Source organism: Quercus robur, chromosome 6 (genome assembly GCF_932294415.1).
Source record: "Quercus robur chromosome 6, dhQueRobu3.1, whole genome shotgun sequence".
NCBI classification, from domain to species: Eukaryota; Viridiplantae; Streptophyta; class Magnoliopsida; order Fagales; family Fagaceae; genus Quercus; species Quercus robur.
Window position 1 is genome coordinate 31950472 of NC_065539.1, and position 70802 is coordinate 32021273.

At 35.7% G+C, this 70802-nt stretch overlaps 3 protein-coding genes across 4 annotated transcripts; 2 read left to right on the top strand and 1 right to left on the bottom strand.

Moving 5' to 3' along the window:
- Positions 1–3026: 3026 nt before the first annotated feature.
- Positions 3027–38289, bottom strand: LOC126688445 (uncharacterized). Of its 2 annotated transcripts, XM_050383144.1 has the most exons (23): positions 37652–38286; positions 26504–26565; positions 25445–25582; positions 25035–25310; positions 20337–20423; positions 19808–19909; positions 19665–19730; positions 18797–18907; positions 18661–18722; positions 14337–14381; positions 13558–13631; positions 13220–13287; positions 11793–11861; positions 11601–11701; positions 11437–11518; positions 11260–11338; positions 11080–11167; positions 10839–10992; positions 8008–8199; positions 7861–7920; positions 5173–5489; positions 4424–4529; positions 3027–3247 (listed from the first exon to the last, which is right to left on the bottom strand). In XM_050383144.1, the coding sequence occupies exons 1-23, from the start codon at positions 38166–38168 to the stop codon at positions 3194–3196; spliced, it is 2910 nt and encodes a 969-aa protein (XP_050239101.1). In that variant the 5' UTR covers positions 38169–38286; the 3' UTR covers positions 3027–3193. The 2 variants fall into 2 exon arrangements, with proteins under 2 accessions (XP_050239101.1, XP_050239102.1); XM_050383145.1 differs by lacking the exons at positions 3027–3247; positions 4424–4529; positions 5173–5489 and adding an exon at positions 7233–7671 and having other exon boundaries at positions 37652–38289.
- Positions 38290–38964: 675 nt separating this feature from the next.
- On the top strand, positions 38965–39857 carry LOC126690089 (uncharacterized). The gene is made up of 2 exons (XM_050385220.1): positions 38965–39269; positions 39353–39857. Exons 1-2 carry the CDS (start codon positions 38965–38967, stop codon positions 39855–39857), a joined length of 810 nt encoding a protein of 269 aa, XP_050241177.1.
- Positions 39858–45961: 6104 nt separating this feature from the next.
- Positions 45962–50422, top strand: LOC126690090 (protein FAR1-RELATED SEQUENCE 5-like). Its single transcript, XM_050385221.1, has 5 exons — positions 45962–46427; positions 46824–46885; positions 50092–50160; positions 50225–50305; positions 50399–50422. Exons 1-5 carry the CDS (start codon positions 45962–45964, stop codon positions 50420–50422), a joined length of 702 nt encoding a protein of 233 aa, XP_050241178.1.
- Positions 50423–70802: the final 20380 nt, after the last annotated feature.

Consider the following 70802-nt stretch of genomic DNA (forward strand, 5'->3'; position numbering starts at 1 on the left):
GAGTGTTCACGTGAATATATATAAATATATATATATATATATATATATAGGATTAAGAAAAAAAAAAAAAAAAAAAAAAAAAAAAAAAAAAAAACTCCTGCTAGGACGCTCTCTTATATGTATAAAGCATTTACCTCTATTTTCTTTGTGCTTTCCTTTGATTTGATCCCTTATGCACAACTTTTATGTTTCATAACCTAAATTTAAGGTTACACAGCGTCTCATCTCTTGAAACGCTATAGCTAGGATAATAGTCACCGGAATCTATTTTATGGCATTATCATGCCATCATTGGTATTACTTTTTTTTTTTTTTTTTAAGAAGTAGGTTAATTACATTGTTCTTCTAATTGATTTTTTCTTTTCTTTTTATATTTATTTTTGGTGTGCAAATTGGTGTCTACTATTGTTGTTGTAGTTGGCTGCATACACTTAAATTTATTGAACATGACCCAATTACTCCAAATGAGTGCCTAATTTTTCTTTCTATAATGCTGAAGGGATTTAAGTTCTAGACATTTAAGGGTTTTGATGGCATGGGTTGTTTTCAATTTAAATTTCACGCCAAAAGCATTCCAATTTTGTTGGCAAAGTTCTACCCCCTTTGCCTTTTTTACTAAAATCTTTTTGTTGAAAAAAATATACTCAATTATATGTAACCCACCACCTCATAGAATCTAAAAAATGTTGTATGTGGTTTCTCTTACCTAGGTTTGTGTTGTGGATTCTTATTATTGCCTTCTCTATTTGTTGATCCTCGCTTGCGACTTCAGAGGTTGGAAGAAAAGGAGAGGGCACCCCTTTTGTATTCCATTGCTATTTTCAACTTGGTAAATAGAAGGGATTGACTTGGTTTTTTGGGCATTAACTGCAAGGCTGTGAAAGTTCTTAAATGGAAAGATTTACATATACAAATGTTCTTTGTTAACTTAAATTTGTTAAGAGTTTCAACATCTTTTTACTATTCTGGATTAAAAAGATAAAGAAAAAAAAATCATAATATGCATTGAGCCATATTATGAATAGAATGTGAAACATATTCGTTTTGAAACAAGTATTTATTTGAGCAAAGTAAAAATATATAAGTTTTTTTAAATTATCTCGCGTATTGCACGGGTTAGCGACTAGTTCAATCTAAACCTGAAACTTCCCTACCAAAGTTTGGTTACAAAAAGTCCGAAATTCATCTATTTGTCCTACCATGAGGACAAGTGTAAATAGTTGCTAAGGATGAGATGCTCAAAGCTGTTTACCATTGAAACATCTAGGCGTTCACAATTTACTAGAAAAATATATTTCCTAAAAGGTTTGTAAATTATGGATTTTTTAACTTTTAGCTGTTATCTATATTATGAGAGAACTCGATATTAATTTGGTCCATACAGTTTTACAATATCCTACGGTGAATTTTTTTGAAATTAGCACAAATGCTAAAGAAGCCAGTGGCTCATTAGAGCAAATATTGTGGTGTTATATTGCTAAAATGCTATTTTTAGCTCTACAAACTTCAAAAATTATGTTGCATCAGTAGAGGCATATGTAAAACTAGGGTCGTCTACGGGTCGGGCCGAGTAGGGTTTGTGCCTAACCTGGACTTAACCCGACATTATCGGGTGGGGAAGATTTCAACCCACAACCAACCTAAATGAAGTTTCAGATCAACCTGGTCAGGTCATATCGGTTTTCGGGTGTAAATCGGTCGGTTTCAAGTTTTCCGATATTGTCGAATTTCGGCCGAAATCTAGCCGAATCTTGTCAAATCTAGCCAGATCTAACGAGATCTAGCCAATATTCCTTCGGATCTATGGAAATCTGGCTGAGATCACCTAATATCAGCAGAGTTAGAGTTGGGCTTACCGGAGTCTTGGCCGAATTTTAGTAGATTTGGGCTAGATCCAACCAAATATCGCCTGATTTAAGCATATCTGAGTGAGGAAGAGAGTAGACCTTGGCCAAATTTGAGTAGATTTGAGTAAAGGCCAAACATGGCCGGATCGGAGCTGAGGAGCACTAGATCGTCGCTAGATCTAGGTAATTTTCGGCCTTCTTTGAGTTTTTGTCAGGCGGGTTGGGTGGCTCAGGTTTTTCAGGATAAAACCTGCCACTCGACCCACTGGAGTCAGTTTCTGAGGGTTGAGACCTGTCACCGACCGTGACGAGTTAGTTCTGGTCAAGTTAGTTGGTTTTGTCGGGTCTTCGGTTTGCATGGACACCCCTATGTAAAACTTTTAACTCTTGAGCTATAGTGCACAGCCATCTATTGTTGTGCACTGTAGCTCAAATGTTAAAGCAAAATAATCTATTTTATTTGTTCACACATTAAAATAATGTTTCTTTTTCTTTTCTTTTAATTCTCTTTCTTTCTTTTTTTCTTCCCGTTACACTCTTCTTCTTCATTAGTTCATAGTCTCACCTCTCACCTTTAATTTTTTTTCACTCTTCCTCCACTCTCACCAACCCAAGCCTCTACCCACGTCTACCTAAGATAAGAAGTTGTTGAGTTGGTGGCGGTTGTCTCGCCATTGATGGGTTTCGTCCATTGCTGGAATTAGTGGGATATGTCACTGGGATCGACCATATGAGTTCTTCTCAAATCGGGTTGTTACTGGGATCAGCGGCTGGGATTTGTCATTAGGTTGTTGCTGGGGCTGGGATCGATGCTGAGAATCGTCACTAGTGGTTGCTGAGGCTGGGAATCATCACTGGTTGGTGGGTGTTCTAATTTGTGGCCCTTGTAGGTGGTGTGGTGGTGGTTTTAGGCGGGTTTTTTTTTTTTTTTTGGTGGGTTGCAATTTGGTGGTTTTTATGGGTTTTTTTGGCTATGGTTGTGGCCCTACGGTGGTTTCCAAGGTTGTGGTATGGCTGGTTATAGTTGTTTATTGTAATGTTTATATTATTTTATTGTGTTGAATGCTAAAATAAAACCACTGATGTTAAGTATTTTGTAAAAAAATGTGGTAAAATAAATAAAGTAGCTTTTTGTAGTGTCAAATTGCTAAATTTTTGGCATCACCAATGCTAATGCTCTTAGTAGAAGAGAAAACTTATATATTATTGCATATTAAATCAGGTTATGAACATTACAGAGTAATTTTGACAAATTTACTTGAGGATAAAATAAAAAAATTATATATATTATAAATGAACAAAAATAGAATAATTTTCACATTGCTCACAAGAACTGGGATTCCTCCTCATAGAAGAAACTCACGAATTCGAACTGGCCTTTTAACGGCATTTGTAAAACCCTGCATGGAAATAGGAAAGAAAGAATTAACAGAGTATCTGCTTCAATTTCTTCACTACTTGCAAATTACAACAAATCCATAAAAATCCAAGCTTTTTTGGGGAAGTCACTCGCAGCAGCAACCAACATGTGAATTAAACAGTCCTAGTAAACCAAGTAGTAGCTAGCATGAGAAAGGACATGGTATGTGCTTGCTTTTCTTAGTTTTGGCCACAAAAGTGCTTAAGGTGATACTGTTTTTTTTCTGTAATTCAATAGTTGGGAAAGGGGAGATTTGAACCCAAAATGCCTCTATTGGAAACACCGAGAGATGCTTGAACTACAAGGTTGGTAATGTTCTGTAGAGAAGATGGTTGTTAAAGAATAACCTTCGCTTCATAAATTCACTAAGAAAATGAAATTATAACCTAGATTCTGCAAGCTCAATCCAAAATTCTACACGTGCATTTGCAATGAAAAATCCCTCATGTTCTACACCTACTCTCTCTCTCTCTCTCTCTCCATAACCACCTTCACCTCCCTCACCACTGGATTCACCATCAAACTGAAAGGCACATCACATCCAAACCTACCATTGATCCCCTTTCCCTTGTAAATCCATCAAGCCCCATATCCAAACGCACTACCACCATCACCTCCATTACCACCACCATCTCCAAAATCATTTAGAATCTAAAGAGATCCACGTTTTACAAAGAGCCATGATACTATGTAATTATTTAATTAATTTGTTTATATTTAATCCAAATTGGGTTCGATTCAACATTTTGATCAAAATAAAGAAATTTCAAAATTTATTACATGATAAAGAATCCTTTGTCAGTGCATTAGGGACAAGTATGACTTCTTATGCATTTTTAATAAACCTTGGAGGAGGTCAGTGAAAATTCTCTATAACTTTTTATTATTTTAAAAATGAAAAAAAGAATAGTGTAATATACAGCTAGAAGTGATAAAAGGAAAAGGCAAATTCTAAATGCAGTGTGGCAGTAGACTTGATTCTAATAAAATGAACATAATGACTTCTTTTAGGGTAACCAGTGCTCATCTTAGCTTTAGTGCAACATATGTGATACAAACCCACAACCAGGTATTCTTATTATAAGACTATCATTTGCATATAATGATATCATTTGCATATAATGAAGGATATCAAGTACTAAGAATAGTCATATACCTCATTAAATTTAAATAGTAGCGGACGCAAATCTCTTTCCAAGGTTGCTTCTTTCTTCACAACAATATCAGTACTCTGAGAGCCTTTGCTACTCGACTTCTTAAACCTGATTTTAAAAGTGAACAGGATATATTAGTGATGAATGACTCACAATAGATTCTGATTATTTATCATCCATTATTGCACACTACCTCCAAAGATCTTTTTCCAATGATAGATAAAACAGAATTTTTTTAAAAAAAATTAAAAAATGTTTTAATCTAAAAATACTATAATTCATCAGCATTTGGAAACAAAAAATGAGTTCGCACCAATAGAATAGAATAACAATCAAAGACTCGTGTCTACATTTGATCTAATGATCAAAACAACTAAAGGAACATACCAAGAGAAATATTAGGAATAAGCTGCCTACAAAAATTGAAGTGATGTTGCATGGGCTTGACACAGGCTTTCTCATCAGAAATTATTATAGCCTCAGCCCTACTCAACCTATGATCTCTTAAGACCAAATGAGTGTGTACTAAGTTGAACTTAAATGAACCAACAAACAACAAAGAAAAGGTAAATATAATAAAGACATAAAAGAATTTTGAATCAGGTATTTTACTCTAAAATTTAGTAGTGGTGAATGCAATTAAGAAAAGGAAAAAAAAAAAAAAAAAAAGGTTGTTAAATTGAGATCGTGCTGATTAGAAGATAATGCAACATAGTAACATATTGAATTAAAAATTAAAAGCATAGGTTACCTGCTGAAGAAACTTGAGGAACCACTATAAGGCTTTTTGACATCCCCGCTGGATTTCAGTTTCACACTAGCTGTGGCACTTTCACTAGAAGCCAAGTTTGATGAAATTTTGGAGGTACTTGGATTACATTGCCTTATATTTAACAGATTCTTTTCATTTTCTATGTTTTTCTCAACACATGCAAGCGATTGATCAGTTTTGGCAGATTGAGCTCTGCTAGATTCCAACTCTTCAAAATCTCGCCTTTCCTTAGCGCATCCATCTATTGAATTAACAGATCTTACGATGCTTACTTGCAAGATCTTTTGCTTCTCAACCTGAAATACACAATTTATTATACTGGATCAAGTTCAGCTTGCAGGTGGCTAGAAGTACAATAAATTTCAGTTTGATTTACAACAAAGTACAACACCTTTAGTGCGGTGAACTTCTGTATTTAACATAATTAACCAATTCTTCCAGAGCTTAAAAAACAGCAATTAAACTATGACAACAACACCAGATTGTTTCAAGACTAATATGCCTCATACTTGTCACTGTAGTTCTAAAAGAAGCTATCCATGCCTCAGGTCGCCTTAAGATGGGCCTCACAAAAGATGCACCTAGGCACAACCTTAAAAGCTTAAACTCCTAGAGGTTTACACCTCGAGCATTTCCCCAGCCTTGAAATTCCTTTAGTGCATGTGTCACTGAAAAAAATGAAGGCTCCATAGCCATAATAAAATCTTGCCACTGGCAACAAATCTTTACTGCAATCAGCTTCTATTTTATTTGGAAGCAAAACTGATTGTGCATTGTGTAACAAGAGCACTGCCAGAGTGTCCCTGGAAAAATTACTAGGTGCCATAAAGGACTCTATATAGGTGTCCTTGCTGCTACACATTCAGTAGACTACATGATGGTATGCCTGGGGGTGTGGGGACAGATTCTCATACATATGCCTCACCTCGAGAATGGGCACAAAGAATTTCCTCTAATGCTTATCTCTGAATACCACACCCCCTATGAGATATAGCTATCTTAAGGATAAAGGAAGCTAAATCATAGTACAACAAGTTTTCTTAGACTATGTTTGTCCAATTAAATGGGAGGAAAAAAAAAAGGAAATGAAGGGAAAGTATTCTATTGCCAAATGCCTAGTTTGAAGGAAAGCGAGAAAGAGAAAGGATGAAGGAAAACAACCCACATTTGGGCTCCACCTTCACAACTTTCTTTGTTCTCCCTCCATTTACCTCCATTTGGGAGTAAATAAATGGTGAGCCTGGGGGGATGCCCACTTACTCCAACCAAGCAACAGATTTCTCATCCTCCCTCCCTTCTCCCTCCTCTTCTTTCCTGTCACTCCCTCTTTTCCCAAACCAAACATAGAGTTATTCTCACTAATTGTGTAGGGTAAATATGAAATTACCCTAGCATAATACATTTTATTTATATGGTGTTCTAATGCATTATGACTAATTTACCCCTAAACATGTGCACTACTGATAACAGTCCCCCTCAAATTGTGAATTTTTTTTCTTCCTAATAAAAAGACATCAACAACTTGGGTTCCCTATGCATAATTGTTTCCATAGAGAGCAAATCAGGAGACAATAAATAATTGGGCTGATCAAAGTCCGACTAAAACAAATCAACTAAAAATAGAGTGGGTCAATGAAGAGCACTAGAAACCAAGCCAACTAATGCAAGTGGAAAAATTCAACACCATTAAATTGATCCAACCAATCAATGACATCACATAACAGTACCAAGGATTCCCTTAAATATTAATTGGACCCATTAAAAAAAATCACCCAACAGCATAAACCAGTTTAGCAGTACGAAATCAACCATTAAAGAGAGAATTGGCACATATAAAAGCTTGGCCAGCCAAAGGCAAAAACGCAAACCAGAGGACAAAACATACCACAGTTTCAAAGCAATCAAAAAATCAACACAAACCAAAGCCCAAGAAGCCAATTAAGATAACTTGGCACCTTATAATGGACTTCCAACAGGTTTTTCAGAGGTCCGAGACTCTCATTAGTGCACTTGTGGTTGCTAGAATGGAGTTTCTGACCAGTAAAGCTGCTACCTGGTGTAGCCAGAGTCAGCCAATTCAACCAATGACTGACCCACAGTGTCGTAATTTTGGTGTCATAATGGCCATAGAATCACTCACCAAAGCCAGTTGACTCATCCCACAAGGAGATCATGGTCACTAGAGTTACAATCAGTGATGTAAGTGTAGTTAAGGTCTTCGTCATTAAAGGTTTGATGATTGTTTGTGGTCACCAATGTCGGGTTTGATTGGTTTTGGTCATCGGTGGTGGGTTAGTGCGTGGTAGCTCTTATACCAATTGGGGCTCCTCTTAACCATTTATAAACTTAAGATCCACCTAGAAGCTCTGATACCATTTGAATCAAGGAAAAACGCTAACCACATCTGTACTATACACCAAAAGGACTAGTCTAATCGCATTTAGGCTCCTCTTAATCATCTATAAACCGAAGATCCACCTGGTAAACACCCAATGTGAGACTTAGTACATGCTCGGCGCAACACATACACACACGATCAATATACAATTGAGTTGGGGCATCACATGATTAATCGTAATAAAGCAATTGCATTAAGCTACTAAGCACCAAAAAAACTAAAATATTAATGAATAATCCCACTAACCTACAACAATATACATGACTCACCTCATGCAACACCACTTGTTTCATAGCCGAAGTAAGTATGAAATGACCACAACTATAGCCCTGTTTCATTGTTAGGAAAAGATATTTAGACAATAATTCTGAAATTCAGAAATACATAACACGCAATATATTGTAATCAACTCAAACCTTGAAGTTAATAAAGTCATTGATGGGAGGATCAAAAGAGATCAATGAAGCATCTGAAGTTGCTTCATGTCTTGGGTTAATAGACAGAGGATCAGATTTGACGTTCTTATATGTTATAGAGTAGGATACCATTGTGCTAACCAACTGAGACAGATCATTCTTCTCTCTCTCTGACAATAATTGTAATGCCACCTGAGAGTGACATCAGACCATATGAGAAACCAGAGTGATTAGCAGTAGGAAAATCTCCACAATTCCAAAAGGAAGAAATATAAGACACTCGTGCAAAAAGAGAATACAAACAATCAGGAAAGAAAAAAAGGATACCAACAACATTACTTAAGCAATCTTCATAGCAGTGCAGACAATACAAGCAAAAGAATATACCATACAATTATCTCAAAAGTTCTATAACCATTTCAAAGCAATGAAAAGAATTTATTATTCTTCAAATATTATATTCACTATACCATGGTTAACTTAGTAAGGCAAAGACTACCAAAATTCTATTTAATTGTCAAGAAGATAAAAAAATAAAAAAATAAAGGGGGGGGGGGGGGGGGAAGAGTGAGAGATTCTGTCAACATCTATCTATCTATGATTAGCAATGAGATTGAAAGCTTATTTATTATTAGGTGAACATGTTTTCAACCATCATCCAAGTTACATAGGAAATTTTTGGCAGCCGCCATTACATTTAAATGGACTTAGGTAGAAACCCCCCCCCCCCTCCTCCCACACCCACCCACCCACAAAAGCAAAAAGAAACCCTCCATACCCCATGGCCTCCCACCCGTCTCTTTTTCTATGTGAGTGTGAGTGTGTGTGCCTACCTTTGGCACAAATAAATGCCAGGCAAAAGGAACTAATCTTTTAGTAATTGTGATGTTATGAACTTGTCAACATTGTAATAATGATAAAATAACCATGACCTATAGGTTTTATGAAAATGCATGTCATTTATCATAAGAATAAGCAGTTCACAAGAAAAAGGGTTCTTCAATTTATATATTTAAAAATTAAAAAAAAGAAAAAGAAAAAGAAGAGAACACAGGAGGAAAAATATGGAAGATGAAGAGGAGAAAAAGGAGCAGGACATTGTAAACTAAGGAGAGTACTAAGGCTATCTGGTACCCTAGGCTCTCCCCGGCCTCAATCCAATCCCATTTTGTTAAGACTAGAACACAAAAGAATATTAAAAAAGTAACATAATACAAAACAACCATTCTTGAATAAACAACCATAATACAAAACATTGTGGTGTAAACAACTGTACTTGATAATAGTTAAGTAAGTATCACATACTTACCCCCAAAAAATAAAAGTCACATTCTTGAATAAAGAATCCATGAACATGTTTACGCTCATTGAGGTAATATGAATCACATAAACCATATGCAAGTATAATGAACTTTAGATATGGGTTTGTTTGCTTTGTGCACCATTTTTGTTTCGTACAACAATGGGCTCAAGAACTATTTAAAAGCTGGATTGCAACTTTAAAAGAAAAAAGTTCCACAGCAGTTGAAAAGAAAGGAGGGAACTTTGGTTCTCTATAGAAGCTACTGCCTTCCCTTCATTAAAGAAAAACAGCCATAATCTGTAGTCTACTGAAGGCCACACACTGCGTTTTGTGACAATGAATTCGATTTAGCATCATGTAATTTTCAAATGCAATACAATATACACAAAAGCATTAGGTTCCGCATCTATCCTTGATGTAAAAAATAGGTTAAAATTTTCATGCATAGCTGTCCCATTAGGTGCACCTATCTGACTCTGGAAAGTATTTAGGTCTTCTGAGGCCCAGCTCACCCCACCTCAAATCAGCACATAGACAGTTGAAGGAGGTTATTTTTAATTTAGAGAGGGAACAATGAAGGGCATGACCCTCTTCAAACCCACCATCCCATTCCTACATGCAGCTGGCACCTTTGGAAAGGTGCATGCCTTCCTTTTGTCTGCATCTAACTGAGTACATCTCAGCATGGTTCAGGAGCACAACCAAAATTATTTTCAAATTTATTATTTCAAATTTTCTCTCATAGGAGATTGGACTATTGTAGACTTCTATTTTTAATTCAAATAGGGATGAGATTTGAGTTTCAATAGGAATTAGTTTTTAGATCAGCTTCAGTTTTAGTTAGGATTATCTTTTATTCCTAAAAGTTCTATAAAAGGTTTCTAGATGGTTGTATTTGGGAGACGATCAATTAATGAAATTTCAAATTGAAGATTTTCCAAATGTTGGGTGTTGAGTCTTGACACCTTAGGTGCAGCCTAAGTTTTCTTGCTTGGTGTTGATTCCAGGTGACCCCTAGGTGCTGATTCTTAGGGTTATCTTTTAATTTTCTTGTTTTTTTATTTTCCTCTTGATTGTCCTGCATCAATGGTCAAGTCAAAATACTCAGTGGTTGCACTACGCCTTTTTCTGCACTAAAGCTAAATCAGGTTTATATACAATAGTTGAATCTTTATCATAAAATTTCAACTTTAAGTGCATGTCAAACATTAGTTTGCAACGTATAATTTTTTGCAAATAGAAAAGGTTAGGCATATGAAAGTTTAGCAGACAACTCAATAATAACTTTTGTCCAAACGCATCGCACATCTCAAATTGCCATCATACCATTGTAATGGTTGTAAAAAATTGTTGAAACAAGAGATAGTAATAAATACTGGAGCACGTATCTGCGTTCTAGTGTATACAAGAGATTACTAATTGCAAACATTATGTAGGGGATCAGAAAAAAGCAAAAGAAATAGAAGATACCAACCTCCCACCCCTCCCAAAAAAAATAATAATAATAAATAAAGTTTAGGTACATTACCGGTCTTAGAGTTGGTGGTGACAAAATATGCAATAATGGAGAAACCAAGTCTTCTACAAAGGACTTAGTAGACAGATGCCTTGAAATATATGGTGGAATTTTGTAGTGCCAAGACCTTATAGCCTCCATCTTTTCCAGGCACATTGTTCGGCATCTGAAGGTTTGTAAAGATCCAATAGTAAGAAATGGTAAAGATTATGTTTTACATCAGGTTGTACTGTTGTAGTAGATCTAGAGATACCTTTGATATGACTTAGGCCATTCAATGTTTGGTTTTTGAACTTGGGCTACTAGACGATGTACAGCAATTGCACAAGGAGGCAGATAAACTGCAGCAAAGAGAAAATGAGTTTAGAAGTAGTTGATTGAAATTATCTCCAATAGTGGAAGGTAATAAATGATAGATACTGCAGGTCTTTACCATAAATAGGCATCTGCTGTGTACGCAATATATATTGGTGCATCAGATCAGAAACACCAAGGCTCTTTAAGCACTTGACCTTCACATAACATAAGTATAAAGTCACCTGACTTGTACTAACGACAGATTCGGTAAAGCCCAATATAATACAGACAAACTCAGGTAATTAAGGCTTACAGTTTTTTGCATCACTGGATCATGATAATGGAGCTGCAAAAAGTTTTCATGGATCCCATCCAATATCAAATCATAGTCACCACTGCACAGATTGGCCACTTCAGCAAGATGGTTTTTGCATAAAACATAAAACAAACATATGTTCACAATAACTAACTACGTACCGGTTAGATATGAGAGAGTGCAAAAGGTCAAACTCATTGGATACACTGCTGGAATTATTATTAGATTTTATTTGCCGCTTGATTTTTCTCCTTTGGAAAATCTGAAGATATTTGCATCATAAAAAAAAAATGGTTGAAATGAATGATAAGTAGCTATAAAACCACATTATGGAATTTCCTGCTCTGCATTACCTCCTTCCAGATATCAAAAACACTTTTTGACATGTCCTTTCGGCCAACTACTTGAGAACTGATTTCCAACTGAAAGCCAGTAAAACATGTTAGTAAAACAAACTAACATTAAATCACTCAACCAAAATGCTCTTATTACAATGTATAAAAATAAAAATAAAATTCCCCCTATACATTTTTCTCAAAATTCAGCACTAATTGGTTAGGATTAGTAGGTTATACATCCTATGTAGTCTACTAGTCCTTTTTTTAATAAATTATTTTAACAACAAAAAAACATTAATCACATTTTTGAACCCTCCCCCCCCCCCCCCCCCCCCCCAAACACACACACACACACACACACACACACACACACAAAAGAAACAAACAAACAATTAATGAATAATTTTGTGTCCTGAATAGATTTATTTTTTTGTTTTCTATTTTCTAATAAAGTAATCCAATATTTTTTATAAGTAAAATTTTTATTGACTAAAAGAAGAAAAAGAGGCACCTCCAAGTACACGGGTTGTGTCCGAAAAATGCAACATAAATTAGTTAAAATTACAACAATCAAGAAAATCCAGCAAATTAGAGAAAGAATGGCCACTTAAAGCAGCCGTCCAATCATACAGAGCGCGTAAAAAAATCAGCTTCAGACCCACCATAGATTGTTCAAGACCCTTGAACGTCCGATTATTCCTTTACTTCCAAATAATCCACATGATGCACAGAGGGATTGCATTCCAAATATCACCATTATGGTGCCTAGCAAACAGCCCCTTCCAATAGGCCAATAGGCTATCGGATCAACTACCCTTTTAGGCATAATCCACTGCAGCCCATATAAGCATAAAACAAAAGGCCATAGATCTCTAGCCATATCACAATGTAATAGTAAATGGCTTTTCCAATAGTTAGCAATCATAAACTTCAGAGTCTTTTGAGACTGACAAAATTTGGAGGAGCTATCGAGATGCAGAACACCCACTGTTGGGATGATTAGATTATTAGGATTATGAAATTCAACCATAGATCAAACTCCCTGTCCAATCCTAACATTTTCTCTACCACAAGAAGTGGACTTTTAGGACAAAATCCACTACTTAACAGCTATAAATACTTCCTTTCCTAAACTTAACTGACTGGTATTGTATCCAACACCAGAAGATCAAGAAGTGTGCAAACTGATACAAGCAGGATAATGGTGGAGCCGAAGATTCGACTGGTTTTTCAATTCTCAATATCAGGCATTTCTAGAAGGAGAATACTCCCCTCTACAGGAAATTTATGTCTTCAATCAGCACAACCAACACAAACAAGAATATAATTCTTTTTCTTTTCTTTTTTTTTAACGATTGCAGAGTCTAGCCAAACCCATCATCTTTACCATGAAGGCTGTGTTTAAATTGACAACTAGTTTGGAGAAGAGATTATATTCTTACCACATTGAGGGTTTCATTCTTCTTATTGAGGAACTGGAGAGTATTCAAGCATGAGCGTATATCACATTCTGTAAGATGAAAACAAGAAGGCTGAAGATAATAGAAGAAAATTCAAATGGTAGGAAAATTACCATTGTAAATTATAAATACTTTTCATTAAATTGTAACATTTTAGATTGTAATAGGCATAGACTTTGAAGTCCAAACTGGGAACCAAGAAAGACTGTAAATGGTACTCCAAGCATATATGACGTCAAAGTTAGACTTTTGGCATTATGAATATCGTGATTGATCAAATAGGATAATTCGGACTCTCAAAACATGAAGATATGACTCACCTGTATATTCTGCAAGTGCAGTAAGAGCAATGGAACTCATTTTCATTCCCTCCTTGTTACATATATATTTGAGCCTATAATAACCCATTTTGGAAAATATTCACAAATGTAAGATGAGAAAGACATAAAACTTGTTAAACAGAAACAAAAATGCTATCAGAGATGTGTTTTGAAGTATGTTTAACCCAACAAAAGCTAGTTATTCTAATTATGTTTATTTTAAGACAGAAAACCTCATTATTCACTAAACTAATTTAACATCCTATAAAAAGTTAAGGGTTGTAATTATAGGATTGTTATAAGATCAACTAGACATATAGACTATTAGGCAATCAAAAAGCATAACCATAATGTGAGCATAGTTGAAATAGAAATGTTAAGATAGATGAGTGCAACAACAGGAAAGATTAAATGGGAAATGAAGATATTTGTACAAAAGTAATGATCACCAGTCAAAGATTAGGGGAAAGTCACTGAAGATGGTTTAGTGTGTGTGACAAAGACTTCTAAATGCATCAATGTGAAAGAGTTGAGTAAAATGAACTTTAGTGAGACAAAAAATAAGGTGGTAGAAGAAGCAAGAAAGGACGTGATGATCAAAGACAACAGATGACTGGCTTTACTTAGGGCTACATGTAAAAAAAAGATTCATGTAGCCAACTACTGTTAGTTGGAATTAAAGCCTAGTAAAGTCAGTTAAAAACTGAATACAGAAGCAATAACATAATGCTTGTGTTATAATAATACAGTAGTTAACAATACTTGAGGCGGATCATCACCTGCTTACTACACGACTAACTGTTGGTTGAACAAATACATGAACCCTGTAAGAAAGCAAGTATACATCATAAAGCAACTTAAACACTTAACAAATCCAAATATATGATGAACTTTTTAATGGTCCAATTTAGTATCATGCACAGACAGACAACACATTGTGTGAAAAAAGTTCCACAAAGATCAGCAAGTAAAGTATTAAAGCCAAATCAGGGCATCAATTAAAACTATTCTAAATTGTTGCTGTTATTTTGTTAAAATTCAAAAGAGATGGTATATGACCGAATTGACTAATGTAAGATAGATTTCAAGCTTAAATATTTGCATCAATCAAAATATTTTCTAATTAGATTACCAATCAACAAAAAGCAGAATCAAATAATTAAATAAAATAGGAATACGACAGACACTTTGAGCCTTGCAAGCCCTACTAGGACTACTACAATGGAAACCTACATCTAAGAACTTTGCTCAGACCAATCAGTATAGTTAATTAAAATAGTTGCATGCAATATACAACTAGATCAGTACATATTCAAATGAAATATCAAATTAACTTAACTTGCAGGTTTCTCAAAAAGCTTCCCAGCAACATTAGGGATTTGAAATATTTAGACATGATAGGAAGTGGTGCCAAGTTGAACGCATATCAAAAATCAAGGATAGTTTTAGCAAATAACTGCAAAATATCATCAAATGAATTTGATGGCTTCTATAGAGCAGGTTAAAAACCCCTGGCTGCAAAACATATAAAGATAATTGGGGTAAGAGTAAATATAGTGTCTCTTTCAGTATGTTAGAAAAATGATTAAATTCATCATTTCCTAATACCTTAAACTTTGGGGAGAATCAATAATTTGTCATGATATCAAAACAGGAGATCCTAAGTTCGATACCCTGCCTTTACTCTACCTCCCACTTAAAATGTTAGAAGTCCCAAGTGTTGGGCCCCCTTTATGAAGGAAGAGTTTATGCCTACACGTGAGGGGGAGTGTTAGAAATACAATTAAATGATTAAATTCATTTATCAAAGTATAATTGCTACCAGGCCCATAATGTGGGATATTCTACCATACAGACGCAGTTAGGACAAAAAAATACTCAATCTAGATTACCTAACCTCTCATGATTCTATCGTCCTTCACTTGTTCTCTTATCCTTCGTATTTCTGATATAATTCAAGTTTTTGTTTTTTATGTGCATTGTTCACACCTCGAGTTCATAAAGCTCCACCAACAAATGATGCTACAATGGACACCTTTTCCTTATCAATCTCAGGCTTTCTATAATTCCTTTTCCACTCCATCAAGCTTATGCAAACAAAACCAATCAAAATCCCAATCCCAATCCCAGACTTGCTAGAAAATGCAACAAAGCCAAATTTCATCCCTCTGAAAAGGAAACTATACCTTGAGCAAAGACGCCCATAACCATCATAACCTAGAGCTCATTAGAGTTCCGTAAGGAACACAAAATAGGGCAAAATTTTCTATCCTAAAGGTGACAATATATATGTATATATATATAAACCCCTTCATGACTTTCTGACTTACAATAAGGTTAGAAGCTTCGACCTAAATCTCGTTGCTGCTTGTCTTCAATCCTTTGCCTCAAGTTGCATAAAATGAGAAATCAAAGAAATAGAATTCTCAGCTCACAACTAAAAGATTTGATTCCATAGGACTCCCGAGAAGGAGTCATATGTAAATGCTTTTATAATATATGTTCAAGAGGGATATGATCGCTATAGAAAGTATTTTCTAGTCATTTTACCTCCCCCACTAGACAACTTGGATAACCAAGAAAGAAACTTCACTATTCTCAAAGTCTAAATAGCTGAAAATATCTCAAATGATAACCTAGAATGCAACCAATGAACCAGGATCTGCTAAACCGGTTATGATTCAAGAAATAGGATGAAGTGCAGAGGACATTAAAGGGTTGAATGACTATAAAAATAATTTCCAAAGTAAGGTTCCACGTAAGTCATCTTTTTTCACATGGACAACAGCTTTGAATTTTATACTGACTGTAGAAGATAACCTAGTTAAACAAAAGCTAGTGGTGTTAACAGATGTGTGATGTGTAAGGCGGTAGTGAAACAGTTAAGCACTTGTTGCACTGCAGTATTGTTAGAGTTTGTGCCCTAAAATTCAATTTATTGGCATGTTATAAATAATTAAATTGTTTAATTATATGAGACTATTTGTATATGAACTAATTGGACATTATCATATAGTCCTTGAGATGCATTGTATATGATTTAGTTACAGAAGATATAAATTACAAGTTCCTTGTAAACTCAAAAACCTAGTTCGTAGTTGGTGATGAAATTGGGTGTTTAATCTGCGAAGACTATAACATATCAACTACGATGGTTTGTCTTAATCATGGAAGTAGAGACTTCTAGTTGATGTATTAGTGTGTCTTAAGTGTGTAAGGCACATTGAATTAGACTGCTATGAGATTAATTATTCAATAAGCAACTGTCTCCTAAATAATAAATCTTACGAGTTCTATTTTCATATACTCTCAATCTTGAGAGAATTGTGAACCTGATCATGAAATTTAGGTTGCTTTGATATATCAAAAGTAATATCTAATCTAACGGTCAAAACCTCAATATGTTGGGTAACTGCACGTAATGTTAAGGGAAAACATATTCTCAAGATGGAATCCGTAATCTCTTTCTATAGAAATACAAAATATCATCTTGAGATAAGTTTAATGGGAACTGGTTATTCAAGGTGCTGGGCCCAGCCACTTTACTAAAGAGTTACTAAAGTTTAGATGTAATAAAATTAGATTTCATAAAATATATGAATAACTAAAAAGATTAAGGAATAAAATAGTGATTTACAAAGTAATAATTTATTATGACTTTGTTCACTACGGATGTTTCATAAAGGGGTCAAATGATATTATATTAGAGTCTTGGGATATAAATTATTAATAAGGTCCAAAATGCAATTATATTTCCATAGTTGTACTTGTTATATAATTAATAGTAACTTTGGGCTTGTCAAGAGTTGATGAAAACTTGAAGTCCATTGGAGCTAAAGCCTTATTTGTCCCTTTAGTCCCATCCCAAGGTACACACTAAAACCCAATTGAGTTGGCCCAAAAGGCTAACCCAATTAGATAATCAGTTGTTTATTTAATAAGAGTTATTAAATAAACTAATAAAGTAACTGTTTTTAGGCAGTTAAAACGTACTAAAGAAGAAAAAATTTGTTTTTTCTCTTTGATCTCAATTCAAAGAGAAAAAACAATTTTTCTTTTTGATTGACAGACTACACATCTTGGGCACCATGTGGAATTGGGATGAAGATTGAAGGCCTTCTCAAGATACTATCTACTTCTTGTTTTTTATTTTCACTACATCAAGGTACGCTATCTATTCTTTGTTCTAGAATTCAAAGTTGTATGTTATTTCTCATGATGAATTAGATCCTTGTGTTGCTTCCATTGCTTGTTTGTATGAGATGCAAAACAATATTTTCCAACAAGTATAACTAGAGAACTGTGGGCTTTTGGGGTACTTTGGGTAATGCCAAGCATGTAATTGATTTGTTGACAATCTAGAGGGGGAGTGTTTGGATGTCACCAAAACAGGGTTGTGTGGCAAGCTATATCGCATTGAATTATGTGGACCATATGGAGAGAGGAATCGCTGGAATTTTGTGTACAAAAAGCAATCTATGCAAGTTATTAAGAACAGCTTTTTGAGTTCTTTGTTTGAATATTTTACTTAGATTGGGAGGGCTTGTTATTCTATGTGGACCTCATGAGTGTTCATTTGTATTTCTTTGAGTGCACGCATTTGAGCAATCCTTCTTTCAAATTAAATGTTCGCTTACTTAACCACCCCCCCCCAAAAAAAAAATATATATATATATATATATATATATATATATGAAGTGCTTTTTGAGGTGTGATATCTACAGCAAATTAAAACTATGTTTTTCCCGCATTTACATGAAGTATTAAATTTACAAAAAGCTTAAATTGAGCAGATTCATTAGACATCTTCTGTATATTTATTAAAACTTTTGAGATGTGACTATGTAACATTGTTCCATATGCAACAAAGTAATAACTTGTCAGATCAACGGTCTAACATCCACAGCCTCTCCCCCACCCCCTCTCAAAAAAAAAAGTGAAAGACAGTTTTGCCCTTAAAATACATTTTAGTTCTGAATAAAATCACAATTTAAATTTATCAAAATTGGAAGTAGAAGGATGCATTAGATTCCCATATTACAGCTTAGTATTTCATAAAACTTATTGCACATGATATTCTAAGTAATAGCAAGAGAAACTTACTTTGCTACCTGACGCAATGGTCTCAAGACAGGTGCATATAGATCATTACATATGCAAATCACCTACAAAGACACCCCATTATAATTATATTTGGGACAAATATTTAGTAAACTATGAATGACTATCTCTAACTCACAGGTCTAGACAGTGAAGCAGTTTTACGTCCCTTCTTGGAAGATTTCTTTCCTGGTTGTTCTTCTTTAGCAACATTTTCCTTCCCCATATCAGACTTCTTTTCAGCAGACACCTACACGAACAAAATTCTAACCAGATTAGAGAACATATATATGAAGCAGAACAATAAATGAAGCAACATGGTCTAATACTAAGGTGCGCAGTTCCATGCTCATTAAAACCTGAGAAGGTTGAATACAAGACAGGGATAGCCCCAATTGAAAAGACCAAAGAAGATGCAAAGATATCAAAGTACGTGAAAATCTATTATCTGATGATAATGATGCAGTTTCAGATCCTACATTCAACTCCTGGTTTTCACAATCTCAGAGATCCTAACACTGAATCTAAAAAGAAGAAAAGGTAATTTTAGTAACGAACTTAATCAAAATAGATTAAATGGGACTTAGTTGTTAAACTCACAGAATCCTACAATCGGAATTCTAACAACCTAGGTTAAGAGTATAAGGTTTTAAGGTTTAATTAGGATATCCTTAACGAAATAGAATTACTTTGTTAGAATTGTTTCTAGGTATGTAACCGTACAATTTGTTCATGTCTCACTTTGTTTATATAATACAATGTTGTAATGGTTGTCAAGCAATGCAAAAATATATTTTCCTTCTGTTCTTAGATATTAATGGTGAGCAAAGTACAAACCAATAATTTCCTTATTCTGCAGTAAAGAAACAGAACACCAACAGAAGAAAAACGAGAATTTAAAAAAGATAGGAAACAGTATTTAAAATATGACCAAGTAAATGAATGCATATTCCTAATGCACAGCATAAAATAAATGTTCTAAAACAATCAAAAACCATATAAATTACCATCTTCACAATAACCTCCACAGCACCCTTGCCCTCACCAAGAGCTCCATCAATTTCGTCAATCACCTATGAAAATCACCGTCACAGTCAATTTCCAACTATTATATAACCAACTGTAGAACTTTGGAAAATAAAAAACCAACCAAACACTTTGGCCTTGAGTCAGCCATGACAGAGTTCATCTGGACCACATCCAGAATTTTAGCTTCGATTGTTGATGATGACCGGTCATCACTAGCATTAACCTACATGGCACCAAACTTTTATTAGAACATTTTCAAATATTGGAGAAGGCTACAGTGATAGAATAATGAAGCTCCAAAATGCAGCAGCCTAATACAAATTAACATTAAAAACAAATAAATTGAAAGAAAAAATTTAAGGCAAAATAAAGTTTTAAACTTAATTTACTTGATGATCCATTTGAGAGATGTAATATGAAATGCTTAAAAAAATTAAATCTGATATACCTATTACAAATTATATCCACTGTTAAATCACAACAATTGCAAAATAACCACTATGTAACAAAGCAAAAGATATTAAATGCAAGGTTTTGTTAATTAAGGCAGGTAGATGAAGTTACTCATCAATATAAATTTAGAAAAAGAATGGTGTAACCAAAGAACTCAATTATGAATGTGTGCATGAGTTAAAGGTAAGAACAAAAACCTCCACCACATGATATCCACAATGCTTAGCAGCTACATGTGCAAGTGTAGTCTTTCCAAGCCCTGGAGGACCACAAAGTAAAAGGATCTGCAATGGTCATAAGATTCAGTTGCTATCTGGCTTTCAACACATAAAATCAGCAACAAGTTGAATGTTCAAAAAACTATTATACTACTGCATAAATGCACACATGTGAGAATGCTAGAATTTAAGACATGCAATAAATGCAAGCACAAAACAAACATCTTGCAAAAGAATTGTAAAGCAAGCGACTATAGCTGGCACCTTTAACCAATCTGTGGAAATAGATAGATACAGCAGGAAAATAAACCAAGCCATTCAGGGCATTAAATTTACTGTAAATACTTGTTCCTTTGTCGTTGGAGCTTACAATTCACCTTGTGACTCATTCCTACGGTAGAGCATTCTACAGGGAAATGTATCAATCTATCACAGGCCACTCTGTCATTGTCTGATCACACTCAAAATTATGTATTTAATTATCGTATTTTTGCCCCAGTAAGGTGTAAGTCATCGGTATTATTATTTGAAAATTGATATTTTGGCTTTTTCATAAAATCCCAGCATAAGTATTCTTATTTGAAGGGGGAATAGGACATCCCAAAACACTCAGGTGGAAATATGGCTTTCAAGTAAGTTCCGAATTAGTGGATGCTGCCAAAGGAGAGATAAGATGTAGAATCCAAAAGGAAAAACAACATATGAAATGCTAGTCTTAGAATCAAGTTAGACAAAAATAAAGGTTTGATTTCTTCGAGAGATCGACAATTGTGCGATACTTTGTTTCCTTCTCATTTGAGATATTATGAGCAATTAATGAAACTACTACTGAATCTATTGAGCTATTAACAAATAATCCATGAATCCATGAGAGCATCTAAACCTGGCATCAAATTGGAGATCCAATCTTATAGTAGATATGAAGAGTAAAATGGCCATATCAGCCAGAATATCCCAAGTGCAGGGCTGTGGGTTTGGGATATGTGTCAAACAGATCTGCAGTCATACAAATCTATCAGTGTGTCAAACAAAGGAAAAGAGAAATCTATCCCTAGTCACCAGATAATCCCTCTGTTACACTCTTTTTTAACTTTTGCTTGTTAATGGACATTACACACAAATAAAGAATCTATGCTAGGCATTCTCTGTTAGAAATAAAATCAATCCACTGTAGAGTAAGAATTTAACACAAATTATATTCTTGTTTCCCAGCATCTAAGAGATTGGATTAATCTGTGACAGATAACAACACCACACAACACTCAAACTGAAGTTCATATGAAAATAAACAGTGTGCTGAATTTGAGAAAAGCATCAATCTTATTATCTTTCTCAATCCTCCTTAATAAATTTTGTACACAGTCTACAAAGAGTGAGAAGTAAAATCCAAATAACTTATCTCTGCATCTTTAGATTCCAACAACTACCTCACTGAAGAATCTTGCATAAACTTATGAACCATTGCCATGCAAAACAATAAGACCTAACTATTCTCACAAAGCAATAAGCAAAGAATCTTGCATCAACATTTGTGGGGCTGTAAACAAGCCGAGCTTTGTCGAGTAGTGAATGTTCAAGCTCGGCTCGACAAAAAAAATAGAATGTTCAAGCTTGGCTTGAGCTTGATACAAGCCTACAAATAATGTTCAAGCTTGAGCACGTTATAAAGTATAAAAGCTTTAGCTCGGCTTGGCTTGGCTTGGCTTGATTCATTAGTCAAGCCAAGCTCGAGCTCAATATCAAGCCTAAACTCAAGCTCAATATCATGCTTTTGAGCTTCAAATCCAACATAAGTATATTATCAAGCCTATATCAAGTTTATTATCTAGCCTATTTGGTTTGGATGAGTAGTCTTAACTTATAATTAATTAAAGTTTTAGAAAGATATGAGTTTACTTGTCCAGCTCATATCAATTTTATTACCAAACTCATAAATAAGCCTAGGCTCAACTTGTTTTATTACTTTTGTATTGAGCCTTGGTGTTCACGAGCTTGTTCATGAACAATATTTTTTACTCGGGCTCGGCTCGTTTATTAAACAAGCCTAAAACTAAAGCTTAAGTTTGGCTTGTTTATAAACAAACAAACATGAACGAGCTTTTTATCGAGCCCAGCCAAAGCTATTTATTAACGGCTTGGTTCATTTACAGCCCTATTTGTAGATATAGTTCACAGCTAAAAGGTCCAGAATCAAAAGAGGCTTGTAGTCATGCTCATAATCAAGCCAGGATCAGATAGTTGCCTTTCATGCCTCAAAAGCAGCCACAAGAAAAGTCTTTATTTTCCATCATAAATCGCCCTAAGACCAAAATCTTATGTTATGACAATCCCACCAGAATATCATGTAGCACAAAATTCTCATTGGGAACGTGTGCACAAAAGGATACAAAAGAATGAAAACAAATAAAACATAGGTGTCAGAACCAGGCAGGAGAATGAGAGAAACCTAGGCTTCAACACCTAAAGTTGTTCGGAATCACACCAAGCCATTGGAAGAAAACTCCAAAAATAATTTATTACACACACAAACATGCCAAGACTGAGTTTTAGGGCCTTTAAATAGGGTTTCCAAGTTACAGCAAGGGAAAAAATGAACTAACTTCTTACCCAAGGGAAGGAAATAATTTCTTAACCAGGTAGGAAAGAAATAAATCTTTTTTTTATAAGTAAAAGAAAATTCTTAACCAATTCCATTAAAAAAAAGACTACTTAAATTCATAAATTAAATAAGATCTATTAAATATCAGATGTGCACTAGTGATGTGGCTCCCCCCCCCCCCCCCCCCAAAAAAAAAAGAAAAAGGATAAATAAATTTCTAATTAGAGTTAGAAGAAGTTGTGGAAGTACTATGAAGGAGAAAGTGAGCATCAAGATAAAGGGGAAAGGGCGGTGAAGCAGTGGTCTAAACCACCTGTTAGTTGTTTTAAAATGAGTGTAGATGCAGCAATTATGAGAGAGAATTTTCATAGCAGCTACATTGAGGAATCATGAAGGTATATCCGTTTAAAGCCAGGATGAGAATAGTGGTGGCCATTATTTCCACAGTTGCAAAAGCTCTAGTAGTAAGATGGGCGTCACTGAGGCAACTGGAATAAAGTGATCATAGAGGACGATGTGATCACTGTGCTTGATTTGATTAATGGGCCCAATAAAAATGCTGGATGGGAAGCTGCTATGATGGAGTAAAGTAAAGAGTTAGTCGCAGCAGATACCAGTGGAAATATTTCTTTTAGCTGGGTTAGGAGGGAGTCCAACAGAGTAGCACACAAGCTTGGCCAGTGGGCTTTAAATTGTAAGATCTCTAGGACTCTTCCTCCTAGGGCTCTCCTTGAGGAGATGATATTACACGTATCCATTTCATGCAACATTACACAAAATTATAAATCCTCCCTGAGGCTGTCAACAGAGCCTTAATTATTAATGGATCTTGATTTACTTTAAGAGCATACTCTTTCCTAGTAGACAACTGCAGTAAAGCCTTCCTCATTTCCACTCATAATAAATGAAATTTTCCCTCTCTATGCACCTTCTTCCAAGAACTCAGTCTCATTTGACACTCTTCCAAAGTGAACCCCAAACAATAAAGAATTTTAAAAGATTTACTCCCAACAGCATCCATGATAATTTATTGGGTAGAGAAATCACTCTGCACAGGAAATTCACTAGTGAGACTTGGCACTTCACTCTCTCTAGAAACCCAATCTTGCTAAGGACAATCTTCAACCTAAGTTGTCTCAACTCTTGAAGCAGCTCAATGCTGGTCTTCACATAATTTTAAATGGCCAGTATGAAATAGTAACAATCTGTCATTGGGCAAATTTAGGATGGGACTGCATACAGCTTCTTTGAATAACGAAACCATCTAGCAAACCAGGATTTCGTTTCATTGACTAGGACTACCCCACCATGATACACAAGGACAAAAAAATCCACTTAATAAGCTCCCCTTAAAAATACAAGGTTTGTTGTTTATACATGATAGTGTGAAGTCCATGATATCCAGGAGAGAGAAACTTAAGAGAAAAAATAGAAACTCCAATAGAGCTAAGATATTTCTTCAGAATGAAATTATTATATCCAAGCAAGCAAGGTATTGTTAGAACACGTGTCCTTGACTTTCTAAATGTGAGTTAGAAATTGTGGACAAAAGAATATTAAAATAATCAAAACTATAAGAAAATAGTAGTAGCTCTTCCAACTGAGGGCAAGAAATATCAATCAAATAGTAAAACAAATCATCTCTTACATACCCACCCGTTTACAGTAACTATATCTGAGTTAATGGGATACTTCAATACTTAATCTTCACCCAAAAATAGTTTATTAGAAGAGGTAGAGACTCTGAGTCCTACTATAATGCAAATTGAGGAGACAATTGATGTTCTTCACTGTTGCATATTTGTTTGTTTGTTAATGCATATGTGGGTACATCTCTTTTTAGCTGAAGTAATTTCTCAAAAACTGCAAAGATGTTGCAAGTGCATATGATATGAGGCAAAGCCACAATAAAAGGTACCAACTAATACTAAAATGGCTTTAATCAAGAGTGTAACCATAAAAGCTTCAGAATTGACACAAAGAAATATGCATTTATAAGATTCTATGCAAGAAAAAAGCACAGGAATGAAACATATCAGCTTTAAAAAATGATAATAATTCCAAGCCATTTTTATTACCTTGTGTTCTGGTGGGCCAGTGAGCCTTGAGTTCTTGTTCCATGAGTCCTGAACCCCTTTAGAAATACTATTTTCGTGATCCAAATTGTTTGAATTTCTAAATCTTTCATTACGCCATCTAGGCCCTCTGTTCTTCCTCAGAAAATTTGAATCAGAATGTTTTTGATGCTGAGCAATAGAAGAATGTCGTTTCAAAGCAGACAAAACCTCATCTGATGTACTCCTAATTTCAGATCCAAAAACACCAGAATCCCATTGTTTCAACCATAAGAGAACCTGTAGTTAGACAACTATCTAGAGTTAAGTAACAGAGACAAAAGTCAAAAGAAACAGCAGCCTCAGAAAAATAAATCCTTTTTGGAACATTTTCCTTATAAGAAGCTTTCAGAGAAACCAAAAAACATATTTACCTCACGATTTGTCTGTTCATCACTGAGAAGCTCAGTAAACGAACTTGGGGCATATTTATCAACCCAAAGTTGTTCATGCACCACTGGTGTTTCAGGAAGAATTTTGTCATTCTGGCCTTCAGAACTTGCTTGCAAGGCCTTCAACACCACAAGAATGAGTTATAGGAATCATTCCAATGCATAGGGTATGTCAATCAAAAATCTCACAATTCCTGCTGATAACTAATTAACAATGAACCTTTACTACCGCATGCCAGAAAAGATTATGAGTACAATCTGGATTCTACATAGTTATGGCTGTCTTTGAGAGAAAGTTAGTTGCTTATACAGCAAGGTGGGTAGATCAAATAACTACAGAAGACCTGTCCATTCTGAAAGTCATATAATCCCCATCACCATCTCCAAAATCATTTATTTCTCAGAGACCCACATTGACCAGTATAATGCTATCACACTATAGGATATGGTGAACTTGCTTTAGGCCCTCATATGTAAGATGATATGCATCTCACCCTGTTAGATGATAAGATGGCATGCCCTATTGACAATTCTGAATCTTTTCTAACCTGATTTTGTTAAGCGATGATACACATTGAAGCAAATCTGGAAACCTAAACTGCACAATAATGATCCATCACTGTGATAACTTCGTAGCCCCTCTAACAATGGCTCCAATACCTTACAGAATTTTTAAACATTTGACCTCAATCTGAACCAAATTCTTTGTTTCATATGTAATCCAGTTTTACATTCTCTTAGGAAAGAGAAGAGTGAGAAGGAGAGCATTCCTTTAAAAACAATTTAATGGAATTTTTACAAAGAGAAGAGTGAGAAGGAGAGCATTCATTTAAAAACAATTTAATGGAATACTACAAAACATTAGGTGTGTGTGTGTGGATTTTAAAATTACTTGTCAACATGCTTTAAGTAAGAAGGAAAAACAGAGGATCAAGACTTGAGATTTTATGTTTCACCATTGACCCAAGAGACTAAATTTTCAAACCATTGGCATTTCTTTCGCAGTACAACTGAGAATAAATTAAATATCATGATGTTTACCTTAGCAAAAGCCTCTTGCTCAACTCTTTGCAATAGAACATTGACGGGTTCCAAAATAAGTCCTGCAGAGCAGATAGATGTCCAACTATCAACTACCATGAAACTAAAATTGATCATAGAAAACTGAAGGTAAATGGGTATACACCATGACAATATAACAGAAGAAATTTTCAAGTTGAAGATACTGCAAGTGGTCTAACAGAGTTCTGGCAGATAAATCACAAGGTTTTTGGTTAATTGGTTACTAACAAGTGAAGTATCAATCTAGAAATGCCAACATAAGTGAGGATATGGTGCTAACTATCAAATTTATAAATAAATAAAAATATAGATGAGCAGTAGAGACTGTGAGACACCACACCACCCAAACCCAAAAGCTTAAACTACCAAGCCCAATTCTCAAAATTAAGAGCCTTTACTCAATCAAGGATGTAGCTAACATGACAGTCTCCTTTACTATGAAACAATGGAAAACCAAGAAATTTTATTGCGAGAGGGGAGGAGCTAAATTACTGGATTACTTGGCAACTAATTCTGGCAAGTGATGTCAATTGCTTGTAGGTATTATAGGCTAGAGACGAGTCCAAAGGGCTCTTCTTTAAAAAGGTTTGTTATCATATATATATATATATATATATATAGGGTCAGATCAAGTTACACCTGGTGTATAGCTTTAAACAATATTACACCACCTAACAACTTTTTAATGGAGTAATATTTTGAAATTCCCACTACTGGATTACATGTTCTCTATGTTCTTAACACGCACGCAAAATTTTGTATCAATCAGGTAATATTTACTATTTAATCCATAAACTCATCTATTAAGCACAGTTTTAAAATATAAAAACTTGAAATTTAAATCATTTATAGATGAGATAGTTATTGGTCTCAAAGATGATATAAGGACACGTAATCCAACAGAGGATTAGTCAAATTTTCATTCAATAAAAATATATTAAATAGTGTAACATTACTTAAAGTTAAAATGGCAGTCCATATATATCAAGTATGCCTTTTAAACTTTTTCTTTTTCTTTTTTTATAAAAGAACTATGCCTTTTGACATGATTTAACATACGTATTGTTTCTCATATGGTAAAATTTACATCAAAGTAATTTTTCCATGACTCAAAAAAAGTTTTTTTTTTCCCCAATTAGCTTTAACCTAACAAAGTCGTGCTTTACGTTCTTTTATAATTGATTTTGTACTAATTTTCCTAGCAACCTTTGAGATTTTCTAAAGGGTCAAAATCTAAAATTTTGGCATTTGGGATAGATGATTGGATGATAATTTCTTAATCTTGAACACTTCGAAACTTTTTTTTTTATTGGTAAGTTACACACGCATCCAACAGCTTGAACCCATGATCTCACCCTCCATCCCATTATTATGGGAGCAGGGAGTGCTGATATTAAATTTTATAAATCAAGTATATTGCCTAGTTAAAAAATTTGTGAAGTGTAAACCGCTTTTAAATTAAATTTTATCATAATTCAAAGATCTCAAATCAAGACTTTTGGTTAAATAAGAAGTTGGGCATTTACCATAGAATAAAATTTTAAAAATTATTATACATTACATATAAAGTTGGTAATGGGATTGGGATTTGTTTTTGGCATAATTCTTGGTGTAGAGGTGTAATACTTAAGGATGCCTTTTCAAACATATTCCATGTTTCTCGAGCTAAAGAGGCCTCTATTGTAATAGTGGATTATACATGCCGCCACAATAGCAAATTACATGACATGATTCTAAGATCACAAGTTACTCATGTTACACTTCTCCACTTCATCCCCCATGTTCTTATCATATGATTCACATCATTTTTAATCTCTCTACCCACATGAATTATTGATCCAAGATATCAAAAGTTGTTGCTCTTTGGCATCTCTTGACCATCAAGTCTTATAATTCCATCCTTTTTCTACTTTTGCTAAACATACAATCCATGTACTATGTTTTCTAGTCCTCCCACTTAGCCGAAAACCTTTACACTCTAAAGCATCTCTCCAAATTCTAACTTGACATTAACTCTATGTCTAGTATCATCCACTAAAACAATAACATTTGTAAAAAAAACATACACCAAGGGACTTTATCTTGAATCAATGTAGTGAACTCATCCATCACAAGTGCAAAGAGATATGAGAGATATGAAGTTAAGGTTGATCCTTGATGCAATTTTAATAGTGACAGGAAACTCACTTGTGGTACTTCCACTTGGTCTCACACTAGATACAGCTCCATTTAATATACTTTAGAGGAACTCATTTCTTTCTAAAACCTACCACATAACCTCTCTACAAACCCTATCATATGCTTTCTCAAGATCAATTTTTTTTATAAGCAACGTAAGAAATTTTATTAGAAAAACCAACCAAGTACACTGGAAGTGTACTACAGTGGCACAAATCAAGAACCCAGATTACATCAATAAGATCGAGGAGAGAAAAACAAGAATAAAAAGGCAAAACTAAACTCCAATCCTATGTTGCATGGACACGGACACAGGTACGAGAAGGGTACGGATACGTGGGTACGGCAATTTTTGAAAAACAAGAGTACGACACGGCATGGGTACAGCAATTAATTAATATCTAGGTATATTTTTTAATATTTTTAGACAAAATATGTTTATGCCTAGAATTTAAATTAAATAAGAACAACAAATAAGTAAACTAACACCAAAAGTACTGATTTCAGTGATTTTACCTACAATATGTTTCAAGGGAAAAAAATAAAACACACTTATAAAATTAAAATCATAAAACCAAACAAAATAAAAAATACTAAACCTATTATATATAAGATGCAAGAACACGACAACATGCGTGTAAATAAAAAGCAAAAGGGCCAAAGCAACAGAAATGATAGAGAGAAGCGCAACACCTGAAGGAGAGGGAGAGAAACGACGGAGGGAGACAGGCTATGAGGTTGACGGAGAAGCTGTGGTCGTCACCGATCTACTTTTTTTTTTTTGATAGATAATCAAAAATCTATTATAAATGAGAAAAAAAAAAATGAAAAGTACAAGAAGTTCATGATGATGAACAACAAGAAGTAAAAGAAACAATCAGCACAGCAAACAGAGGGTAGTCAAGAAACTAAGCTAAGGGAAGACCTAAACTTAGAGAGAGAAGAGCAATCAGTAAAACCCCAACAACAAGACCACTCCAAAAGACTACGTTGGCATAAAACCTTTAACTCATCCAACATCTTCTCCTTGTCCTCAAAGGAACGACAATTTCGTTCCAACCACACAATCCACATTAAGCACCCTAGAACCAAATTCCAAATGTCGGAATTATGCTTCCCAAGCCATTGATGCCAACAAGATAACAAACCCGCCACTAATCCTGGCATAACCCAATGAATACCAAAAGCCTGAATCATAAAAGTCAATAAAGAATGAGTAACATGACAATGAAGAAGAAGGTGGTCTACCGACTCCCCATCACAACAACACATACAACACCAATTAGCCAAAGGGCAACCCTTAACCATTAGATTATCCAAAGTGAGGATCCAACCATGTGCAACTGTCCACAAAAAGAACGCCACGTGCTTAGGAATCTTTGGTTTCCAAACACCCTTCCAAGGAAACAAAGAATTCGAAGCACCCCGAATCGCATGGTAGTAAGACCGGGTGTCAAACTTACCATCACCTTTTAGCCGCCAGCAAAGAGTATCTCTCCTATCACCCCGAGGAATACAAGTTTGGATAAGCTGAAGTAGAAAAAAAAATGCAGCCAACTCCCAATCTTCAAAAGCTCTATAAAACTTAAATTTCACACTCTAACAGTACCACCTTTTAGAATCCACAAAACCTCAGAGATACAAGCATCCTTGACCGCTGAACACATAGAGCTCAGGATAGAGATTGTTTAAAGTATTATCACCAATCCACCTATCATGCCAAAAGCGGATACGAGTGCCTTCACCCACTATAAAGGACAGATGCTTAGAAAAGCTCTCCCACCCTTCATTAATGCTTCTCCATAGGCCACACCCATGAGTCCTCCTACAACCATTAGTTCTCCACCCCCCTTGACCTCACCATATTTTGCGGAGATAACTTGCCGCCAAAGATGGGTAACTTCATGACCATATCTCCACAGCCATTTCTCTAATAAAGCTTGATTAAATGGCACCACACTTCTTATCCCCAAACCACCCATCTCAAGGGGTAAGCACACCTTTTCCCAAGCCACCAAAGGATATTTGAAACTCCCCTCAAAAAACCCCCAAAGAAAATTCCTCTGAATACTTTCCAATCTAGCAGCCACAGTTTTAGGAATAGTAAAAAGAGATAAAAAGTATGTTGAGAGACTTGAGAGAATACTGTTTAGTAACATGAGCCTACCACCCTTAGATAAATAGACACTTCACTCAGATAGTTTCTTCTCCACTTTCTCCAAAATAAGATTCCAAATCGATGCTGTCTTAAAAGAAGTTCCCAATGGCATCCTCAAGTATTTCATAGGCAAACTGCCCACTCTACATTGAAGAATATTAGCCAATGCATCTAGATTATTCACCTCCCCAACCGGGACAATCTCACTTTTCCCGACATTGACCTTCAAACCCGTAAAAGCCTGAAAACAAGACAACACCAACCTTATGGACAGCAGCTGATCCCTAGAGGTATCGCAAAATAAGATAGTGTCATCAGCAAATAGCAGATGGGAAATACGCACACCAACGAAGTTCACAGCTCCCACATGAAAACCCCGAATAAGATTACACTCCTCTGTCTTTTTCAAGAGTCTACTTAAAACCTCCATTATCAAGAGAAACAAAAGCAGGGATAGTGGGTCCCCTTGTCTCAACTCACGAGAGCTTCCAAAAAATACCTTCAAGGGATCCATTTACCAGGACTGAAAAACGGACAGACATAACACAAGCCTTAATCCACCCCCTCCATTTCAACCCAAAACCCATCCAGCCCAACAAATAAAACAAGGCCTCCCAGTTCACGTGGTCATAAGCTTTTTCAATATCAAGCTTGCAAACCACACCCGGTATTCTGCTCTTTAACCTGTTATCCAGGCATTCATTTGCAATAAGCACTGGATCTAGAATCTGCCTTCTGCCAACAAACAAATTTTGAGTCTCAAAGATGAGATTATCCAAAACCACCCTCAACCTATTAGCCAACACCTTGGACAACAGCTTGTATACACTACCCACCAAACTAATGTGGCAAAAGTCCTTAATGTTTACGGCATTACACTTCTTAGGAATTAAAGTGAGGAACGAAGCATTTATAGACCGTTCAAACACAGAGTACCGATGAAAGTAATCAAAAAAACCCATGCCATCCTTTTCCACAATACTCCAACATTTGTGAAAAAAAGCCATGGTGAAACCATCAGGACCAAGGGCTTTATCACCCTTCATCTCCCTTAATACCTGGATGACTTCCTCCTTCGTGAACTCCTCTAAGGATAACCGCTCCTCCTCTTCAATACAAGCAAAATCTAACCCATCCATAGTAGGATGCCCCACCTCAGTTTCCTTATACAACCCTTGATAAAAGAGAACTAACTGAGAGCGTACATTAGACTCATCCTCATAAAGAACACCATCCACCTCAATCCTTTTAATTTGATTAGCATTTCTATAAGAGTTTGCTAATCTATGAAAGAACTGAATATTATTATCGCCCTCCTTCACATACAAGGCCCGAGACTTTTGTCTCCAGAAAGTCTCCTTAAGAGAAGTCAACTGTTCTATCTCCTTTGAGTTGAAGGCGACGAATTTGTTCCTCATTTGAAAGACCCACCAACTCCTCTCTCACATCTAAACCCATCAACTCAGTGAGCATGTTCTTCTTCCTAAAAGCCAAATCACTAAACTCCTCCCTATTCCACTTTTTCAAATCTACTTTCAAAGCCTTCAATTTTTCTGAGAGCCCGCAAAACTATATCCATCCCACCATTGCTTAACTTTATCAACAAAGTCCTCTACTTTCAACAACATATTTTCAAATTTAAAGGCACTTCGACCACGTCAAACAACACCAGCTTCCAACAAAAGGGGGCAATGGTCTGAAAGAACACGAGGAAGCAACCGTTGGGATACATTCTCAAAGTGCTCCTCCCAATCAAGAGAAACCAAAGCCCTATCAATTCTTGACATAGAGGGAAGACCAGAATCTCTAAACCAAGTGAAGGAGGCCCCCTCTAAAGGTAAATCCACTAAAGAATTGTTCTCTATAAAATCCGAGAATGCAAACATAGCAAGGCTAAAAGACTCACAGCCAAGCCTTTCACTTGGGTACCTGATAATATTGAAATCCCCTACTAGACACTATGCCATGGGCCACCTGGCACGCACTTGTGATAACTCCTCCCACAAAGTAGACCACTGTCCATTGTCAATAGGGCCATACACACCTGTACAAGCCCAAACAAAGTCATCCACCACTCCTCTCAATAATACACTGACAGAAAATTGTCCTACAATTACATCCAACTTCTCAAAGACCCTCTTATCCCAAATCAGCAAGACCCCTCCCGAAGTCTGCACAGCATCCAAAACAGAACAATCAATGAAAGGGCTACCCCATAAACTCCGAACAAAAGCAACATCGATAGAAGATACTTTCGTTTCTTGAAAACATACAATATCACACTTCCACTCTTTTAGAAGATTCTTACAAACCTCTCTCTTCCGGAGATTGTTAAGCCCCCTTACATTCCAAGAAAGTAGTCGTAAAGTCATTTAAAACTACCAACAACCCCCAAAGCAGTCGAGAAGCTCTACTCCTGATCTACGCCCTACAGTGGTAGCTGACTTGCCGATCTCAACATAGATGAAGGACTAAGGGCCTCGGCTGAGGAGTGTGTGTGTTGTGTGAGATTCAATCCCAGAATAGAGGCAAGCAAAATTTTAGGGCTTTTTAGCACAAGATCAACGGTAAGTGCTTATCCAAATGTCAAAATCCTGAGCTTCTTTTTTTTTTTTTAATGATATGCCATGTCCACCATGTCGAAGCAGTGTCAAAATTCAAAAAATAAAAAAGACGAGACACCTTTCGGACACGGAATTTTGGGCGTGTCCTACCAATACTTGTGTCCGACACATGTCAAACATGGGTACTAGGCCAAAAACACCGTGTCCGTGCAACATAGCTCCAATCAAGGAGAGTACGAAAAAAAAAAAAAAAAAAAAAAAAGACTTAATGTCAAGAATAGACTGTTCACAATCCTCAAAGCATCAAGAATTCCGCTCCCGTCATAAGCACGAAAACAAACAATGTGGCACCAACCTCCATAAATCTATATTTTGATATCTACCAAACTTGCCCTGCCAAGAAGCTAACAACTCGCCAACTTTATATGGCATAACCCAATGTATACCAAACAAACAAAAAACCATAGACCACAACTCATATGCTATAGTACAATGAAGAAGAAGGTGATCCACCTATTCACCACACCTTTTACACATTAAGCACCACTCTAGCACTGCCATATGCCTCTTCCAAAGATTATATGTAGTTAAGATCTTACCTAAGGCAACAGTCCAAGAAAAGAATGCTATTCTAGGAGGAACCTTCGATTGCCACACCATTTTCCAAGGAAAATCAATGACAGAAGGAGATAAAGAGTGATAGAAACCTCAAAACCTCTACTCAATACTAGCTTCCAACAAAGTTTGTCAGCACCAACACCCCGCACATGTCTTCATCGTTGTTTGTTGTTGTTATGGAGGCAGTTAGCAAAGTGATGGATAAGGCAATGACGGAAGGTTGATTGTCTGGATTTAGTGAGTACCTCAACAAGTGATCACTTACAGGTAATGCATCTTCTCTTTGCAGATGATACGTTGGTTATGTGCAATGCTGATATTGACCAGATGTTGTTTTTGCGCCTGATTTTGTCATGGTTTGAGATTGTATTGGGATTGAAAATTAATTTGGACACGTCTGAACTAGTTCCTATGGGAGTGGTTCCAAATTTCGAGATGCTAGTAGATGTGTTGGGTTATAACCAGGGCTCACTTCCTATGAAATATTTAGGCCTTCCATTGAGTGCAAAATGGAAAGATAGAGCAGTTTGGAATCCCATCATTAAGAAGGTGGGAAGGAGGTTAGCGGGATGGAAAAGATTGTATCAATCCAAAGGGGGGAGACTTACCCTCATAAAAAGTACTTTATACAATTTACCTACATATCCCCTCCTCCTTTTCCCAATTTTGGTAGATATAGCATATCGTATAGAACAACTTCAACGAAATTTTCTTTGGGGTGGTCTGGGAGATGATTCTAAACATCACTTGGTGAATTGGTCCAAGGTATGCTCTCCTATCCAGTCTGGGGGTCTAGCAATTCAAAATTTGAGATACTTTAATGAAGCGCTATTGGGAAAATGGTTGTGGAGATTTGGGTATGAGAGAGAAGCGTTATGGAGAAGGGTAATAAGGATTAAATATGGAGTTGAGGAGGGAGATTGGTGCTCTAATTTTGTTCCAGACTCCTATGGGGTGAGTTTGTGGAAAACTATTAGTAGTGATTGGTCTACTTTTTCTCGCTACATTCAGTTTCAGATTGAAGACGCTAGAGTGAAATTTTGGCATGATGTCCGATGTGGGATAATCCTTTGAGGACGTGTTTTCCATATTTATTCAAAATCAATAATGATAAGGAGGCTTATGTGGCTAATCTCATGCAATTTCCTAACGGGGTTCTTTTTTGGGACTTGAAATTCTTGCGAGAAATTCATGATAGGGAATCAGATTCTGTCTTTTTTTTGGGATGTTATATATGGAGTCTCGTTGAGAGGCATTGGTGAGGATAAGATGTGTACACCTGCTAAGAACAAGGGCTTTGAGGCAAGCAGTTATTATCAGGCTTTGTTGGGTGTATGCACTCAGTCCTTCCCTTGGAGAAGTATTTGGAAGTAGAAGGTTCCTTCCAAAGTCGCATTTTTTGTTTGGACTGCAGCTTTAGGAACTATCTTGACTATTGGTAATTTACGTAAGAAGGTGCTGATTCTAGATTGGTGTTATATGTGCAAAAGTAATGGAGAATTGATAGACAATCTTTTACTACATTGTCCTATTGTTTATGAGTCGTGGTCTATAGTGTTCACCTTGTTTGGTATCTACTGGGAGATGCCAAAGAATGTGGTTGAGCTCCTTGCATGTTGGCAAGGAAATCTTGGTCATCATCGTAATGGTGTTATTTGGATGGCTGTCCCTCACTGTTTGATTTGGTGCATTTGGCGAGAGAGAAAAAACTAGTGTTTTGAAGATTCTGAAAGGACTATAACTGATTTAAAACTTTTCTTCTTTAAAACTCTATCGGATTGGATGTCTATCATAGGAAGTCATTCTATTTTTTCAATCTATGATTTGATGGATGCTTGTCATTTATGTTTTTGATTATTTTTGTCCCCTGCTGTATACTTCCTATATACTTGGGTGACTCATTATTATGTTTTTGAATAAAATTTTCTTTACCTATCAAAAAAAAAAAAAAAAAAAACACCCTGCACATTCGTGGAATAAAGCACATCCCAAAAAAGATCCAAGGATACTAACTCCCAATCCTGCGGTGGATGACAAAACTGAATGTCCCAATGCAGCCTCCCATCAGAGAACCGCATAACCTCCAACACTAAAGACTCCCTTGTCCGACCAATACTATACAATTCTGGAAATGCTTCCTTAAGAGAACAATCCCTACACCATTCATCCTCCCAAAACTTTACCCTAGTACCATCACCCACATTCTCAAGATCAATATAAACCATATGTAGATCTATACAAGCTTCCCTATATGTTACATTAGAGATCTAAAAGAAAATAACTTCCATAATAGATCACCCTGGCATAAAACCAAATCCATTTCCCAATATTGTTGTTTCATGCATATGTTCAATCACTCTCTCCCTAATCTTCATAATGCGACTCATAACATTAATTTCACAGCATTTTATACAGTTTTAAATATCTCCTTTGTTCTAGTGAGTGTTTCTCCTCCAATCATTAAGCATTTTGTTAACATTTAACATCTTATGGAAAAAACTTTGTCAACCAGCATACAACCACATAACCCAAGAAATTCCACACTTAATGGAAATTTCATGAGGTTCCACAACTTATACCAATTTCATCCTCCTTAATGCATCCTTTACCTCAATTATCATAATTCTTCAAGCAAACCTACAATTTCTATCCTTAATTGGGTTATGCAATTCGCTCCAACTTCTAGTATCGCTTCCATTAAAATGTTTATCAAAATACTTTTTCCATCTCTCTTTAATCTCCTCTTTCTTTAAAAACACTCTTTGATCTTTATCTTCAATGCACTTGACACAATTCAAGTCTCTTCTTTACTCTTGACACAATTCAAGTTTCTGAATATTCTTTTCCACATCCTTTGTCCCCAACTTATAATTTTATTTTATTTTTTGATGACATGGAACCACCAAACCCTTCACAACAGTTCTTACTTGTAGGCTTCAACTACAACTCATTACTCCTTTAGGTTTTTGATTCCCCAATGTGGGCATATTGGATATAAGGCAAGTTCTAGCCACTGGAGTTTGTCAAATAGAATTACAAGCAGCAAATCTAAAAAGAAGACCACAAGTTATAACCTAGGAAACACGGACACTTCATTTGGGATACCATACCCATGTTGTATCCGTGTTATACCCACGTCATACCAGTGGTGTCATACCAGCCTTGTCATGTTTTAATTTTTCAGAAATTGCTCATATCATTGTGTTGTACCCATGCTCGTGTCTGTGTTACTCAGATTATAACCTATAGGGGTTGAAAAACTTGAATCATTAAAGTTCTATGTGGCCTGCCTCAATTTAGTAGTCCCTAAAGATTTGGAATACACATTTTTCAAAATTCCTTAATCTATAATTTTAAATCAATACTTAACGCTTGGTACATTAAAATTTATCACTGTCACTAAAACTTCAGTACGCTAATGGTGAAGATAAACTAGCTTTCTACATTTCTTTTTTTTCTTATTCCTCAAATGTTCAATTACATTTTATAATGAAACGGACCAACAATTTTACAAGGCAGTCAAATGAAAATTTTACGAATAATTATAAAAAAATAGAGGGCAAGATTCTTGGAAACCAAACAGAAAAAGAGCAAAAGTAATAACCCTACCACCGGACTGCGTTTTCGCATGCAATTTGTTCAAACGCTCCTCCCTCACGACCCTACATATCTTCGCATAAACCCTATCTCCGCTCGGTGCAGTCACCGGAATACAATCTCCGTCGATCTGCGACGCGTACCTGGACACGATCTTCTCCTCTTGTTCCTCCACCACAGGACTCGGCTCCCGTGCTGGCGGCGGCGAGTAGCGCAGCCAATCCTCCTCGTCGGGCACCGGCTCCGGCTCCAGGACGTCAATTCTGGACCGTTTATCATCCGAGGGAGCAGTGTTTTCTGTTGTGGAGGCATGGAGGCCGTCCGATCGATGACGCTTGTGGCCGTTGGTTTGAGTTTCAGAGATAAGTGGCGGATCTGTAGGCGACGAAGGTGAAGGTGGTTGAGGTTCTTCTTGTTGTGGGTAGGGTTCCGGTGGTTCGAGGTCTGGGTAGTCGTCTTCGTAGAGGTGAGAGTTGGATTCAAGGGATTCAAGCTCTTCTGGGAGAGGAATGTCCATTTCCATGTCCATTGGTGGATTGAGAGGTGGCTTTGAGTAACAGTATGTGTGTGAGAGAGATAGAGAAATACTAATAAACAGGGTATGCCAAATTGGCAATGCCTTTCTATATTACTAACAGTGCTTTTGGCGCCCTCAAAAAAAAAAAACAGTGCTTTTGGCGGGAAAGTGAAGGGAAGCGCAGAGGCGAGGGCTACAAAGGGTCCGTTTGGATTGAGTTTATTTTTGCTGAAACTGAAAACTGAAACTGAAAATACTGTAGCAAAATAATTTTTAAATGTGTAAATAATATCGTGGGACCCATTTTTAATGAAAAAGTTGATAAAAAGTGGAATTTGTGGGTCCGTGAACAGTGCACAAATGCACTGTTCACAGTGGACTTGGTCAAATAGTGCGGCTGAGAGAAAAAAAAAAAAAAAAAAAAAAACTGGAAAACGCAGCCACAAATTCAGCAACTTTCAGTGCAATCCAAACGCACTCAAAGAGTTCCCCTAGTTCCCAAATTACCCTCGCAGTACTATTTAGATGACAAAAATGCCTCTGCTCAATCTCAATAGAAGCTATGTTTAGCTCCATGTAAAATATTTTCCGAGTATAAAATACTTTTAGGTGAAAATTTTTTATGTAAAGGAAAACATTTTCTTCTATTTGACTATATTGTGGTAATGATTATACTTTTGACAGACTGATGGAGAGAGAAAGACTGAAGCATTCGGAAGAAGAAGAGGATACCTTAGTTTGCAGCACCAAAAAGTTCAAAGATAGTCATCGTTTACATGAGACGAATGCGAATGGATCGGGGATCAAAATGGGGAGCTATAAGGATAAGTTGGTGGGTGCAATTCCTGGAGCATTCGCACAAGTGTTTGGCTTTGATAGTTCAATGCAAGAGGATTTGGAGTCTGATAATGAAGAGGAAAACGATCAGGATAGCAGCATTAGAATTGGTTTTACCAAAGAAGAGAAGGTCCGTATGAGAGCACCATGGCAAAAAGCTCTCATCATCAAAACCTTTAGGAGGAGAATGGTGTTTTCCTTCCTTGTCGAGAGGGTGCAAAAAATGTGGAATCCGTGTGGTGGTATGGACTGCATAGATTTGGGTTATGATTACTTGTGAAATTTGAGTTAGCTGGAGATGTGGACTCTATCCTTATATGTGGTCCTTGGTTTATTGGTTAGCATTTTCTTGCTATCAGACAGTGGGAACCAGAGTTTAAGGCTTCCACAGCAACTCTCTCTTTGGTAGCAGTATGGATAAGACTACCAGAGTTGCCCATTGAATTTTATGAACCTAGCGCACTCCTAAAGATTGGGAGAGCTATTGGCCCAATCCTTAGGATTGATTCTCACACAGCTAATAGGGAAAGGGGTAGGTTTGCCAGATTATGTGTGCAAGTTAACTTGGATAAGTTGTTGGTAAGGAAGCTTTATCTTGGCAAGCTTGCGCAATGTGTGTTCTATGAAGGAATTAATACTCTCTGTTTCTCGTGTGGAAGGATTGGCCACAAGATTGAAACGTGTCCATACACCGTTAGAGAGCAACCCAAGGAGCAGAGTATGGATAGGAGTGATGGGCAAACTGAGATGCAAAGTGCCCAAGGGGCGAACGGGTTGAAGGAAAAGGAAAAATCACAACAGGAGTACGGTGAGTGGATGGTTGTTAACAGGAGGAAAGCTAACAATAGAGCATGGCCAATGTAGTGCGCACAGGTGATGAGACAAACGGTGGATGTCCAGCTGATGCAAACGTCCATAGCTACCACAGCTAAGCCTAGTGTAGCGGGTCAGAATAGGAGAGATGGCAAGAGAAAATCTCTGCACACGCAACCCGTCGTGTCACAGAGAAAGACCAACATGATGGTAACGTCCAATCTCAGCCAACCAAAAATTGGTAAGGGTGCTAAAGGTAAGGGCGTGCGTGCCAAAACAAACCAGAAAACAACTAATTCAGTTGGATTACAACCCAATGGGGTGGGCCCGAGCAATAAGAGTGGGATTTTTGTTTTTAGGTCTGAAATAGAGCAAGGCCCATTTTGTTTTTCAAGCTCTTTTAACCAACGTTTTAAAAACCAGACCGGACCGACCGTTTCAACCGGGAACCGAACCTTAATCCAGTCCGGTTACTAGTTAAAATTGGAAATGAAAGAAAAACCGGATGAATAGTGAAAATTGTCGGTTCAATCGGCATAACTGGAAACCGATGCAGTTAAACCGGTTTTTTGCATTTCTTCCTAAATACTTCAACTGTTAACCCAAAAAAAAATTAAAAAATTAAAAAGAGAGATGTTATTTCAGATTTAAGAAGAGAGATTTTGATTTTGAAAATGCTCTCTCAAGTATGAAGTGGTGAAGCCTAAGACACTTACAGTAAACCAAAAACATTAGATTTACTTTACTTACCTTTTGCTCAAAAGAAAATAAAAAAAAAATCAGATTTATTATATTATGTTGAGAAAGAATCAAAGAAGCCCAAAGATAAGCAGATTTGTAATGAGCTGTCTGCTTCAATTGAGACTTATTTTTTGCTACTCTTGCGTCTTGCCTGTCTACTTCAGCTGAGGCTTATTTTGGCTTATTTTTTGCTGCTCTTGCATCTTGCCTGTCTGCTTCAGCTGAGGCTTATTTTTTGCTGCTCTTGTGTCTTGCACTGCACATATTCACGCCAGAGAGAGAGAGAGAGTATTGAAGAAAGAGATGAAAAGCAAAAAGCAAAAAGTGAGGTGGGTACTATTGTTGTCTGTTGTACCAAAACGTGTGGATGTAATTTCAAAATGTGTGGTTGTTGGGAATCTTGGGATATGTAGAATCAAGAATGTGTGGAGGGGAAAAAATATCAAATGGGCAATGATATTGTTACTCATGGTGCACTTACTTTTTGTTATTTGAAAGGTTAAAAAATAACTAAAATATTTTATAGTAGACTTGTAGGCTGTGAGTGTTTGTATATGTTTTTTTTTTTTTTTTTTGGTTGAATTGTGTTCAATGGTGTCTAAAAGTTGATAAGCCAAAGTTTAATGTTTTACTATTGTTTAATCTTTTTAGTTAAAATGATTAGTTATAAAATTATTTATTTATTTTTATAATTATTAATTAAATTATTTATGACGTCACCGGTTCGACTAGAAAACCGATAATCAGTCCCTTTTTCGGTTCTTTCACCGTACCGGTTTTTAAAACCATGCTTTTAACCTAAAAGTAAACCCAAAGGATAAAATTATTCCAACGAGAAAGGAAAACACAATCTTTAAGCATTCTAGTAGCTATGATGGAAGGCAAGGAGAACTGGGGGATTTTTTACAAGGGAAAGGTGATTCCGGTGGGCGACGAAACAATACAGTGGATAAAACAAGATCCAACAGAGGTGTGGGGCTGGTTTGAAACCAATTTGATGGTGGCGTGGAAGAACCTGTATACGTTAACAAAGAGAAGCAAACAGTTGGGTTATCTGCCATTGAAGGACGAGGCATGGATCACAACTCCGAACCCATGGTGGAGATTCTTGACAGATCAGCCTCCAATTCCGGTGCCTTCGATGACAAACTCAGGGCCATCAGCAATAGGATCCGACATGCAGAACTCGGAAAAATCTCTGTCAGAAGCGAAGGCGAAGTGGACGGAGCTAGTGACTTCAGTAAGGAAGATATTGCACACCAACTTGGTGGAATGTTCGTTGATGGGCAATCTACACAGGGTGAAACTGATTCAATTTGCCGGGTCTGAGATAAGTGGCACGAACCTAGCCAAGGCAATGCAAGAGGCTTTGGGGATAATCAAGCATTCGGTGACTCTAATCCGAGGGATTTAGGAGTCGAGGAAAGAGATGTTAGAGGTATGGAGGTTGAGAGACACTGAAGATTCTTCTTCTCTGTCTTATTTCGATGCTTACTGTACTCCATATAAAATGATGAATATACTAATGTGGAACTGTAGGGATGCTATGAAACCCCAATTCAAAAAGACGGTTATGGATTTGGTGGAATGGCATTCACCGATTCTCATGGTGATCACAAAAACTAGGATAAGTGGTGCAAGGGCAGATGAGATTATTGAGGCCCTCCCTTTTGATGGGCATGTGGTGTCTGATACAATTGGATTTGTAGGAGGAATATGGATGCTCTGGCGATCAGATTTGGTTCAAGTGGATGTCTTGGCATCTACAGAGCAGGAGATTCATACTTTGATTCGGGTAAGATCTCAAACTCTTAGCTAGTTAATTAGTGCTATTTATGCCAGTCCTCGATTTGAGGAAAGGTGCATTTTATGGAATAATCTTAGGATACTAGCTAATATGCATGATCTACCTTGCGCCCTTATAGGGGGTTTTAATGAAGTTCTGTTTGATGATGAGAAGTTTGGGGGGAATCCAATTTGTCAGAGAAGGGTTAGAGCTATTAAAGAATGTATGGATGATTACAATATGATGGACCTTGGGTTTTCGGGTCCAAAATATACTTGGACAAACAAGAGGGAACTGGGTAACTTAATTCAATGCAGACTTGACAGATGTTGGGTTAATCCAAGTTGGAAAGATTTTTATACGGAAGCTAATGTCATCCACTTAGCTAGGGTAAATTCCGATCATTGCCCTTTATTACTTAATTTGAATCCACTATTGGGTTCCATTGTTGACAGGCCTTTTAGATTTCAGACCATTTGGTTGAGCCACCATGATTTTCCAATTGTTGTGAGGGATGCTTAGGCTGGTAGGTGGGGGGGGGGGGAATTTAGTCGAGGCAATTACTAATTTCACGACCAAAGCCCAAAGATGGAACAGAGAAGTGTTTGAGAATGTTTTCGTAAGAAAAAAGAAGATTTTGGCTAGGCTGTTAGGTGCACAAAGAGCCTTAGCTGTCTGTCCAAATAGTTTTTTGATTAATTTACAAGAGCAGTTGACTGAAGAGTATAACTTAATCCTCCAATTAGGATAGGAGTTGTGGGCTATGAAATCCATAACTAATTGGATTATTTTGGGGGAGAGGAACACTTCTTATTTTCACATATCCGCGCTATACAGAAGAAGTAAGAATATAATTACCTGTGTTCAAAATAATGAGGGTGAATGGTGCCACAATATTGAGGAAATTAAGGAAATTTTCAATGCAAGTTTCAAGAAGTTGTATAAAACTGACCAAGTCTTTTGTCCTATTGCCCTTCAATGGAGATCGGATTGGTGTGCCAAGCTTAGTCAAAAGGAAGCTGTTAGCATGGCTAACATACCTTTGGATGGGGAAATTTGGAATGCTCTCAAGTCAATGAAGCCTTACAAAGCTCCAGGTGTTGATGGGCTCCATGCTGGATTGATCTTGCATGTAAAAAACCTATTTCTAGAAAATGTAAGTACAAGCTAGCCACCAACTACCACCATCAAGAACAAGCACAACCCACTACCAACTACCCAAAATCTAGATCAGGAGGAGGAAAAAAACTGCCACCACTACTCTATTGCCACCAAAACAAACACAAAATCAAAGATCAAAGAAAAAGAAAATCAGCTAGAGAAGAGAGTGAGATGAAAGGGAGAAGACCACTGTGGAGTGGTGTTGCTTGGGGTTTGCTATGGAGGAGCCATGGAGGCTCCACCTTATCAAATCGAAGAGAAGAAGAAAGGGAGGGTGAGACCGATCCAAATTGAGAGAGGTTATGGGTTCAGTTTTAGAGAGAAGTTGAGGTTGAGATGTAAGGCCACCGCTGGTGGTGGCGAGGTGATTGGAGTCAAGGCCACAAACAACGTCTCGGCTTCTCTCTCTCTCTCTCTCTCTCTCTCTCTCTCTCTCTCTCTCTCTCTCTCTCTCTCTCTCTCTCTCTCTCTCTCTCTCTCTCTCTCTCTCTCTCTCTCTCGTAGAAGCTGAAAATGGGTATAATTTGTTTGAAGGTGAAATACAAGTGTAAATGGTTTTACACTGAAGGGGGTAGTCAACTGAAATTCATTATCAATTTAACTAAGTTTTTCGGCGAACCCAAACACAACCAATGGTGTAAAATATTTTTCGTATTTCTTTTACACCCAAGACAAACATAGCTAGACTATCTTGTGCGCTCGTCCAATTATGGAGAGCTTCTTGGACAAATTTTCCAAAAAATAAAACCCAAGAACTCCCTAAAATTGGGATCATTTTCAAATTTAATATTGCAATTGAACAAATTGCCTCCTTTAAACTTTTTATCAAGACAAAAAGTGGTCATGTGTTGTGTGGGTGACCACATTTTATTATAAAATTACTTTTAAAATATAATTTAATAAAATCAATTTTAAAAATAAATTTTAGTAAACCATACTTGTCAAATTTTTATTTATTTTTAAATATTAGTAACATGAAAGGTTTAGATTTAGTATTACTTACCATAAATATTATTATTCCCCAATTTCATACCCTCTATACTTTACACAACTGACCACATATTAAAACTAATATTGATATTCCACTACTCTCATGCCCTTTACCTAAAACAAAATCATCAATCAACAATTTCATGCCTTCTACCTAAGTCAAATCAACCAGTCCAATACATCCCTTGACATGTCACTCTTTAAGGCAAATTGGAACAAAGAATGGACAAGTGCTCATGACTTGGGCTTGGGCCTTGATGTTCATGGCATTTTTTTAGGTTCATGATAGCTTGGATGACATGGGTGGTGATGACAAAGGTAGTGACAACCAGGATTGAGATCTTGTGCAATACCTAAGGTATTGCACGGTGTGCAATAACTTTAATATCGGCCGTTCAATTAATCCAAAGGCTCATAAATTCAACACCTCACCAAATAATAAAAAGACCATTTTACCCTTAAAATTTTTCAAACCCCATGTGGTGCTTCTTACCAAAAAGGCTTAAAACACAAAATCAAAATCTCTCTCTCTCTCTCTCTCTCTCTCTCTCAAGCGTGAAGTTGTCTCAACTCTCAAGGAGTGAAGCTCTCTTTGAAGTGCGTAACCACTGGCCAGATTGCTAGTTCAGACGGTACTTGGCCATTATATCTTGAAAACCCTCAAAATCCCATTTGGCATAGTCACTGTCGATCCATCTTTGATTCCTATGTTGCTTTCAACATCATTCGACTCGAGGAGGTGAGTTCTCTCTTTTGTATACATTGAATAAATAAAAAAATTTATTTTTTGGGTAAGAGGATAGTTGGGTCAGGGGTCAGGGATAGGGCTTGTATGTTGGGGTTTAATTTTAATTCTACTAGTGATCTATATTTCATCATGGGATAATTATTTAGTTCTTGTTTTGAGGAATATTTTTGGGTAGTTTTTTGCTCCAACTTGAATGTTGCACATTTTCAAATGGATATATGAAATATGGTCTAGCAAAATTAAAGAAATGGATGGTCAATGATACAGGGGATATAGCTAAAATTCCTATTTTACTAGTTAGATGTTACATTGGTTGAATTCTATGCTTTTAGGTCCTGAATGTGTTTAAACTGTAGTGTTTTAGTCTTTGCATTTCATGTTTGCAGACAAAATTTAGTGATCAAAATTTATTGTCATAGAAAATGAAAATTTAGATAATTGAATTTTTGTCTTTGTATAGGTATGATACACTTTAACAATTTCTTAATAAATTTTAGCTTGAACTGTTCTTTATCAATTGGGTCATTATCTCTCATGATCATATATTGGTTTGTTGTAATTCTTATATATGACAAGTACAATGTTAATACACAAAATTTCAGCTTTTATTTTCAAAGAAAAGCATTCATTATTCTATATTTATAATAGTAGATATTTTGTACAGTTGTTTGTTAATTACAAGCGTATACTTTAATTCATCGCATGGTGTGACGAGAATTCTCTCGAAACATGGATGCCATTGCAAATTTGAATCCTAGAGTTGGTATGGAATTCGATACATCAGAAGATGCATGGGAATTTGGGGTAAAATATGGAAGGCAAATGGGCTTTGGTGTTAGAAAACATTACATAAATAAAAGTAAGAAGGATGGAAATGTAACATCGAGGGGACTTGTATGTGCAAAACAAGGCATTCGAGGTACAAAAGAAGAAGATATCATTCTCACTCATAATCGAGATGATACAAGGACTAATTGTCCTTTAAGGTTATATGTTTCATTAGTGCAAGAAACTGGAAAGTATAAAGTGGCTGATTTTGTTGGAGAACATAATCACACTCTTCATCTATCAGAAACAATTTATATGATGAGATCTCAACGAAAAATTTCAAAAGTTCATGCGGGATTGATTGATTTAGAATCCTCTTTTGGAATCAAGCCAAAAGCAATATATGAGTTAATGAGTAGAGAGGCTGGTGGGAGAGCTAATCTTAGATTCACCAAGTTTGATCATAAAAATTACCTTAGTACAAGATGGCAAAAAAACTTAATATATGGTGAAGCTGGATGTTTATTAGGGTACTTTCAGAAACAATTGACTAAAAATTCATCCTTTCAATATGGAGTATAGTTGGATAACATTGAACAAATAACTAACATTTTTTGGGCTGATGCTATTGATTATGATAATTTTGGTGATGTGTTGACATTTGACATTACATATGGCACTAATAAAGAGCTAAGATCGTTAGGGGTGTTTACTAGTTTCAATTACCATAGAGGGTTAACGATTTTTAGGGTTTCTCTTTTATATGATGAAACAACAGAATCATATAAGTGGCTTTTTGAAAGATTTCTAGTTGCACATGCAGGTAAAATGCCTAAAACAATTTTTATAGATCAAGATCTTGCAATGGCAAAGGCATTGAATGAGGTAATGCTTAACACTTACTAGGAATTATGTACTTGGCACATAATGCAAAATGGGATAAAACATTTGGAGAATTTGATGAAAGATGGTTCTTCTTTTCTTCAAGTTTTTAAAATTTATACGTTTGATTATAATGATGAAATTGAATTTGAAAAAACATGGGAGGACATGATTGACACATATGCTATACCTGATCGTAGTTGGTTGGATAGTATCTACAAATTGAAAAGAAAATGGGCAAAGTGTTACATGAGAAATGAATTTACATTGGGAGTGTGAAGTACCCAACTCAGTGAAAGTTTGAATGGAGATTTGAAAAATTACTTGAAATTTAATTTAAATGTACCCAACACACCTATAATATTTTGAATGCTTCATGATCAGTTTGACCTTGTATCAACAGTAAAGAAAAAAAAATCACTAAGAGGATTTGTTAGTGCATACATACATTGTTGAGTTTCTACATAAGCCTAGTGTGTACATAGTCTCTTATGACACTACAATAAGACATTTTTATGTAGTTGTAGAAAGTTAGAAATAGTTGGAAATTTATGTTGCCATGTTCTGAAGGTTTTTGACTCGCTTGATATAAAAATAATTCCTGTTATGTACATTTTGAAAATATGGACAAGAGAGCAAAATATGGATGTATCTTGGACAATAGAAGAACAAATGTGGAAGAGGATGTCAACTTGACTATTATACACCGGTATAGAAGATTATGTCCCAAGTTGGTACGATTAGCTTCTCAAGCAGCAAACATTGAAGAGACATTTGCTTTAATAGAGAAGATGATAGAGGAATTTTGAAAAGAAAAAAAAAATGAGGTTGAAGATATTGCAACAAAAAATGTGGCTAGTCATCAATTGCCCCATTGAATGTCATTGTGTAGTAGTAATGAAAATCTTGATCCTAACTAGCGTTTGGAAAATTGGATAAATTACAAAGTACCATCTTGAAGTTTGGGGTTGTTTGGATTTTACACCCCAAAGTTTTAGAAATTTGATTTTACCCCCCAAATTTTAGTTTCGTCATCAAATCGCCCCTTTCGGTTAGATTCCGCTGTTAAGTGACACATCATCTTGCTGATGTGTTTTATTTTTGTCAAATCAGCCCTAAAATAACACCATTTTGCCCAAAATAAAAACACAATTCGGATTTTTACACGACACCATTCAACCAAAATCAAAAATCAAAAACAAAAACCCACGATGAAGGCAAACCTCCCTAACCCTGCTTCTCGACTCAAACCTCGACCTTCCTGACCCAGCTTCTCAGTTGGTGTGAACCTAACTCCATCGTCGAAGGCCCCAAGCGACGACGACCATTGAAGTTTACAGATTTATAAGTTGAATTGGACCATCGTTTATGATTCAAAATTGCATATATTTTTATATTACTATAACTCTAGCCAGAAAGCTTAGAACATTCTACCTCAGTGTATGTTACAAGCATCTTTCAGATAACCACGTTGCTAAAGATGAAGTCTTGCATGGCCATGTTGACAAGAAGATTTTCATAGCCCGCCACATTGCTAAGGAGATATAGATGACATTTTCTAATATTAGTTGTTAAGATTGGTTTGGTTTCAATTGTTTAGATTGAGCTGGGTTCAAACAAGGCGAGTAGCTGGGTTAGGGAGGTTTGCCTTCACCGTGGGTTTTTGTTTTTATTTTTGAGTTTGGCTGAACGGTGTCAAATAAAACTGCAGCTTTTGTGTTTTCACTTTAGGCAAAATGAGATTGTTTTGGGGCTGATTTGTCAAAAATAGAATACATCAGCAAGATGATGTGTCACTTAACAACAAAATCTAACTGAGGGGGGCGAATTGCTAACAGAACCAAAATTTAGGGGGTAAAATCAAAATTTTGAAATTTTGGGGTGTAAAATCCAAACAACTCCAAACTTCCGGGGTGTACTTTGCAATTTATCCTATAAAATTTGATTAAAAGAGTTAAAGGTCTTAAGAAAAGAAAAGGTCACAAAGGTGGAAAATGAAAGAAAAGTTAGGTTGAGAAGCAAACAAAAAAAAAGGGTGGATTTGAATTAAAGGATAGGGTTAGCCGTTAGCCAACAGTTTTCCAAGGTAAATTTTATTTATTTATTTTTACCCCCTACTAAGTTTCCATTGTTTGTAAACTTTTATATTGTTATGACTAATAACAATATATATTTTTTCCATATAGGACTTTAGTTTTGCTCCCAACATACAATATAATAATTATGGCTCACATGGAGAATATTATTCACATCAACTAGGAGTTTTTTTATTCGCAGTGGAATAACTTATAGATAATTTGTGAAGTTGGAGGTTGTGCTACACTTGCCTTTTTATTTGTAAATTTATTAATAAGGTCTTCTTTTATGTGATACTCCAAACTTCAGGGGTGTACTTTGCAATTTATCCTATAAAATTTGATTAAAAGAGTTAAAGGTCTTAAAAAAAGAAAAGGTCGCAAAGGTGGAAAATGAAAGAAAAGTTAGGTTGAGAAGCAAACAAAAAAAAAAAAAGTGGAGTTGAATTAAAGGATAGAGTTAGCCATTAGCCAACAGTTTTCCAAGGTAAATTTTATTTATTTATTTTTACCCCCTACTAAGTTTCCATTGTTTGTAAACTTTTATATTGTTATGACTAATAACAATATATATTTTTTCCATATAGGACTTTAGTTTTGCTCCCAACATACAATATAATAATTATGGCTCACATGGAGAATATTATTCACATCAACTAGGAGTTTTTTTATTCGCAGTGGAATAACTTATAGATAATTTGTGAAGTTGGAGGTTGTGCTACACTTGCCTTTTTATTTGTAAATTTATTAATAAGGTCTTCTTTTATGTGATACAACAAACTCATCTAGTCAGTCTTTCGACACCAATGATGACATCTGAATTGCGACTAATACATAGTTACGAAACTAGTTTCACGTCTTTCTTAAGAGTAAATTTACTTGTTTATATGTTTTGCACTTATAAGTAATTAAATGATTTCTTAAACTATTTCTTTTATAATCATTGTGATTACATAGGTACCATTAACTCCATCATTGTCTCTAGTATCAAATCATGCAAATTTTGGTTAAGTAAAATGTAAACGTTTTCATACATGAAATTTTGAATAAACTTACTTGTTTATTTGTTTTGTAGTCATAAGTAACTAGATGATTTCTTACTCTTTTACTCTTATAATCGTTGTGATTACATAGGCACCATTTGTTAGTACCATCTTAACTTCATTATCGTCTCAAGTATCAACTCATGTGAATATTGATCAAGTAAAAAATAAATGTTTTCATACATATTTATTGAATAAATTTATTTGTTTATATCTATACACAGGGAAATGAGGTTAGGTTCAATTATGCACCAACTCCATGTGTTGAAAAAACAGATGCTTGCCTATTTCACAACACTTTTTTGGTATGTAAAAAACTAATAAATGGTAAGGTCAATAATAGTGAAATTTTCTCATGTTTGTTTAAAATGTATTTTGATTTTTTTGACATTTTTTAGGTTAATATTGATTTTTCAATATGACGGACAATATTTTTTGGATAGTTTATTTTATAGCATATTGCATAGTGGACAGTATTTTTGGACAATTTACCTTGGACAATTTCTTGGATAGCATATCTAACTATTTAGACAACTGATTGCACATGTAGCAAATTTTTTGGATAATTTTTTATAACTTTCAAACATGTTAAACATGTTAGATTGTACAAGTGCATGTTTGAGTAACTTCTAGTTAAACATTAATTATATATGCAAGTGATTAAATATTTTTAAATGCAATATCATATACCAAATCTTGTTCATTGGTACTTAAATTTCTATCAAAAGGATATCAAAAAAAAAAAAAAAAATTAACAACCTTTGGTGGCATGTTTGACCAAGGTTTTTTTTTTTTTTTTTTTTTTTTCCAAATGACATGCTTACCATTATCATCCAACATGGATAGAAAAAATAAATACCCAAGTTAAGCCTAAGTGCATATAAAGGCAATATCTTGACAATGAAAGGCTAAAACTTATATAAAGGCAATCTCCATAAATGCAATAATCACAACATCTTTTCCTGTAATTGTCAATGGCCATTTGGCCTAGTTGTATCTACATGCTTTTGTTAGTATAAATCTAAATTTAAAGTTGAATAATAAGATAGACAAAAAATAAAATAAAACTCCTTCCCTTGTGGGCGCAAAGGAAAGGAGTGTCGAAATTGCCACCTAGTTATATAGTCTAGGAATCATGAATATAGCTTCCTTTCGAGGAAAGACCTTTGGTCTTACTACCAGAGTATGGGTTTGGAGTCTAGGTACACTCTTGAGAAGGTGTTAGGCACCCAAGATCACTAAACCCTAAGGTTGGCCTCCCATCATTGTATCTTACGTCCTAACCTCATTAAAAACATGTTCAACACTTGCATCTTTACTCACACACACACTAGCACACATCTAAGCATACAATCATGGCATCATTCATCCCTAAAACACATATCCATCCTTAAAGTAATAAAGAGCCGAACACATATGAGAAACCCTAGCATGTGAAACTCTATCATACATCTCAAGGCAAGGCAGCAACCCAAACATGGCAGCAAAGCAAATCACATCATAAATCAAAATAAGGCATCAACTTCATACACATATATCAAAGGAGGATTAAACAATCAACATGCATGTTCATGTGATTGCATGACTTACCTCACTTACCTTGTAGCACCTCAGCACCTATGGCATCATGAATGGGCATGTGAATGCATGTTCATAGCATCGAAGCAAGAAACAAACATAAAACCCTAATCTAAACCCTAATATGAACATGTTATAACAAACAAGCATGTTAAAAAACAGACAAGTAGTTATGGGGATTAAAATATATGAAAAAGAGGCTACATAAAACAAACATGTGCAAACAGAAACAAAACAAACAAAAATTAGGGTTTCTAGGTAACGACATCACACATGCTAGAACAAGTCTGCGTACGCATGAATTCAACTTGCATGCGTAGGTTAAATCATGCGTACGCAAATCCTTATCCAGAAAACCTAATTAACACAAAAATAGAGTAGAAACCAAATAAAATAGAAACGTAAATCTAGCAACCTAACATGCTAAAAAACATAAAGAAAGCCTAAAACTAACCAAGACAAACATATATAAACATAAACTATATAAAGAAATAGATTAAAGAAAAGATTAAAGGCAGAAAAGGAAAAAGAAATGTTCAAAAGAATAATTTAAAGCAAAAGCTCCTAGGCTTGATTTTTTACCGTTCCTCTCAATCAAATCTATTACAATTCAATAAAAATAGTGATTAGTAATCTTAAACTCAAAGGATTGGGGCCAGAAAAGATCCCAATCAAATAAAAAATATTTGAGGTTGTTTTGTGAAAAACTCTCTTTTCATTTACTATTTTCTAGTAAATCTTAGGTTTTTCTTGTGGGATTTCTATGTGTCTTGAAATTGTACCATGTAAGACTTTTTATAGTTGAAAAAATGGGGTTTGGAATGGCTCCCAGACGACGTGGGATTCATTCCAAATCTCAGCCATTATTGTAGAAAACTTGTCTTTCATATGCTTTTGAAACCCTAGCTGCATACACAAAAATGTGCATGCATACACATGTTTTAGCTCGTGCACACAGGCTGAGGGCCACTTTGGTCATTTAATTTTCCAAAAATAAATTTTTGCTCATTCAAAAGGTTATATTTTTCATTTTAACACTCCTCAAGTTAATTTAATATCTGATTGGGCTCTAAACTGGCATTGTGCCTTAGAGTTCGAGCATTATTGGGAAACGAGGATTCGAGTCATAAGAGATACAAAATGCAGTGTCTACACCCCTCATTCTTAAAATACATACGTTATTAGTTTGTCTTTGAGACTCAAGCCATGTATTAAAGGAATGAAGTGCTTGATGCAGATAAATATATTATAAGGAAATATCTTGACAAATTTGTTACAAATGAGCATTTTCTAAAGCAAATTTAGCACAATATAACTAGTTTTTGTAACATTGACATTGATTTATAATGAGCAAAAAATCAGAATTTAATCTACAATACAAAATAACATTGTGACTCCAAAAACGTATCATTCCCTTAAGAACAATTCCAATTAAAATAGTGTCCTCGAGTAGAGCATATAAATCATGGAATGCTTCAATACATGGTGCTTCAATAGCCTAGGTTGACTTCAAGAGACATGGTACTTCAAAACATCATGGAATGCTTCATAACCTTTTCTTGTTACCCTGTTAACAAGAAAACAAGAGACATACCCATTACTTCATATAACCTTAAGGCTTTTGAAAATGAAATAAAATGTTAGAGCATAAAACAAACTGGTTTGTTCGAATGGTCAACTGTGCCCCACTAATTAGTTGCGATTTTTGTTTTTGTATAAATTAGTACCGTATCTGTATAACATAGAAATGTCCAAGTAGAATCAAAGTTCATCTAGAAATACTTGATGTTTTATTCAAAGACAAATAAAATCACCAAATTTTGGAAGATTATTTTGAATTAAGAAGGCAAGAACCCATAATATTTTGGGCATGCACTAACAAACTTATAAACATGTGTAATTTATTACCTAAAATTTGGGTTGAACTTATAAAGTATGAATTGTTACACAATTCAGGACAGTAAAAAAATTCCTCACAAGTTCATCTTTCAAGAGCCATAGTTTGTATGTGTAAAATGAACCACAACAAGCCAAACATATTATCCTACTAGAATAATATATTGCTGCATAGTCAATCCAAATTTAGAAAAAGAACAGGTACTTAAGAAAAATTCGGACAAAAAAAGAAAAATGTCATAAGGATTTTTAGAATACCTCATGACCAAGCAACATAATTTCTAGTTAACGTCAAAAAAAAAAAAAAAAAAAAAAAAAAAAAAAAAAAAACCTCCTATAATTGCTCAAGAGGTACCAATAAGGCAATAACACAAGACTCAAAGGTGACAATAACAACAACAACAAATAAGAAAGGCGATACCAAAAATCAAAGCAAAGGGACAAGAAGATTAATACACATAACTTTACCCTTTATAGATCCAGATTTTTAGATCTGCACTCACGTATTGCATTCTTTTTACACTAATTTAAGCACACTCACGAAACACAAATTTCACTCACACTCAACAACTCATGTGCACCATGACACGATTTTACACAATAAAGCACATACATATTTAAAAAAGCCCATCCAACCACCATTCATTGGTTTCAAATCCAAAAAAAGCTATAACCACAACACATATTTACACTAAGGACACATATAAGCTTATCATCAAACAAAAATTCAATCATAGCACATTCAGCCATACCCAAAGCAATGTAATGAGCTGTGATGGTTTTTAGTTGAGTTGTGGAAGTATTGCAAGTTATAAAAAACATGTAACCAAAGTGACTACAAATTAAATCCAAAAGGACTAAGATTTAAGAAACAATTTCATTATGGATAATATAAATAACTAACTTCATGGCCAATGATTTGCATCTATAACAATTTCTGGGGATGTTAGGACAAGTGAAAATCTGAAAAAGTAAATTTTGTATAATTAAGAATTTGATAATCTATACAACCCATTTACTTTCTTCTATATCTAAGGAGTGATAATATGGATCATTCAACAATAAAAGCATGCCGTCATAATAACATGTCTACAAGAAGTCTTTAGAGTTAATATTGTATAATTACCTCCAGATGGAAATCTAAGTTGTCAAAAAAATTTTGTGAAAGTCTTTCACAGTGTATTGAACATTCATGTTTTGGTCAAATAGCTCATAAAGGTTCAAACTTTTATCATTAGGAGAACAATAATAAGCCCATTGAATACAAAATTACAAGGATTTAAGCATTTTGATACAATTGACAAAAATGTAGGTAATATAAGAACTGGATTTTAATTAAAACTCATAAAATTCCAAACTTAGAACTAATAATAAGCATAAATCTGCAACCATTACATTTACCATTACCCAAAAACACACATACAAAACCTCTAAATGGAATTTTTTGAAAATAAATTTTAGAAAAACAAATACTGTGCTCCAAGAATCAATCTAAATTCGTTACCCTCGAAACCATAACCTAACAGTCAGACTTTGACGAAGACAAACAACAAGCCATTGAAATTGACGCCCTTTGCTTCTTGTCGAAACCGGTGAGCCAAGGTAGTGGTTGTGTTGGAGGCACAGTATGGGTTGAAAGAAGAGCAGAGTGGAGCATTAGGGAGAGGGAGGGAGAGAGAGAAAAACCCCGATGGAAGTATGAGAGAAAGAGAGAGAAGAGAGAGTTTTACTGAAACTCAAATTTGGGGAAGCTGAAGTGAAAAGAGAAAAGAGAAATGGGAGAAATTAAGGAGCACTTGGATTGCCAGCGTATCGAATTTATAAGCCTTTGGATTAAATGAAAGACTGATATTAAAGCTATTGCACACTGTGCAATACCCTAGGTATTGCATGGGATCTCAATTCGTGATAACCACAACCTCCTTAACTTCGATGAGCTTGAAATAGACTACCTAGGATCTAATGCCACCAGGATTTAAGGGATGTCTTAAAAGATAACACAATAGAAGTTAGTGGGAGAGAGAATAAGGGATTTGACCATAAAGAGAGGGAGGGAAAAATGATAAGAAAACAATGTTTTTAAAATAAATTTATTAACTATTTTTGTTATACTTAGTGTAGGGGGTTAGTATGGCAAGGAAAAATGAAACAGAGATGATATGGCAAAAAAAATATACCAAGTCCAAGTACAAGACGATGTTGCTGTCATGGATGCTATATTTTGTATGGTATTTGTGCCATATTTTGTTCGATCTTGATGTACATGCTAAAATGTCAATTTGAGTTTTAAAAATCCAAATATTATACTTTTGACATAGAAATAAGGAATTGCATGGAATAAATTTATTTGTCCCAATAGGATGTTGGATAAATCATTTTGATGGTTTAAGAAACCAATAGCTAAAATTGCCATTTTTTGCTGAGTTTGACCAACCCTAATCATGGTTTGACCAAAAGTCTAACCATTTGATCATGATGAATTTATATTCATGTTAAACATCATTAAATTTCCTTTAAAAAGATAGTTCATAGGCCCATATTGAAGATGAAACAGATAAGAAATCGCAAAAACATTGAATCTTTGATCAAAAAACTTTGCCATCTTTTAAAAGTTTGATTATAGTTTAATTTCAGTTAATTATAATCAAATGGCCACCAATGGGCTTAAGTGAGGAGTCGTTGGAAGGGTTTCATGATGAACTTCATCTTGACATGCTTGGATGGTAGAAACCCCACTTGAATAAAAGGAATTTACAAAAAAAAAGTTGTATGGGGTAAAAATTGTGGCCTAATGTGAGGTTGGGCTTAGGTCACAGCCCATTACAATTAATTTGTAGAGATAGGTAAGCGGACCACAACTTGGGCTTCTTATCTAATGTATCAAAGCTAAGAAACGAATCAAGACAAAAAAAAACTAGACTTAACAAGGTTAATCAAAGACAAAAAGAGTGTATTGTTGTTTTCTCAGAATGGCTGAGGAGCCTTGTTACACTTGGGGTATTACAAGTTTAAGTGTGATTCTCTCTCTAATCTTAAGGTTTCGATCCTTGTTCATTGGGATTCTTCCCCCTTTATAATGATTTGATTTTCATCCTGGCTCTCCACATGGAGGGTGGTTGATCTTCCTCAAGAGTTTCATCCCTCTAGAGGATGTGCAGAGTGAAATACATACTATCTTGACACATGGAGGGTGGTTGATCTTCCCCAAGATACTCCATTTTCCTTCCATGAACCTTGCCCCTTGTTTCATTGGGCTTTGGTCCATTTACAACAATGCTTTCATCTTACTCTCATGGGCTTTCATTAGAATGTACTTAGAGATTTTCAACCTTTTGTCTCAAACATGGGCTCACAATATATTCATCACCTTTAGGCTCTTCTCTTTTCATTTTATTATCATCATCATTTTTTTTGAAGTATCCCATTATCTAGAATATATTGTAACCTTCCTCTCAAAGTCCATGAAGTTCTCATCATTTTGGGCCTAGGCATACAACAAAGAGGCCCAAGATTAGGGAAATCCATATTGACTTTGTAGGATCTTGGATGCTAAGTTCATCACATACATGTTATCTTAGGCCCAAAGTCCTCTTTTTCAAAAAGGCTTTTGGTTTGGACTTATAATAGCAATTAGGCTATGATTTTATGAAACTTTCAAGTTAAGACATATCTTTGGATTTAGGGATAAGCCTTTTATATGTAAGGACTTGTTTTCTTTTGTCTCATTTGTCTTAGGGTATGCCATAACTTTAGGGTCATCCTTCCATTTTTTACATCTTTTATTTGTCCTTTAGAATTAGATGATTACAAGTGAAAGCTCAAATTTGTGTGAAAGCACAAGAGCTGTTTAGACCTCCAAATTAAAATTATGGCTCGGTTGATTTTACTCTAACTTAAACTAAGTGCGAAATAGAGTAAATGTGAGCGGATAAACAATATAACTACTTTAAGCCATATTCATCAAATCACAACAATAAAATGAAAGCTAAAAGAGTAGGGAAGAAGAATGCAAACACAAGATAACATGCCGATGTGTTATTGAAGAGGAAACCGAAGAACTCGGCGAAAAATCTCTCTACCGCCCTCCAAGCGGTAAATCGATCCACTAGAGAATAAGTTGGAGTACATGAATAACAAAAGACCCTCCAAACCTAGTCTACCCCATGTACTTGAGCCCTCCAAGCTCTTGCTACCAACTGATTTCGCCAAGCCTTGTCTTCTCCAGCTCTCCGGATCATGCAATTCAACCCGATTGCATCCACCAAACAAATGGTTTATTCTAATGCTTCCTAACAGCACCAAAACCTCACTTTACAATCAGGATGGGTGGGGTAAGTGTTTGGGCTTACAACCTCTCAAGGATTTGGAAATGGAGAGGTAGGAGTTGAGGAAAATCACAATAGATTGTGTAGAGAGTTGTGGGTATAACAATCTCTCACTCTCAAGGGTAGTGGCTAGGGTTTTCTCTCTGAAAAACACTCCTCAACATATGTGGGTAATATGGGTAAAAACAAGGTGTATCAGATATGACAAATTGGCAAAACATAATGTTTTGCGGGTATCTCGCGAGAAGGCCTTACCCGCGGGACACTCGGGAAAACCAGCTGTCACCATCTGTTATGACTCTTTGCATTCTAGTCATGTGCTGAGCATATGCTTCACTTTGCGAGAAGGCTACTCATGAGCTACCCGCGAAAACTTCTTTGGTCTTCAATTATCTTGAGTCCTCACACTCTCTCTTACACACAACCCTTACAATAAAATCCCACATAAAATACAAGGTACAAAAGATTGAACATAATTACAATCAAATTTGGCACGGAATTAAAGCCAACACAAAATAGTTGTAAATCACAACTTTACAACAAGATATATGGTTGGACAAACAAGAGATATATAAAGGGTACCCTCTTTTGATATGATCTAGGATCTTTCTAAGTATAGGTAGGCTCCTTAAGGCTAAAAGGATAGATAAGTAGGTCACTCACAACTAGGTGGCCATAATTCCAATTGAGGGCCTAAGTGGATCTTTGTGGATTGGTGGCAAACCGTTAACGTACTCATAGGTAATGGCACACATTGTGAGTTGGTGGGATGAACTTCAAAAGACTTGGTTTGAATGAAGCCTTCCATCTTCCCATTCATCACCAACCAAGGTTAAGGGACAAAAGAACCATGTGATGTGTGTGCAAACAAGTATTAAGTAAGCCTTTATTAAGGTTAAGACATAGGACACATAGGAATTAAACTCACGATCCCTAGTGGAATCGCCACTATGGACGCGAGGGGTCAAAGGAGTCGCTACCTAGTTTTTGCAATGGTCTAGGAACCATATACATAGCATCCTCTCAAGGAATGACCTTTTGATCTTACTACCAAAGATATGAGTTCGGAGTTAAGGGATGGTCTTGGGAAGGTATTAGGCACCCAAAATCGCCCAACCCTAAGGTTAGCTTTCCATCATTGTGTCTTATGTCTTAACCCTATAAAAGGCATAGTCAAAGCTTGTATCTAACTCACACACACATTAGCATACATCTAACAATCAACATGACATCAATCATCCCTAAGCATACATCTATCATGCTTACCAATCAAGGCCTAACATTCATCTAATTTTGCATATCATCGCATCATCCTAATATTCATCTAATCATGGCATCAAGGCATTCATCACATCACAAACCCTAATCATACATTTAATCATGTTTCATCACAAAGTCTATCATCATATCCAAGGTAGAAACATGTGAGCATTAAAGATCAAAAGTAGAAACAAAGGCAATCAAACACGTCATCATCCAAGGCATCAAGATCACAATTATCATTAAACCTAAGTAAGATCATATCACAAATGCATGTACATTACAAATGCATGACTTACCTTGCAGCAACTCAGCACCTACGGCATTATGCACAAGCATGTGAATGCACGTTCATAGCATTAAAACAATAAAACCTTAATTCTAACATGTGAGAGCAACAAAAGCAATAAAACATGTGAAACGAAAACTTTGAAAGCATAAAAAATACAGAATAGAGGCTATACAGAAGCATATATGTGAAAGCAAAAGCAAAAACAAAAACAAATAAATAAAAATTAAGGTTTCTAGGCAAGTTCATGGGCATGCATGAACTTCCTTGCGTGTGCATAATCAAGCCTATGTGCACAGGCAAGATTATGCATACGCAGGTTTCTGCCCAGAAACTCTAGAAACACAGCAAATTCAATAAAACTTTAAAATGAGAAATCTAACATTCTATCATGCTTTTAAAATATACAACTACATAAACCTAAACTAGATAAACATATTAAAGCATAAAACAACAAAAACTAAAGCAGACAGAAAGATTAAAGAGCAGAAAAGAAAGGAAACGAAAAAAGAAAAGTTTGAAACTAATACCTCAAAGAAAAGCTCTTCAAGCTTGATTTTAACCGTTCCCCTCAGTCAAATCTATTCACAATTCAATAAAAGAGTGATTAGTAATCTTAAACTTAAAGATCAAGGCCAGAAAATGCCCTAATCAAAAGAAAATTGACTTGAGAATGTTTTGTGAAAAACTCACTCTTTGATTCACTATTTCTAGTGAATCTTAGTGTTTTCCCATGGGATTTCTATGTGTTTTGAAAATATACCATGTAAGGCTACTCATAGTGTGAAAATAGGAGTTTGGAACGACTCCTAGACGATGTGGGATTCTTTCCAAACCTCAACATTAATGCAAAAAACTTGTCTTGTATAGTTTCTAGAATTCGCTATACGTGCGCAAGATCGGGTCTGCATACGCAGGTAGAAAGCTGTATGTGCAGGACGATTCTTGCATGCATATAGTGAGGGTTTCCTTGGCTTTATTTTTCCAAAAATAAATTTATTTGCTCATTAAAAGTTATATTTTTATTTTAAACATTTCTCAAGTTAATCTAACATCTGATTGGGCCCTAAACCAACCTTGGGTCTTAGAATTCAGCATCATTGGGGAACGGGGGCCCGAGTTGTAAGGGATACAAAATGCGATGTCTACACATGTTGGTCACTATAACCTCCCTCAACTCCTACACCCTAGTTTGGCATGGCCTTCATCCTGTTTTCTTCGAGTGGATTGCTCCCGAGGGTCATCCTTGGGCTACCCAACTCTTCGGCCACAAAATTCCTTCCGAGCTACCTCAACTCACTTGGATCAAGCTGACCATCAATTGGGCTTGCACGCTCCTCGGACTGGGCCCAACATGGGCAGTGACCTCAGACTCTCTCTGCAAATGCCAAAGTGAAAACTTCATGTGTAAACATTATTTTTCCACTATTTTCCAAAGCCTCCAACTTGCTAAATTGGAAGATTGGGACAATAAAGCAAACATCTTTCCAACGATATTTTACTTGACCAAAATAGAGGCAGACAATGTCAAAACTATGTTCACAAATTTGGAACAAATTACACAAAGTATTATTTTTCATGTCAAAAACTGGTTTATGGGGTATCTTCGCACAAAAAAAGTTGTATTAGTTCAGCCATGGATAATGCAAAGTCGATATCTTTCTTGAAGTATGATCAATTATCTACGTCACAAAACAAATGGCTCAACAATATCATCTCCAGATTGAGAGATATCATACTCACAAGATAGGCAAAAAAATCAAATTTGCAAATTTCTGCCCTAAACCATCCTTCTTTTGGATGAAATATCTTCGTGACCATTGCTCCAAATTGAACAAGGATAGAACCACTGGAAAGTAAAATTCCAGACCTTTCTGAGAATATCAAGAATGCAAAAGGTAGTGTCCTATAAGGCTTCCAAACAACTGCTCAAAGAAAGGAGCCAAAAGAGGGGGGGGGGGGGGGGGTGGGGGAAGAAGAAAAAAGCCTAGAAAGAGGTAGAACCTTGTGGGAGCCTCTAGAAGCTAGTGGAGCATGAGATGGCATTTAGGCTCAGCCCCACCATGCACCTAGCTCATGATGGGGATGAGCCTAAATCCAACCCCCCCCCCCCCCCCCCCCCCCCTCATTCCCTTTAAATATCACAGTACACATTTAAGCCTCCATTAGCCTCTTAAATACTCCTTATATAAGCCCTTTACCCTTTTTTTTTTTTCCTTTGATAGTCTAGATTTCTATTTAAGCAAATAAAAGTCAAGATTTGCTTTATGTTTAGCATGTTTATGTATTGATCCTTAGTTGATTTATGTGATTAATATATTATTTTTATGCATCCATGTCTAGATTAATGTATTAATTACATGCTTAGTTAGCTTTTATTTATATGCTTCCATATATGGGTACGTGTTTACATATGCAAAATCATGCTTTCCCGTTTGGGTATTTCTAGATATACATCTCTATGAAGTTATTTATGTGATTATAAATATGTATTGTTTAAAGTATTATATTACTCTTGGCTCATTATATTAAGCATGTTTTATGATGACTTACTTGAAATATGTGCTTGTATGCTTATGGATTTAATAGGAATGAGATATTTGATGCTTTGATGACTATATATATACATTTGTATTATGTAAAGGCTTAAGCTTTCTTGTGTTTGTGGATTCATATGCATGTATAGAGGCTTATGCCTTAATATACACACTTGCCTTTTCAAACATCCATGGTTACAAGTAGATCAGTGGTCGAATGCTGTGATGTATGCCTAGAGGTACCTTTGCTTGTTTATACTTGTTAAATCGCTATTTCCTTAAATTAAAATGGCTTTGTGAAGGTTTATTCCATACAGCTTGATATACACAACCATGTATTGATGCCTCCATGGGTGTAGAGCTTAATTAAGGTGTAGATCAATTGCTTTGAATAAATTGTCCATCTATTTTTATTATGTAAAAGGCTTGATCTTTCTTATACTTATGTGTTTATATACATGTGTGAAGGCATATGCCTTGATGTACACACTTGTTTATCAAAATATCCACAGATCTAAGGAGGTTTACTCTTGAATGTTCATATTTTATGCTTATAGTTGTTGTTTGCTTGGACACTACCATTTATTCTCTATATCCCTAAATCAATATGGCTTTGTGAGGGTGTATTCCATACACCTTGATATACACAACCATGTATTGACGTCTCTATGGATATAAAGCTTAGCCAAGGTGTAAATCTAGCTTTTGTGAATAAATTTCGTTCATCTTTATCTGCATTGCTTTTAGTTTATGTCTTTAGATCTTGAAGTTGAGATGTTTATATACTCATTGAACTGATGTTATAAATGGATATGGATGTATATGTATTATTTCCTTTCATGTATTTATTTAAGTTTTTTTTTAAAATTTTTTTTTATGATCATTGTATGATTTCTCATGGGTGAAAGTGTTTTAGTTAGCATCATAAACTCAATCCCACGAAATAATAAAGGACTTGATTCAAAGAGACTCTAAAAAATATGTTTTAAAAAGGTTATATCAAATAGTTTCACAAAATGCTTTCCAAATGGCTAAGAGCATTCATATCAAAGAGATCTTATAAATTTTAGCATATAACAACTAAAAACACTACTTTATCTATTTTAATAACTCACTTTAAAATACATCCAACATCAAAGGTTCTATTTTTCATATCTCAGCTAAAAACTATTCATTTCTCTATCTCCCTTTCTATCACTCTCTCTCGCTCTCTTCGTCTGATGTAGCTACCCTCACAAGTCACAACCCATCATTCACCATTTTCACAAACCCACAACCAACCACCACCCAATCACCACGAGGGATTTTGCAAATTAGCACAATGAGGGGAAAATATATGATAAGTTACCATACGTTGGAAAGGAATCTGGAAACTAGCATCTCGAGTTTTAAAAACTCGAGATCGATGACAAAAATCAAGGCTTTCAAACTCGAGTTCTATTACTGCCGTGTACGAATTTAGCCACATAGATCTCGAGTCTATAAGACTCGAGTTCTAAAAAAACAAAGCCAAGTCTTCGAAACTCAATTTTTGTCGAACTTGAAGAAAAACAAAACCTGAAGAAGAATGCAACGCCGAAGAAGACGATTTGGTCTTCAGCTACGAGGAAGAACGAACAGACGCAAGGAAGAGATGAAGAATGCAACGAACAGAGGAACGATCTGACGAAGAGACGAAGAATAGAGGAAGAACGCTGGAGCTTTGATTGGACGCGAGGAAGAAGAAGAACATTGGTCAGATTTGCACGAAGAAGAAGCAAAACTCGAGTCTTAAAAGTGAAACTCAAGTCTTAAAAACTCGAGTTCCACATGGATTTTCTTCCACATCACCTCCCACCACTTACAAAATCGAGACTTAAAAACTCAAGTTTTATCTTGGAACTTGAGTTTTAGACACTCGAGATGCTAATTTACAATATTGTTTTGAAACTTGACAACTAACTAAAATTTTTTGATATTTAATGTTATTTGGGAAAAAAAATTCCAATCACCACCACCACTGCAAGCCTTTACGTAAAAAAAAAAAAAAAAAAAACCCACTACAGGCCTTCATAAAACCCACCAGACCAGCCATCACAACCCACCATCATAGCCACCACAACCAAAACCCAGCAACCCACAACACATCATCCCAGGGGCCATAACCAAAACCCACCAGACCTTCCATCACTGCAACAACTCACTCTTTCATTCAATCAATTCTCCTCCGTACAAGCCCCAACTTTGATCTAAGTTGTCGATCTAAGCAACAACGAGCTCCGATCTAAGCTCTCTGCTTTGTCCTTGGAGAACAACAAGTTCACGAGTATGATACTGACCAGTACACCTTGAAAGCAGTAATACCCGGACCTGAAGATTCAAAACCACGATCCACGATCCATCACGGAGATTCGAAGACCATGATCCATGATCCAATATCCACCACCAGTGAGAAGAGAAGAAAAGAAGAAGAAAAGAGAAACGAGAGTAAAGAGAGAGAAAGAGAGAAAAAAACAGACTGAAGTCACTGAACAAAGAAGAAAGAGAGAGAGAAAAAAAAAACTTTTTTAAGGAAAAGAAGAAAGAGAGCTGCTAGAGATAGCAACTCACTATAACTTAACCTAAAAAAAAAAAAAAAATTAAGGAAAAGAAGAAAGAGAGCTGATAGCAACTTACTGTAACTTAAACTCAAAACAAAAAAATCATCGCGCACTCTTGGTGCAGTGGTTACTTCACAGGTATAAATACTTGTGGAGTGTGGATGGGTAAGGGTCGGGGTTCAAGTCTCTAGAAAGGAGCTTCACACACATATACACTTAGATTAGACTAAAGTAGAAATTCTATCTTGTATATATAAATAAATAAAAATAAATAATAAATAAAAAACCTCAATAAAATAAAATAAAATAAAATAATGCGGGGTGTTAAAAAATGGTATTTTAATGTGTTGATGATTGTGGTTGTTATTTATTGTATTGAATATATTATTTTAATGTGTTGAATGTTAAAATAAAACATTTGATGTTGAGTGTATTATAAAGTGGAATATTAAAATAGATAAAGTAGCGTTTTGAGTTGTTAAAAGTTATTTTTTTAGCAACCTTGCTGTGAATGCTCTAGCTACAGTAAGAGCAAGCAATAAGGTGGCGAAAATGGGTAAATACCCATAAAAAACAAACTATCTAGTTAATAGGGTCCGTTTACAAACTATATATATTTTTAGCTAATCGAGTTTTAAAGACTCGATTTTGGGCCCCTAAATCGAGCGTCTAAGGCTCGATTTTCATGGATTGTTCCTGTCTGATGTGGCAGTTTGTCCAGATGGCGTCTACATGGAAATCGAGTCTTAGAGACTCGATTTCCAACCCAAAAATAAAATATTAATGACCCAAAATGCAACCCAAAATGCAGAAACAGCGGAAAAAAAAAGGCAGAAAGAAAGAAAAAAAAAAGAAAGAGAAGAAGAAGAAGAAGGAATGGCGACACAGGTCGCGCGCGACAGATCCAGGCCGGCGACCCAGGTCGCCGCGCGACCCAGGTCGCACCGCGGGACCCAGGTCGCACCGCGGGACCCAGGTCGCCGCGCGCGACCCAAGTCGCACCGCGCGCGACCCAGGTCGCGGTGCGATCTGGGTTTTTTTTTTTTTTTTTTTTTCTTTCTTCTCTTCGCAGTGCGATCTGGGTTTTTTTTTTTCTTTCTTTCTTCTCTTCGCGGTGCGATCTGGGTTTTTTTTTTTCTTTTTCCTTTCTTCTCTGATGAACACATTCTTCTCTGGATTTTTTTTTTTTTTTTTCCTTTCTTCTCTAATGAACGCGTTGTTGTGGTTTTCTTGCTGCCCTTGTGGTTTTTTTTGTTTTTGTTTTAAATGGAAATCGAGTCTCTAAGACTCGATTTTCATGTAGATGCCATCTGGACAAACTGCCACATCAGACAGGAACAACCCATGAAAATCGAGCCTTAGACGCTCGATTTAGGGGCCCAAAATCGAGTCTTTAAAACTCGATTTGCTAAAAATATATATAGTTTGTAAACGGACCCTATTAACTAGATAGTTTGTTTTTTATGGGTAATTACCCATTTTCGCCCAATAAGGTTGCTAAATTGACTAAAAAGTCAATTTAGCAATCAGTCCCCTTAAAACAGCTTCTATAGCAAAGAAGCCAAAGTTAAAAGAATTTGAGTTTCAACTAGAGTGGATTGCTATCTATAGTAGTTCACTGTAACTTAAAACTCAAAATAAAAAATAATTTTTCAATGTAGGGTTAAAAAAAGTATTTTAATGTATTGATGGTTGTGGTTGTTGTTTATTGTGTTAAATATATTATTTTAGGGATAATTACAGCAAACCCACCTGAGGTTTGACCCGTTTACACTTTACCTACCCGTGGTTTAAAACTTATCACTTTGCCCACCTGAGGTGCCTTCCGTTAGAGATCTGTTACCCACCTCTCCCTTTGCCGTTAGAAAAACACATTTTTAGAGAAAAACAAACATAACCAAGATCAAAAAGTTAGGGTTTTTTTTTTGCTTAAGAACTTCTTTTAGAACAAAACACAAACCAATAGTATTGCTATTCTCTTGTCCATTGGTTATTCAAACATGTATTCAATCCTTCACCCTTGCATGGAGCTTTGCACCCACCTTTCCTCCCGTAATTTCCACACTACCCTCGTCATTCCCTCCATCTCCGGCACCACCACCACTCATATTTCCTCTTCCTTCTCTCAAAACCCACTAGCCATGTTCGGGTACTTGTTGATCGCGGACGAGACCAGAGAGTGCAGCATTTCTTCGAGTTCGGTCGGAGGCGAGAGCCGAGAGAGGAGCTCTTGGCTCTCGTCCTGTTTCAATAAAGGGACGATGGTCAGAACTCGTTGCTTCTCGGCCTCAGTCCACGGCACGGACTCAAGATAAGTGACGCACGATTTGACGAGATCTTCGAAGAGGAGTTTGAGGGCGATTGGGAGGAGATCGAGAGCCGTGGAGACGGAATCGATTGAGTTGGAGAGATCGGGAGTGTAGAGGAGTTGGAGGACGGTTCTGTAAGATTGGAGTGAGGTAGGGGTCGGTGGGATACCTAGATTGAGTTTTAACGGTTTTTGGGTTTGGTTTTGGGATTGGGATTGGGATTGGGTTAGGGTTTGGGTTTGCCAGCGGTCGGATAAGAGGGCGGAGAAGTATTTGGAGCGGTGGAGGACGTGGGAGTGGAGGTAGATCTGAGTCTGGATGCCTTCGTATATGCTGTTTTCGTTGGTGTTGGTGGAGGTGGAGGTGGAGGTGGAGGTGGGAATGGTGGTGGGGGAGGAGTCGAAGGGGGAGAGTTCGAAGAAGAGGCGGATGGCGACGTTGCCGGAGTTGCGGTCGTTGAAGAAGGGTTTTGTGGTCGTTGAAGAAGGGTCTAGCTCTAGGTCCTCCACGTGGCGGCCCACCTGGAGGCGGAGGTGGTGGCGGTTCGCCTAAACCGGGTGATCGGCCACCGTGGGTTCCAGAAGTTGAAGGCACGATCGCGTTGATGTTCAACTTCTTTTCTTTTATTACTCTCCTAAGACTCCGACTCCAAGAACTCTCTTTATCTCTCTCTTTTGTCATAACAAATGATAGATTTAGAGTTTAGAGATTACAACACTCACAGATCTCTCTCTCCTTTTCTTCTTCCTTTGATTTGATTCATAAGAAAGAGAGAGAGTTTGAGTTATGCAGTTTTAAGGCGAAGTTCTTAAGCAAAATAAAAACCCTAACTTTTTGATCTTTGTTATGTTTGTTTTTCACTAAAAATGTGTTTTTCTAACGGCAAAGGGAGAGGTGGGTAACAGATCTCTAACGGAAGGCACCTCAGGTGGGCAAAGTGATAAGTTTTAAACCACGGGTAGGTAAAGTGTAAACGGGCCAAACCTCAGGTGGGTTTGCTGTAATTATCCCTATAGTATATTAGTAGACTAGATTCTTTAAATAAATAAAAACTACATAAATAGTAAAAAATGTTATAATTATATCTCAATTGGCACTTTTTGGTATTTAAACAAAAACATCCAAGATTCAGATATTTTTTGTCCTCATTGTAATTATCAAATTATTAAAAATTTAAACAAGAAAACAAATGCAAATATAATTATTTATACTATCTCATCCAAAAAATTAACTATTTATAATATATAGATTCATTAAAAAAACCAATACATAATAATATCACTATTTTTTTTTTACCCTTATTATTTATATATATTATATATACATTGGTGATGTAACATGGCTCTATTTTTAATTTCCATACTCTTTTTTAGAGTGTTTTTTTTTTTTTTTTTTGAGGGTAAACGGCAGATACTTTTTTTTAGAGTTGAAAAGGAGTAATGTAAGCGAAAATGACATCTTTATTATCTTATTAAAAACGTTTTAAAAAAATTCTTATTTATTAATCTTGCAAAACATAATGAAACCTTGCTTCAGCTTTCTTTATGTTTATTCTCCATGATTACGACAGAGTACTGGCCTAGGAAAAAAAAAAAAACTTCGGTGGTCTTCAGTAGAAATACGGACATCATAATACATAAAGATGTCAAAGATTCAATGGGAGTTGAGGGACCGCCAACATGAGAAATTGCTAGGTATGCCATCTATCATTGAAATATCAATGTATGTGATATTCAAGGAAATCAAATTCTCATTAAAATAAATAGAAAATTATAAAAATAAAAGGCCCTCTTGAGGGTTTTAATTGGGAATCAACTTGGAAAATCCTTTTTGGAGACAAATTTGTACTCATTGAAAATACTCATCTTTTGAAGGAGTAGAGCATTCACACTAAAGTTGCGATAAATGCTAAAAACTTATTTTAGCAACAAAACCACCAAAATGCAAGCTACAACAAAAATGCTATATAGCATCTTTGTTATAGCTTGCATTTAAAAAAAAAGGTAAATTACAAAGTTAGTTCCTATTCTTTACATCATATTTCAATTTGATCTTTAACTTTTTACTTGTGTCAATTGGTTCTTGTCGTTATCTCTTGGATGGAAAAGTCTAATATGTCAAATGTAATAAAATAATAATAATAATTTATTTGTCGCATCAACTGCCAACTGTACACCAACATCATACTAAAAATAATTTTTTAGAAGAAAAAAAACTAAATCATCGTTCTCACTTCTCACGTGAGATTGGGCTTGGGAAAATATTTAAAATCCCTCTCACTTTCACTCTCACTCTCACTGTCATCTCTATAACTAATCTCTAACTCTCTTAGCTAAAACAGGAGTTGCAGACAGATGGCAATGGCGAGGTCAGGCAGCTGGGTTTTCTCTCCAACCACATCAATTGACTTTTGGAATTTTCTTTAAATTTTAATCTTCCCATACTCTGTTTGTTAATTAGTTTACACAAACTGTTTCTAGTTTTGAGAAATGAGACCAAAAAAAAAAAAAAAAAAATCCAACCAGAAAAAGAAAAATAAAACAAACAACAAAATCAAAGAACGCACCTATCTTTGAGTAATTGAGCAAACTTGATGTAGGACACAATTTACTATTTAATTATTGTAATTTATTATTTTTTTGTATTTTTATGTAAAAAACGTTATTTTAGGTTTAGGTGATTTATTTCTTTGTTTTTAGATGCATTTAATGCTTTTTAGGTCAAATTTTATTCCTAATATGGTTAGGTATCAATTAGGAGTTATTTTAAAATATATTTTCTTGTCTGTCAAGTTTTATGGAGCCCTTTAATAGTCCCTTAAGTTTGTAAACGTTTTTCAGAGATATTATTGAATAAAAATCAGAAAAAATGTGAGGCTTTGCTCTTCTTTTGGTTCTTCAAGAACTGTGAACTTATCAGAGATTCTTCCTTGTGGTGTTCAAACTTTACACCTTTGGTTCGTGATTCAATTATAATCACTAGGTCAAGGTGTTACACTTATACCTTTGGTTCGCGTTTCGATTATAAACATTGGGTCAGGGTTTCTATCAAAAATCTGAATTTTAGCTTTCTTGGGCAAGTATTCCAATATTTTTTGTTGGGTCTCAAAGCGTGTCGATTGAGGTTCGCATCATTTGGTATCAGAGCACAGGTTCTAAAATCAGTTTTCTATCCCTTTATCTTTTGTTTCTTGTTATCATCCTATCTTGTTCCTTTTGTGTTCTTTATTCCTTGTTCTTATTTTGTGACGTGCACTAGTTCAAAATCATGCACCAAGCTCAAAAAAAAAAGATACGGTAATTATTGAGAACATTGTGGAAGATTCAATTGAGGTCAAATATGAGGATGAGTCCACAACTCACAATCCTCAAGTCTCAGTTGATTTGTTGAAGATGACTATACAATATGTTGATTTTCTTGGAGTAGAAAATTTTAATTTTATTATCAACCCTTTGTTGATTGATGTTGCAAATAAATTGAAAGTAGATGAGAAGAAATTTTATGCTACACTTTATGAAGGATTCAAGTTTCAGAACCGGATCAAGTTATTAATGCATTCGAAGTATTTGTTTATTTGGAGCGAAAGATTTCAAATTTCAAAGATGAACTCGAGGACGAGTTTGTTTCAAGAGGAGGGGTCTGATGTAGGACACAATTTACTATTTAATTATTGTAATTTTTTTTTTGTATTTTTATGTAAAAAACGTTATTTTAGGTTTAGGTGATTTATTTCCTTGTTTTTAGGTGCATTTAATGCTTTTTAGGTCAAATTTTACTCCTGATATGGTTAGGTATCAATTAGGAGTTATTTTAGAATATATTTTCTTGTTTGTCAAGTTTTATAGAGCCCTTAAATAGTCCCCTAAGTCTGTAAACGTTTTTCAGATAAATTATTGAATAAAAATCAGAAAAAAGGTGAGGCTTTGCTCTTCTTTTGATTATTCAAGAGCTCTGAACTTATCAAGGATTCTTTCTTGTGGCGTTCAAACTTTATACCTTTGGTTCGTGATTCAATTATAATCATTGGGT

What these genes read in the sequence shown, in the direction of transcription:
- LOC126688445 (XM_050383144.1), bottom strand. Translation starts at nt 38,168, where the DNA reads ATGGACATGGAAATGGACATTCCTCTCCCAGAAGAGCTTGAATCCCTT. An exon ending in TGCGAAAACGCAGTCCGGTG is followed by an intron (nt 26,566 to 37,651) that starts GTAGGGTTATTA and finishes TCTGCTCTGCAG; the next exon opens with GACTTATTTTGGAACCCGTC. An exon ending in TTTTTGATATCTGGAAGGAG is followed by an intron (nt 11,702 to 11,792) that starts GTAATGCAGAGC and finishes AAATATCTTCAG; the next exon opens with ATTTTCCAAAGGAGAAAAAT.
- LOC126690089 (XM_050385220.1), top strand. Translation starts at nt 38,965, where the DNA reads ATGGGGAGCTATAAGGATAAGTTGGTGGGTGCAATTCCTGGAGCATTC. An exon ending in GATTTGGGTTATGATTACTT is followed by an intron (nt 39,270 to 39,352) that starts GTGAAATTTGAG and finishes TCTTGCTATCAG; the next exon opens with ACAGTGGGAACCAGAGTTTA.
- LOC126690090 (XM_050385221.1), top strand. Translation starts at nt 45,962, where the DNA reads ATGGATGCCATTGCAAATTTGAATCCTAGAGTTGGTATGGAATTCGAT. An exon ending in GTTAATGAGTAGAGAGGCTG is followed by an intron (nt 46,428 to 46,823) that starts GTGGGAGAGCTA and finishes TTGCACATGCAG; the next exon opens with GTAAAATGCCTAAAACAATT. An exon ending in CTCATGTGAATATTGATCAA is followed by an intron (nt 50,161 to 50,224) that starts GTAAAAAATAAA and finishes ATCTATACACAG; the next exon opens with GGAAATGAGGTTAGGTTCAA.